The following is a 60,948-nucleotide window of genomic DNA, read 5'->3' as shown; positions in this document are numbered from 1 at the left end:
GAATTCATCTGCGTCTTCAGGGAACGCAGCCGAGTCAACAATGGATACCACTCCGCCTAAGGATATGCCATGTACATCAGTAACGGCCGCAACCTCTACAACAAAAGAGCGATCATCTTTCTCAAATATTAACACCAAAAATGACAATGAAAAATCTGTAAGCCTTTCTCCGAAAAAAAAATCTCGCAAAATGACATTCAAACAAGCCAAACGCTTAAACAATAAGACGCAAGAACTTAAATCACTTAGAAAATCAAAAGGTATAAATCACAACCTCCCAAAGGCTCTTGATGGCCAAAGTAATTATTCACACAAAAATTCTATAACTCAAACGACAACACCAACTCATTCACAAACATCCACAACAATGATGCCTGTTGGCACATCAAATGATATTCCCCCTTGCCTTCCCTTATTATCCCCTTCTGTCCCCTTTATCCCATCCATTTCTCCTGCTCCTGGCCCTATCCTCCGTCCTAAACCCCCTGATCCCCCCGACGATGATATAAACACTTCTGCGATCTCAGACTCTGATGAAAATTATGATTCACCCGAAGCCGGGTATTGTTAAAACTTTTTTATGAATTCAATATTTCTCTTATGAGCTGAAACGGCTTTCTTAAAAGTAAGCCGATTTTCATGCTCCTGAAAAAAAAAACTTAAAATAACTTTTCAAATAATTTCCAGTATCCTCTTTATATACTGGAATTGTATTAAAATATTTTTTGTATAAAAACTTTCGGAAAAGGCAAAAATTGTAACTTGAAATTGTAATTATATGTAATGAATTATTACTATACAAACTATACGGTGCTATATTCAGAAACGCACCTAATTTTTTGTTTCAAATAAATAAATAAAATAAATATGTTTGCAATGAATCTTCGTGTTCGCAGAGGTAAAAACTTCATAAATAGCTCTCATGACTTTTATGCAAAGTGGCACATAAATTGCCTCACTAATGGATGACGCAGGTATGTCCCATCACCCATAAATGCATTAACACGACCCCGCTGTGTATATGAACTTCAATCTGTAGGTACACACAGCACACGGGGAAAATTATGAAATAACGAGCGGATGATTTATGACCCTATGTGAGCTGTAAATTCATAAATGAGAGCAGACCTAGTAATTAATCTGACGAGCTAATGTGCGATTAGCCATTGCATTAGCGCCAAATCAGTTTACATGGCCCATAAATTGGCCTCGATTGGACAATTCTATGACGATGTGCCATCAGTTTGGTGGCCCTCAAACCATACCATCCCATCCAATATCAAAGGGTTGTCCTCAAAGTACATACATAATGTGCTTCAATATGTGCAAGTGACCTCATGAATTAGATGCAGAGTCGATATTTCGGCATCAGCATCAATTTAATTTTCAGTTATGTATTTTATTTCATTGAATTTTCACAAGGAGCGAAAATGTTAAGGGTAGTGTATGTATTACATATAAAAGACCTTGATAGAAGCAAAGAGAAGAGGAACATTGAAGCTTCTGCCGCCCTATCACGTGAGATGAAATTCGAACCTCTAAACCACATATAAATGGGCAACCATTTAAGCTAGAAAGACCCATTAATTCGTCGTCCCACCCTCATGAGAGCTTTGGTCAGAATGTTCATTCGATGGTCCCTTGATGGCGGACACGGTGAATGCGGCACTTTCCGCTGTCTTCTGCAGTCTGCAGGTGAAACTAGGGCACACCAGCTATATGTGATATTTAATGCAACCCCTAAAATTTGCATAACAATTCGAATTAAATTTAAAACCCCTTCGGGAATATTTCAATACCTTCAGCGTCAAGCACGAAGAAGGATTTTTTGGGGGATGTTATTTTTGAGGGTTGAAGAGAGGATTTTCCGAGGGTTTGGCAGCTTGAAGACTCAATCCCGTTTATTGACACGCAGCAGAGAAGGTGGCAATCACATTGCCAAGCTGTCGGGATCACACACAAAGTATATAAACCAAAAATTCTGTCTGTCAAAAGGTGCCACCAATTGATACTCTATTGGTTTTTGATATTTTTCTCACATTTCGAGGGGTTGATAAACGAATTTTTTGAATCGTTGCTGAAGATTTTCCTTGTGAGAGCTTTTAAAGCTTTATTATGTGTAAAAAACAAACTTGAAGAAAGCGATTACAAATTTTGAGCAGATTAAGAATTTTCTGTTATTCAAACTGAGATTAAAAGCTTTTAATTTGAAAGCTTCTTTGAAAAAGCTTCAAGACCATAAACTTTATGAACTTTTATTTAAATGTATCATGATAAAATTCAACGTCAAACTCGTGAATGTCTTCTTTATTGAAAAAGAAATATCTTTGAAGTGCAATAAGGCAAAATTGAAAGCTCACCTGGCGTCTCCACTGCCGCAATATTAATCTTCAATTTGTCAATCTGACAATAAAATTAAGAGTTTATTGAAAATAACATATTTAAACTGAAGCTTTAAGCTTCATTTCGTTTGCAAATTTTCTTGTGACAGTTTTCGAGCTTTTTTTTCAAGTCATTTTAAATTCATAAAGCACAAAAAAATAAATTGAAAGTTAATCAATATTCTGCCTAATTCTTTACAAGATCAATCTCTTTCTAAAGATTTATTGTCTAGATAAAACGTAGTTTGAAAACTTCTTACATTTTTTATGTAAAATATTCAGCGATAGTGCCCCTCAGTAAAAGTTCCAGAAAGCTCTTCAGTGCAACAGGTTGATTTGAAAGAAATGTCGCTCCTGTGATTTTCGCATGTCGACCACACATGTGTTTTTTCTTACCTATCGATCACCTGTCCGTCATTTCCGCTAATAAGCCACAAGTCAGGTCGTCTGCCAAGTCTTTTTTTCTCATTTTCTTCTTGTCATCAGCATTTAAGCGCGTCTTTGTGTTTTGCAAAACGAGGGGGGCTTTCTTATGCGCGCGATTGAGAGATACGGACGATGGATAATGATGGATTTACTTTACAATGCGATCGCGGGTTTTCTATCAGCTCAACTATCATCATTAAGCTGTAAGGTCCGCGCGGAGAGTGTCTTCAATTTCACAAAACATGTAATTTTCTCAAGAGGTACTGCAGAGAAGTTTTTTTTCGAAACCACTGAGTTTGTTTTCTACGTGGGGAAGCACTGTTGGGTTTTATTTGATGTGTTTGTTAATTTTCCTCCTGATTGCGTGTTCTTGGTAAAAAGCTCCACCGCACAAAAAGCCTCCAACCACCTCTTTGGGAGTTCTTCAGAAAGGGTTTATTCATCACAAGTAAATTTCAAGAATGTTTGTAATTAATTTTCAATAAATTGCCCCACAATTTTGGCCACATCAGCAACTCTCTGTGTGTGGCTTCTCAGCACCTCTTGAACAACTCCTGTACGTGGCCTTTGCTCCCACACCCCAGCTACAATCGAGACAAGCATCTTGAATGGGTTTTTGCTAGGGCAAAAGGTGCTACAGTATTTTCTCATTTCGGCGTGACAAATTAATTGAGTCCCAAATGTGATTGTGGCTGATAAATTTAGCGTGTGTGTGTGGCTTCACCTGCAGCCCCCTCAGCTGATCCATTATCGTTTCTATATATATGGAAAAGTCACACACGTAAGATAGATTGTGCGGTATTCTGGAAAGGTAGAGAGAGAGAGCGGGGTGACATAAACAAGTGAAGTGCATTTGGAGTCATGACATTCAACCCCCTATCCATCTGAATTTCCACCTCTTACCACTTATCATATAGAAATTCCCAGGAAATCCAATTTCTAACACACACACAGATGACAATCTAATCCCAAAAAGCTCACTCAAGCTCTCATGAATATTTCCTACATATGATGCATAACATAATTGAGGAAATATTGCTTCTAATATTACCCATTTTCGGTCAAAATCATAACACCTCAGCTCTCTTCAAAAACATCACAAAACTGCTGAGATTATGCTAATTCAAAGTGGGTTTATGGTGTTTAATTTAATTACAGACAGGTGCCAGTATTAATGGCGCAAAAGGAACTTCTCCTCAGGGGGCATATTGAACATCAGCATTTTCCACTGCAAATTGCACAAAGTCCGATGAATTGACCACATTTTATGTGTCTATTAGTGATGTTTTGTTCTTAGTTTCTTGGCACGTTTCACTCTATTGCGGGCACGAGTGAATGATGGTAGAGTTTATAAGTATCTAGATAAATTCATAATGATTTAAAAGGTTTGTATTATTTTTGTGATGAAAGAAAATGAGATAAAAACTAAACAAAAAAAGATTGATGAGAAGAAGCTCGGACAAGTCTTAAGATGAAAATAAAATTATTGCCGAAACGTCGCTAGCAAGTAAAAAAGTGCTGCTTTTCATTGTAGTGGATGTTTTTTTCGAGTTTTTTTCCAGCAATATCTTCGACAGCCGTTAAAAATTCTCTGAAAAGTGTTTAAATAATAATTCAGTTTCTTCACAAATACTAAAAAAAAAACATACAATTTAAAATCTCAAAAAGCTTTCTCAGAAAATATAAATTCAACGTTTTCCTTGTGTTTTCTTAATTTCATTTCTTTTAGTAGATTTAAAAAATAACAATTTTCAGTTAATTTTGATTAGGGGAAGACAGAAATATGCATTAAAAGCTTTGGCCAAAAAAGCTGATGTTTTCCGGAAAAACTTCAAGTGATTAATCACTTACATCTCTCCTTTGATTAAATCTAGAAAAATCATTTTGGCCACAACTCTACCTTTCAACATACTTGCAGCTAAACACTTTGCTACGAGGAGAGTTCCTCAATTTTCTCTCTTTTCCATCCAACACGTAATTGCCATACCGAGTGAAACCCGTCAAGAAGCTCCTTTGCTAATTGTGAATTCCACTCTCTGCTGTATTCAATTAATTTCGCGACGCACTTGTTTTTTTTTTGCGTACTTGTACCTCTACTCTACTATACCTTTCATCTCTCTAAAACCTCTGTAGCACATGCGAGAATAATATTGTCATATATATACAAAGCATCGGAAGTCATGTGAGAAATTTCCTTCAGCTTGGGACTTTCCCGGATGGCGTGAATTGAGTTATAAGAGGACAAAATTGGTTCGTCCCGTGGAACGTTCCTTTTGCCAATTTGCAAAGTTAGACAGCCAACGTGAGCGAGAGGATTCAATTAATTAAATGGTTGAGGAAGCACTTTTGCAACAAGATGTTCACAAGAAGTGGGACTTTGGGCCAAGTTCGCCACAGCAATATCTTGAATATTCTTCACAGTAGCTATATAGGTAGGTAGGTACTTTAAAAGGGAAGAACGTGGAAGGAAGTTTCGCAGGACCCAACTGTCGAGGGTTGATGGTTGTGTTGGAGAAGGAGAATTTTGAGGTTTTAAGTGAAACCAGCAAAAGCCACCATAAGTTGTGTGGACCACAGAAGACAAACCAAAGCGAATGGAGAGCCAAAGAGTTGTTGAACTTGTCTGGCGGGCTGAACCGCGAGATGTGTGTCATTGTCAGGGCCTTGACCCCAAGACTCGCGCTCTTTCCATGCCCATTCTCTCGCTTTTTACCTGACTCCCCGCCACAGCACTCAACCTGAGCTGGTTGTACCAGGGATAGACCAAGAAAATTAATATGTTTTCTAACCTCAACCTCAAAATAATTAAAATGACACGTGTAATCCCAATTTTTTCAGGAACGGCTCAGAATTTGATTCTGATTGATTTCCCGTTGAAATTGGGGTATTACAGGTTGAGCTTTCTGAGCATTTTCCCATTTTCATTTTCGCCATAGTTTTCCAAGAATTTGAATAAAATTGAACAGGTGGCGCCACGAGTGGCCACAAAAATAATTTCAAGTTGACGAAATTTATGTTTTCTGTGACTTTTTTTTCAAAGAATTTATGCTGTAGTGTTATGTTTTTAGTGCATTTTATGCTTTTATATTAAAGAAATATGTGTAATAAGTGCATATAAATAACCCAAAGGGCAGTGCGATGTGACAATAAGTGCATTTTTTGTGGTCAAAAAAGGTGAAAAACATCACTTTTTCCAGGTGAGTTTTCCGCATGAAAAACACCTCAGAATGCAATGCAACTTCCTCACAACAATTCTAGAACGCATGCAGAATCTGAGGAAATCATATTTGGTCAGGGAAAACCCCCCAATTTTCCGGAACAGAGCTCCAAAGTTTTCCCGCGAAATCATTGACAATATTGTCAACCCTTTGTTTACATTTTTTATGTGAGGTGATTGGAATTTTTTTGGGGCGTTTTCCTAAAAATTGAGATGTTTTCCAGGCCTAAATTGATTTTCCTTACATTCTAAATGCATTGTAGACTTTATGTGAAGGGTTTCATAGCATTTTTAATACAAATAAATTGGAAAATTCACGCGATATGATGTCTCCACTACGACCCTATGCAATTTCGCGGGAAAACTTTGGAGCTCTGTTTCGGAAAATTGGGGGGTTTTCCCTGATCAAATATGATTTCCTCAGATTCTGCATGCGTTCTAGAATCGTTGTGAGGTAGTCGCATTGCATTCTGAGGTGTTTTTCATGCGGAAAACTCACCTGGAAAAAGTGATGTTTTTCACCTTTTTTGACCACAAAAATGCACTTATTGTCACATCGCACTGCCCTTTGGGTTATTTATATGCACTTATTACACATATTTCTTTAATATAAAAGCATAAAATGCACTAAAAACATAACATTACAGCATAAATTCTTTGAAAATAAAGTCACAAAAAACATAAATTTGTCAACCTAAATTTAATTTTATGACCACCAGTTGGCGCCACTTGTACAATTTCATTCAAATTCTTGGAAAACATATGGGAAAATTAATCGAGGAAAGTGCTCATTTTCCTCAACCTGTATGACCCCAATTTCAACGGGAAATTGATCAGGATCAAATTTTAGGCCGATCCCGAGAAAAATTGGATCTACATATATCCTAGTTTAATTATTTCGAGGTAAATTTTTAAATCTGTTGTACCAGGGAGAGATGTGCGACAGAGTGAACGCCAAGTGAAAGTTTTCACCTGAATTTCTTCACGGAAAGTCTCTCTTCTCGCCGAGGCTCCCAGTGAGAAGTCACAATTATTTATGTAAATATTTATTCCAACCCATGTTTTTCTGGCCATTCGTCGTCATGGGCAGTCAGCCTCACGGAATGTGACACCGGATGTTCATATAACAAATAATTGTTTTATTTCTTTCAATCTTTGCGCGCGATATTCTCGAAATTACGTTCATGATTAGATAATCCTCAATAATGTCCTCGAATCCGGCTTTAGGTGCCCCATGAGGAGCACTTGCCTCCCCCACCCAGGAGAAGAAAAGAAAAGAAAAGAAACCTGTGCGCCACTTGCTGCAGGAACTCGGTCGAAATCATGACGCAAATGCAATATTCGTGAGAATCTCTCTGAACTTCCTGACCTCTTCCACACTCCAGCATCTCTGCAGAGCCATGTAAAAGATGTTCACGTTGACAATGTAAAGTGAAAGTAAAGTACACACGCGGGCAGATGATTCCTTTTGGCCAGAAACGTGACCATCATTGTCACCAACATCGTGCCAAATGCCCAAGAAAAAAAAGTTCTCTTTTGCGCCGACACATTAAAACTCAATTTCCACAAATTTCCTAGCACAACGCTGCAAATTGCCGCGTAAATTGGACTTTAATGCCGGCTTTGCACCTCATATTTGCTCCGGATTATTAACCAGCGACCAATTATCTGCTCTACACACTGCACTCTTGGCTAATTAGCAATATTTTGTTTTTCATCGGGGATTAACATCGGTCGCGCGAGTACATTTATCACAATGTATAATATGCTTTATAATCGCAAGTATTGCTTGTAGAAGAAAATTGCTCAATCAGCATCCCATTAGAGGCGTTTTTCTTACGTATTTGAATACACACAGATGAAGAAAATTGTGGATTTTAATTTGCAATAAAGCATTTCAATGCTTCAATATAAATTAACATACAAAATGAGCTTCTTTGCATACCTACATGCTTGTGAGAAAAGGGAAAGAAATGCCAAGAAATGCGAACAAGCCGAACAAGGAACTTCAAGATGAATTATCAAGTAAATTGAGAAGCATCTTCAAACATTTTCTACTACATAAATTAATTTGTATCTGTAATTAAAGGAATTATTAAAAATTATTTTTTAAAGGTAGTTTTATTAATTCAAAACGAAAATTGTGAATATGTAGCAAATATTTTAATGGAAATTCAGGAAAATGTAAATTTTTAGAACGCTTTTCGGCCGGACTACTTGGGTTAGAACGTAGCTAAAAAATTAATTAAAAGTAATTTAGAATGTAAAATGATTTTTTTTTAATTATAGGTAGGTAATCACCTACTTTGCGATTAGCGACAAATGATAAATAGTAAAATTAATAAATTAAGAATTAAACCATCTTTGGGAAAATAGATTCATATAAAACATTTAATGCATTTTTCTTTTTCAACCTTTTTTTCAATTATTATAGAATTAGAATTATTCTGTAAATTTTGAGTAAAAAAAAATTTTTTTTAATTACGAAAAAAAATTCACTAAAACCTTTCTCAAAATTCAATTCAAATTTTTTTGTTAAAAAATTTAAGAATTTGAATTATCATTTTAAAATTGTTTTGTAAATTTTGACCAAAAATAATATAAAAATAATAAAATCAAATTTTTTTATTTTTAAAATAAAAACTATTAATTTCTTTAAGAATTAGAGAAAAAGATATTAGAATTTGTTCTTGTTCCGTTTTTATTTTATCCTCTACCTTGGTACAGCTTTGTTAAATTTTCTTTAAATTTTTCTCTTGGGCCTTTATAGTAATAAAAAGATAAAAATCAAACCCAAAACCTCTTACCTTTGCACGACGCGAGACCTCAAATTCCTCCGCATAACAATTAAAACCTTTCTTCGTGATTTCGTTGAACAGCATTTCCTCTGATGCTTTTGCTGAAGAGTCTCTTCATCTCCCCCATGTCGCTGTTCACCTTAACCTTCTTCAGCACTATGCCCATATTGGATGCTGCTTGTGTGCTGGAGATTTGCGATGAAGTGAATAAGAGGAAAAGGAAACGAGTGCGCGAAGATGATCACCCTCCGATGCTGCCCCGCGCGCACTGGGCAGCCCATGGGCTTCAGCCGCTCTTCAGAGACTTTCCAAGTGTGCGGAGAAAAAGTCGGCGGGCTGGGTAAAAATGCAAGATGGAAAGAATTTCGGACAACTTTCTTTCGGCTGATGTCATTATCAGGTTTCCAGGTCAATGTGTCACCATTCGAGATGATGCACAGCATCTCTCTGCGGCTGGACGGTGTGCGGACTCACAGTTGGGCTCTGGGTGGCCAACACTTTGTCTATTATTACTAAAAAATGCTTTTGCAGGGTCTTTCGTCATTTAGCGGGGGCCACACCACGATTTCCACACACACACACACACACACACCAGAGACACCTCCGTGGGAGAATTTGGCCATCTCACGGTGTTGGCGGATTAAATTTTAAGACGATCACGAGTCTTTTTTTTCTCACGCACGGCAGCTCCCAGAGGAATTACAATGCATATGGCCAAAATGCTGAGTTATTTTTTTTCGGACCAAGATCATAATCCGAATCCCCCGCAAAAGAATGTGCGCATGTTTGGAGGCCATGGTGTGGTGTTGAAGACGAAGAAGAAGAAAAAAAGACCTCCACCACCAATCTGCAACCTCCTTCCCATTCATAATCGCTCCGTCTTTTTATCGTTGTCATATTAAATTGAAGAGATTGTCTTTCACAGAGCACACCGCTTAAAAGTGAGACGCTCGTTAAACGCTCACTTCCCACCGTTTAACAATGCGCGTGGCCATTGAGAGAGAACCCCATCGCAATGGGTTTTGTGAATGATGGTAACATAATTTTTACACATTACAAAAAAATAAATATACTTTATTGAAATTAATTGTTCCCTCTGCGGAAATTTATTCCATTCCAGAGGCCCGTTTACAAGCATATTTATAACATACTACACGCATAGAGTGGGCCCAACATCGGGCGTTCGCACTATTAAATGTAAAAGACCATATTACAAAAAAAAATGAAAAGCAGTCATTTCAGAGTGATTCCCAGCCAGAAAATATCCCTCGAGTAGCTTTGCAAGTGGCGCAACTCTGCCCCGCGGACCGTCCAAGATGGTGGTATTTTGAGCAGACTCAGAGAAGCTAAACCCTGCTCTGAAATCATGAGGCCTTAACCGTTTACTTCATGCAAGATTCTACATTTCTTTTCCTGTTTAGCTCTGATTCTTTTATTAAAGAAGTCTGCTGAAAATACTTAAGTTAATTCTTAGAATCCCAAGCAAAAACCTTTGATTTTCATTGCAAAAACCAAGAAGTTCGGTTGCAGGTCAAGATCAGAGAACAGACTTAGCAGCAGGCTTCAAAATACCTGCATCTTGGACGGCTAGCGAATTTTACCCCCTTTAGTTTTCCCTCCCGCATTCTCATGGTGTTTTTCATGTGGACTAAATATGGCAGCACTAGAGACTGAAGTTCCTGTGCATCAACATCTACCTCAAGCGAGTTATATCCACATTATCTGGTGCACTTAAATAACTTACTCTTAACACACACACTCTAGAGTCTACTAGGAAATTTTCACACTATCGGGATTCTTCATTCGGTGCTGGTTCCGCCAGAGCTTCCTGTCCTTCTGGACTTCGTACAAAAACAGCCACATCGTCGTGATTACTATGTATGTCCTGTGTTACTTGCTGATTCTGGCCATTTGGTTGCTCAATGGCCGATAGGATAGACTGCAGTAGACCCTGCGACAGTAGCTGCTGATGTGGAGCATCAATTCCATTTGCATCACCCCCAGCTAGTGGATCAGCTGCCTGGAATTGCAGCTGATACGTTCCAAGGGCTCCCTGAACTGGGATTGTTATACTTTGAGACTTCTGTGCAGAGATCACATCCAATCCCGTCAAGCCTGATACCTCAGCTTTTGTTTTCTCCTCTTCAGATGGTTCGGCTTTTGAATCGGAATTTTGTTGTCCTGCTGGAACAGCGGCTGATCTAACTTCTGTATCGTAGGCAAGAGAATCTCCACCACCGGAGTGGAATGCTGGACCGAAATCTGGAACCCCGTAGACTGCATGTGGTTGATGTCCAGTTGGAACATCAGCAATGCCTCCTCCAGATACATCATAGCCTCCTGAATGACCTTCTTCAGCTGTTGGTTGTACTGTACCAGATGGTGGTGGTCCATAACTATCCTGCAACACTTGTGGTCCATGCCCACAGTCATGACCTCCTCTGCCCTCTCCAGGGAAACCGTTGAAGTTGTGTTGACTCAAGAAAGGCCTCTGGGAGTTCTCAAGGGGCAATGTGTTGAGACCATGCGGGGGAGCTGGAAGTTCACTTGGTGGCGGTAGGTAGACTCCTCCTCCATGTCCACCATGGTGTGGTTTTACGCCAAAGTTATCAAGATGCTGCACATTGTGCCCAATTGACTCAAGAAGTCCCTGAGGGACTGGAGCACGGAATGGTATTGGGCGTTTTGGTGCTGATCCAGGTACTGGCCATGGTTTAAGATTTCCACTCACAGTCCCATGCTGTATGGCTAGGCCGGCGTAAGTGCCTCCCGGAGGAACTCCATAAACCCCACTTGGTGGCATCAGACCAGCCGGAGGAAGTTTGTAGGATTGCTTAGGGAAGGAGAATGCTGGAGGTCCGTAGGACGTTGAGATCTGATGACCTCCATGAGATCCACCATGGGAGCCGAATGAACCTCCATGGCTTACGTGTGAAATGGCAATTGGTCCACCATGATGCGATGGTGGTCCGTAGGAAGTTGAAATTGAAACTGGGGGTGGTGGTGGTCCGTAGCTATCTCCAATATGGTTATTGGAAAGCTAGAATTTCGAATTAAAAATAAAGGATTTTGTTGAACTTTATTCTTAAATGTCTAATTTGAAAAAAAATTAGTTCATTAAGTTTGGATGTTTAATTAATAGATTTAGATTTTTTTGATTAGTAGTACCGGATGGTTTGATCAGTTTTTGAGAAGTTTTAAATTCTGAATGATTTATTCATTAAACCAGAAAGAATATCCGAAAGGACAGGATCGTGTGGATTATCATCCGTTAAATTTAATTTTAATTTTCAATTTTTATAATTATTTAAAATAAAAAATTATTTGAAAGAAATCTTTAAATTTTTATTCAGTATATTTAAAAGAAATATTCTGAAAGAACTAGACCAATTCAAAACTTCCTGTAAGATTCTCTTCAAAAAATTAACGGTCAAAACTAAAGGTGAGTTAAGTAGTAGTTAATTTAAAGAAAAAAAACAAGGACCTACCTCAAAGGAATTGCTCTTGATCACACTGATGTCTGCTGCTCCTGAACCGAGTCCAAATCCATTCAGGTCCCCGTGGAATTGAACTGAGGGCTCGGCATGGGGCAACTCTAGTCCACCGATATCACTGTGAATGTGATTCTCAACGGCATGATTACCTTCAGCCGGAGCTGACTGTGGGATACCACTAGCTGGGGGTCCATAGGAGGTTTCAGGTTGAATGGCAGGACCAGGAATGGGTTTCCATCCGTCGCAACGAATTTCAGGTGGAGTAGGTGGGAGGGAACTACTTCCATGGTGATGCCCACCGAAGGATGGACCCGATGGACGGCCTAGGGATGGTGGAGGTCCGTAGGAAGATGAGGGTTTGGGACCAAAACCAATTGATGGTGGGGTAAGGAACTGATTTGAGTGATGGTATGAGCTACTGCCACTGCTGAAGCTCTGATGGCTAAATGATGGCGGGGGTCCGTAGCTGTTTTTAGGGAAGTGCGGCTTCGGTGGTGGTCCATAGACCGGCTTAGCTGCTGAGAAGCCAAGGGAGGATTTAATTTGATCAAAGAAGGAAAAGTCTTGCTGCGGTGCTGAGTGGAAGATTTGCTTGTGATGATGGACAGGCTTGAAAGCTGGCAATGGAGGCCCGTATTCTACTTGGACTTTTGGTGGTCCGTACTTAAGGATGGGCACACCGTATTGCTGGGATGGGAGTGGCGGAGGAATATCAGGTGGAGGTGTTGGATACTTTATGGCAGGTGCATCGGGGACTCCGTAGACGGGAATTGGTAGGCCTAGGCTCTCCCCGGTCGATGGGGGTGGTGCATAGGAATCTAGGAGTGGTGCTTCTCGTCTCTGTGGTTTGTCATTGACAACAGCATACGTTTGCGCCACTAAGCACCCTAAAAGTCCACACCACAGTATCAGCGACTGTTGAATCTGCAAGCAGAAAAAGAATTGTCTCAAAGAAAGCCCCTCATGTGTGGCAATTTGTCTTCAAAATGCAATTCACACTTTCATCTCGTCCACTGCATATTTGCATGCAAAATTAGTGGCTCAATTGTATACAAGTTTTGCTAATTTATTGTGCTAAATTCCCCCAAATATATGTATATGTACATTTCGTGCGCGTGAAAATTTTGCCCTCGAAGAGAAAATTGATGAGGTGCATTTATGAGAAAGCCACACCCATTGTGGCGACAAATTCCCCAGCATACAAATTTCGCATCTGCATTCACTCAAAAATCACGGAACAATGTGGGCAAAAAAGAAGAGACTCTCCGTGAGGTATTTTGTAGCCTGCGGTTTTGCACATTACATACATAGCAATTTGCACGCGCCTCAGAAAAGGTCTGCAAAAGGAGGAATATCGCGGCGGAGACAAAACCCAAATTACAACTTACGGGGCAATGTTTGCATTGCAAAGTAATGCGGAGATGGTCCATTGTTTGGCGGAAATCTCTTCTTCTTCCACCTGTATGTGAGACTTTTTTTTGGGTTAAATATTTGAGACGTGGAGTGAAAGTGCGAGGCGAAATGTGAGAGATTTCTTAATGCCGCGGTGATGCGTAATTGTCGGGCGGTGGTCTTGGTAAATCGCGCTGCATCATGCAGCCGAAGGTCTTCAATCATCCAGTGCTCCGTGCATGATTTACAGCGCACAGAGACAGAGTGTGTGAAAAAAGGTGGCAAAAAGCAAATCTAACATGGTGTGTAGGAAGTTGGTGCGGTTGGAGTTTGCTGCACCACAGTTTGTCTTTTCAATTGAATAACTTATTTGTCTACCACGGAGGTATTCATTTCATCTTATTCAATTGAGATTTATTGAAATTGACAGACACCACACACACCTGTTTCACTTGCTGCTGAAGATGTTTTAACATGCTACTTTTGTTACAAAGTTTGTTATATATAGTGGAGCTTTTTTATCCTTTGAATTCTCATCAGAAAAGAGCTTTTAAAGGATGGGAAATTTATAAACAATTTTTTCGAGGCAGAATTTTATAAGAATATCGAGCTATTTCGAATTGATTTTGACTATGAAACTGAATAGTAATTAATCAAAAATAACCCGGCGCCTCCATTACAATATTCTGATTATTTTGATGGAGGCGCCTGGTAGAAGGATTATTCTATGCAAAAGAAAATACAGATTTTTAAGATTTTTAGGTTTTTTTTTTCATTTAAAAAAGATTTTAAACCATTTCTTTGAAAATGAATTTAAAAAATTATAAATCAAGAATGTAACGGAGGCGCCTGGTAAAAGAAATAATTCGTGGAACAATAAAGATTACAGTGGAGGCGCCGAGTGTTATTCCAACAGGAGCTTAAACTATTATTATTCAAAAAAAAAGAATTTAAGTAAAATTTTTATCAGAAATGAATTAAAGAAATTAAGGAAATTATCAAGATGATTGATGGAGACGCCTGGTGCAGTCAAATAAGTATAATTTTAAGTGTTACCTGCATATGGTTTATTATAATTATTTCGTTATAGGTTTAAAATATTTTTTATCAACTATTAAATTTTTAAATAAATATTCCTTCAACACTCTTTGTTAAAGATAAAAGTAAAGAAAAAAAACAAATATTTTAATAGGTCCGAAACTATATTGCTTAATTGAGAAAATTTAATTAATTATGCAGCACTTTTTATTTACTTTTTAATCAATCTAGTGTATAATTAGTTAAAACATAATGAAAAAATTAATTAAAAATGAATTGAAGTATTTAATTTTCTTAAAATACTCTTCTAGAACAGACGGTTCTTTCCTAATTTTTTCCAGACAGATTTTTAAAATCGTTTAAAATATTTTTTAAATTAATTTTTAATCTGCTTCTTTAAGAATGAATAAAATTCTCCGTATGATGCTTCTCACTTTCATGAAAAATTATCAATCAAGCGGAAAAAAATGATTCATAATTCAGTTTATAACAGGGTGCAGCAGAAGTAGTTCAAGCACGCGGCATTTTAGCATTGATGCAAAAATTTGAGCACGTCCGCGAGTGAATGAGAGAAAATTCAGGCAATTTATGACCTCGAAATTAACACCAAGTCCATTATCATACATTAAGAGTTATTGAATGGCTATGGGGATCCCGCCGATTGCCAGCAGAAGGTATAAATGTTTGAGAAGCAAAATGAGCAGTGGAAACTTTCACCGTCGCCGAGACCACACAAAATGATGAAGATGACATCTTGCCGCAAATGCACTCGGAATGCAGCGCACCGTACTGTGAGGTGATCTGTGTGAGCTGGAGGGCTCCACCGGGTATGGTAATTAGTGAATTTACGCATAGCACAGAGAAGCTTTGCCCCATGGGAACTTTCTTCCGTGTCATGTCCACTCTCCCTGGCGTTGAGAAGTTCTTTTTGTGTTTTTTTCTACTTTGATAAATTTCCACAGATTTATCTCTTTCGGGCCATTGGCCATCTCGACCCCGTAAAGAAGTTGAAGTTAAGAAAAAAAAAGATGTGACGCACCTTTGGAGGTGTTTTGGAGTAAATTGAATGCCGTGTAAAATGGATAAAAATTTATTCATGTGGAAACTTCTTTAGAGCTAGAAGTTGAGTTGAGTGGAGTTCATAAAAAAACTGGGAAGAATACGCGCGGTAAGGCAAAACTCTATGAAAATTATAATAAGTTGCCTATGTAAAATAATTAGATATTTAAGAGAAATTCCGTCATTCAATTAACGAAAACTGCCTCAGAAAATCAGGAAAATCATTTAAAAAATCACTCAAGTTTTCTTGAAATTGTTGAAATTTTTCACACTTAAAGCGTAGTAAGAAATAATAATTTTGATACAAATTACACCGTCAGGGATGAAAAGGTCAATGAATAAATATAATTACCTCAACAAATCAATTAACTCTTCTCTTCAAGAGAAGCTTTTTTAAAGCAAAACTCATTTATTGAAACATCTCACAAAAAAAAGTCAATTAATTTGTCAAGAAAGGCAACAAGAACGAATTCTCCGACAATATAAATGAAAGTGAAGAAAATCGAGCTTCTTTGGCAATCACGGCAATTATTTCAATTTTACTAAATTGCAAAATATTAAACCATTATCTGCACCTCTCCCTCAATTTATTCCATAAAATATTGCTGTGTTAAATTAACCCAAATTTCTTCCGAGTATATAAGTACTTTTTCGGCATTCTCTCCGTTCGAAATTAAAAGTCCATTTTAAAGTGGGAAATTGGAGGTGCTGACTGGACGTTAATTGGATAAAGAATTCGCACAATTCACCAATCTCTCAATTAAGCCGATCTTTTATTTTACCTTCTATACATTTCCGTGAGGCACAGAAGATGGATTTTTTTTTGAAAATGCCGTGCAGTGGCATATAGCTATGCCTGCAGAGGAAGGTGGGTGCACTTGGAAAGCCATTGAGGAAGTGTCGCCGATAAATTCTCGTTAGAAGGGGCCAATGGAGATAGAAAATGAGATCGATTTCGGGCGGCCGTCGAGTGTTAAGTTCAATTAAAATGAATAACAGTGGGGAGATGTCGATGGGAAAGCAATTTGGTGCAAGTTTATTGACCACTGCCGCCAAACCGGACGCTCTGGGCCTATAAATTCACTGCAACCGCGCGCGATGAGGTTTTATTTAAATTGAGGCTGAAATTGAGAGCGACAGATTTTGGCCGCTGGAGTGTTTTTCTTGTCACAGTGCGGGGCTCCGCGGTCTTATGGTGTGTGAGCCCCCCTGTGCCAAAGTGGGTTCCGGATTTCTCAGAGAGGTAATTGAGCCACAAAAAAGCCCATGATTTGCCACAATCGGAAGAGGGCTCTAAATTGTGCACGTCGTGATTTTCTATGTGGCAGCAAAAGAGCATCTTGTTTGCAGGCATTTTTAGCCATCTCCCCCAAAGTGGGTCATCTGCAGACAACCAGCAATAGCTTCTTCTTCGCCTGTGAGGTTTTAGGGCGTCTCACGAGCTCTCTCTCTCTTTGGGGTTTTTTGCCGGTGCACATGCTTTTAATTCCTCCAACACTAATCGGAATTTACTTTTGGTGAAAACCCATTCAATTGTCTTCAGTCGAAGCAAAAAAACTTCCTTCTCCAGATTGGTTTTGCTGTACAAGCACAGGGCTTACAAGACTTCCTCATATATACAAGCTTCAATCGGGGGGCGAACGACTAGCTGATTTTAAGGGAATGCGAAGAATTTTAAGGACAATTTTTAAGCTAATTTTGAAATGAGGAAATAAAAATTTTCTCGAATTCTTCTCAAATGATCAAATATAAATTAATTTTTTACTTTTTGTCCACAAAATTTTATTTAAATTTCTACGGATTCTGGATTTATTTCTGAAGAGTTTCCGAAATTAGACCATCTCATATGGAAAAATCTTGAATTTATACTTCTTACAGAACCGGAGATATTTATTGTTAATTCGAATTTATTGATTTTTATTTTAGTTGAAAAATTATGAAAAATCATTTTTTTCAAGAAGCATCTTGGACAAATATTTTTAAAAAAATACATTTTAATTTTTTTTATCTTAAAAAAAAAAAGAAAAATAAAACACAAAGGATGTTATGCACAATTGTATGTTTGTAAAAAATCTATAAAATGAGAAACGATTGTTATTAATTAATGTTATATTTTTTTTTAAATTGATTTTTTTTCTTTAACCGCGACCTTGTAAGAGGAGGACTCCAACGGAAAATTTTATTTCTTAACGAAAAATAAATAATTGAAAAAAAAATTCCAATAAAAAAATATATAATTAGGGATTTTTCCGAATGCTTTCCTGGGAAAATATCTTTAATTGTTAATTTAGAATTTTCGCAATTTAATAAACTACTTCCATATATTGTACATAATGTCCTTTAGAGGTAAAAATCTCATACATTAGTGCATCAATTTAAAAAAAAAAAAGGTTCATTTTAACAAGAAGTTGCCCACCTCTTAATCAAGATCAACCATGCGGCTTCATTCTCAGTATACCCTGTCGCCGTAACCATTCGTCGGGCCGGCTCAATGAGGCGTGCATTTGCCGTGCAAAAAAAGCATCGAAAGTGGAGAGGCTTTCATTGTTATAATTTTGGCCCGCGGGGGCAAATGGTAAGTGAGTGTGTCATTAATTTTGGCTTTAATTGTAAATAATGACAAGATAGCGATCCCGGTTAAATTTGCGGGCACACAACTTTCCCCGCTCGAGACTCCCGCCTAGCTTTCCCGCCCACACTCACTCCCATGCTCAATCTCAGTGTCAGGGTTTCTGGTTCAATGGCAACGAGACCCGCAAGACGGTGATGGGTGCAAAAAAAAAGATCGCATGGCGATTGCAACCATGTCGATGACTTGTTGGGTAGAAAAGGCTGTATCCGACAACAAAATGTGCGCGACAGAAGGTTTATTGAGTGAGAAAAAGGCACACACACGGAGATTATGCAAAAGATATTATCATAATTTATGCCTAATGACTTTATCACATTCGCAAGCAATAAATTATCACTCCATGGCTTTAGTTTGCCGCGTGGCTGTTATAGTTCGCCCCCTCCCCTCGTATTCACTCAGAGACGTGCCCTACATCAACCCCCCATTATTTTGTCATTGCCATTAATACCACCCGAAAACATACACGCATTATATATATTTTTAGCCATAATAATTATGTACATACATATCTATTTTGGAAATTGGATGTGTGTGGAAAATTGAGCACGCGGTGAAATTTCTTCGATGAATAGAAGCAATTTTTTCTCATAAGCACGTGTCTTTAATCGCCAGCGGATTAATTAAAATCAATGAGGAAAATCACACCAGCTAATAAAAGTTGATGGAACTTGATGGATCTATTAAGGGAATGGCATGAATGTTAGTTCGTTTAATTTGTGGGGTTTGTGAGAAATTTTCTCAGGAAATTTCTTCAAATTTCTTTGGGTGATTTTCCTGAAATTTTCACAGAGAACTAAAGTATAAGAGAGCATAAAGTTTGTAAAGTCGTAGACAAACAGATATTTTTTCTGTTTAATTTTCAATAATTTGTATTTCTTATCATGTGAGTTTTGACAAAATTTCCACCTGTTTTTCAATGGAAGGAAAAGTGTGTTGATAACGCGAACAACGAACTTGAAGATAATCAAACTGAGACTTCGATCGTCACGATTGACAGACACGATTTGCAGTAAATGAATATTGCTGTGAATTCAGTTGTTGAAAAAGGTTATGAGACTTTTGTTCTTGTTTATTTTATTTAATAAAAATATTTGCGTCTATCGCGAAGAAGTTTAAACTTGACAATTTTCACGTGGAGAAGCTTCTTAATATTTATACAAATGTACCATTAAAATGTCAAGAAAATATCAATTTTTCAGCTTTATATAAAGATTATTTCTGTCTTTGAAATCATTCTGTTCCCAGTGAAGAAGACATTAAGTGAAGATTGTGAAAAATGTTGAAATTATCAATTATTTTTGTGATTTTGGCAGCAATTTCGGTAAAGTATTTTATCTGCGTACTTCAATTGGTTCTACTTCCCAAAATTTTCTTCGACTCTTAAGATTTTTCTTTGAATTTTTTTTTATTTTAAATAATACAGAGTGCATCAGTTGCAAATCCTATTGATGTTCAAGTTGGTGCCAATGTACAAGGTGAGTTAAAATAAAATAAATTGTCTAAAGAAATTAAATTTTATCAAGAAGCTTACCTAAAAAAAATCATATTTAAAACATTTCATGAATATTTTAAAGCTCTCAAGTTTTTAAAAATCTTTCAATTTTTAGCTGTGAATTTATTATATTCTAAGATTTTTTTCTTTTTGTTCTTTTCTGGAATAAGTAGTTCCTGAAATTTCCAACGTTCTCCCGAATGATGGCAATGATAAGAAAAATGAGATTGTTCTCTTTCTCAAGGAATTGGTATGACTTTTCAGTCTTTTCCAAAAAAATTTTTTAAGTTTATAATTTTTAAAATTATTTTTTTTCTTTTTTTTTCAGCGTGATCTGATTGATAAGCTCATTGAAACCTTCTCTGCGCCGGGGGACGTAGACGTTGATGCTGTTGTAGGTGACTTGTATAGGGAGACACCTGGACTTCTTGAGAAAATAGATCGTGGAATTTTTGGTGGTTTATTTGGACATCTTGGAATTCTGGGCCATTTCGGTAAATCTGGCAATTAAACTATACAATTTTGATTTCTTCTTTGAGTGTTAAAATTAAATATTAAAGTGCAATTAATCAATTTGACTTCATCACGATTCAATTTCATGAAATGTTCTTAATTACTAAAACTGTTTTAAAAATAATTCTAAATTGGTAATTTTTTTTATTTTCGGTATTTTTCATTTCTAGAAAAAAGAATAGAATGAATTGAAATTGTAAAAAAAACCAATATAAATTGTATATCTTTTTAACGATAAAGTGTTAAAGAATCTTTGAAGCTTTATTTTTTTGAATTTTTCTTTTTTTAAATAAATTCTTGGACTAGTTTACATATAACTTCATTTGTCTTTGAAAGTTTTCTCTTTCGGTGGAATAAAAAACTTGTGCCAAAGTAGCGCCTGAATTGTATTTTGAGATGAAGATTGGCCGATTGAGTGCCTAATGGTGGGTGCTTCTTTTCTCATTGCTTCAGTGAAACGATATGTGCGACAGTTTCAGCACAAATAGGGAAGCATCGCGCGCGGTGTATTTATGCTTGTTAATGGGACCCTCTCTGCATGTTGCTTGGGTTATATTGTTGAGAGAGCACGATATGAATAATTTATGGGGAACGTGCAAAAGGTTTGTTGCTCTCTATAGCAAAGAGAATCTTCTGCCGCAATAGCATGGATCACACGATGTTAACACCAAGATAAGATGTTGCTGTTCCGCGATGCCGATGAAAGAGTGATTCATTTTGCATCACACCTTTTGGCCCAATTTGTGAGGGATTTTCAGCATGAGAACTTTCCCAAGTAGATGTGCCTCAAAATTCCCATTTGAATGCAAAATAAAAAAATTCTGCACGAGGAAATTAACCCAAAAAATGGGAAATTTGCATGCAAAAATGGGGGTGAAAGTGAAATTTCGATGTGCAAAATTTACGATTTTGCACCCGAAATGTCCGCAATTAATTGATTAGTTCCATTTTATTTCAGCAGAGACATCGCCATTCTGGCTGTAAAAGCTCAGAAGATAATTTATGGGAATTATTCATTGAATTACATTTATTCTAATTCACTTGATACATAAGCGTGAGAGAGAAAATACACGCGAAGCTGCTAATAAGACGCGGAATTTAATCATAAATTCACAACTAGCAAAAGCTCTCAGAGCAGACAATTCCGCGCACCGTATCAAAATCCAATCACGCGAATTAACTCTCAAGTCATTTTGTATGTGAATTTTAATCGTGCAGAATTGATCAATTTCTGTTGCTTTGAGCATCAACACAACAACCAGCAAATTGCCAATGAAACAGCCCATTCATAAAACATGAAAGGCCACATTTGCAGCGAAAATTTTCGTTTACAAAGAATAAAATGCCCCGAAAGAAAGCACACGAGCCACCCAATTGCCCTTTGTAGAGTTCAACAATGTACCGAGACACCTCAATAGACCTTTGCATGTTCCCCCATTGTCCGGGAAAGAAATCAATTTTATTACAAAACACAACCCAAAATCATTTGTGATTCAAAAGATTCGGAGAAATTTTTTTTCATTATTTCTTTCCACAAGCCATCGGTCAAAATAAGATCAAGATCAATTCATTAGTGTCATGGGCTCTTGTTGGCACAAAGTTTCCGCTTAATGCTCTGCAGCTTTGTGCGCGCGATCACACTGCCATTGGAGAAGATGGGTAGGGCTTGAACCCAGAGAAGCGGATTAATTCAATTACACCACATGGTGGCGCACAAAAAATGAATTGGAAGATGAATGCGACAGCTTAAAGCAATCAAATAGCCATAAGACTATAAAGTGCACTGAGAGAAAATTTTTTTGACTCACTCACTAAGACTGGCCGAAACGTGCTCATTTTTGGCTTAAAAGATGGAAGATAGTTTGAGACTCAAACATTTCTGCTAAATATCAAATTAAAGTTTTAATCAAATGAATTTCCGTCAGCGATAATTTCGTATAAAAGGTCTAAAAGTTTAGACAAAAATTCAAATTATATTTTAATTTAACAAATTCTTTAGACTTTTAGGTTATTCATCAAGTATTTTTTACAAGTTAGACATGTCTAAAAAGACATTTTTTGTTGTTAATTAGGTGGAACAATTTTCGTCGAAAACGAATATGCATTGCTATGAAGTCCAGATAATTAAATAAGTAAGAGTTAAAGAAAATTAAAGATCATAATAAAAAAAATTAAAAAAAAAAAAAAAACAAACAAAAAAATAATAGAATGTTGTATTTAATTTTTTCGTCTAAAATTTCTCGACGAATTCAACTTTAATTGTTGAAAAATGTAAAGTAAAATATTATTAGCAAATATACTACAATTATTTTGTCCAAACAATTCAATACTATTTTTCAATAAGTTAAGAAAGGAAAACAAACTGGTATAATTTTAGACGACTTTACTAATTTTGAAAGAAAATCATCTCAATTTTTTTTAAACGAATCCTCCATGGATATATCACTGGAAAAATTTTATAATCTCTCTCAAACATTAAACGAAATTTAGACGAGTTCGATTTGCTGATGAAAAATCCATTTCTGTTCAATAATTTCTATCAGTGCACCCAAAGCACAGAAAGGAATTCTTATAAGCAATGATGGTGTCCAACTTTCTTCTTACTGCTCGATGTTTTTGCACCTTCCGAAAAATCGCTTAATTGATTTCCTCACTGGGTGAGGAGATTTCAATTGAGGTGAGAGATTTTTACGACAAGAAGACAAGAGTGGTGTGTGGAAGAGAAGAAAAAAAAGAACGACCAGTACTAAAATTTAAATGTTCTCCGCCCGAAAAAAAAGGGAGCTTTCGTTTATTGTGGGCTTGTCAGAAGTGGAAGCGGAATGTAAGAAAAGACGACCTCTTGTCTTTTATTTTTTACGCTCTCGATGGCTTCTTTTTATCATCTCGATAATATTGTAGGAGAACAACAAAACAAAAAAAATTCCAAAGCGTTTGGTGTGGAAAAAAACACAAAGTTCCCATGGAGTGGGCACGGAAATAAAAGATGCACCACACAATTACTTTCATTATTCCTTCTCTTTGCTCTCTTGGAATGAAATTAAATTGAAATTACGTTCACTTGAATGAAATGGAAACTGCGGTGGTTTTTTTTACATGTGGTTTCATTGCACTTTTCAGCACAATCACTGCGCGCGATTTGGGATGGTCTACTCGAGTGAGTTTTGTTCTTGGTCTCGTTTGGATGGATTCTCTCTCCGTTTGCAGCTGATGGGGCTTTTCAGTGGGAAAGTAAAGTGAACTCGGTACAAGCTGATTGGATTTCTCTAAATTCAACTTCTTAAATTACATTTAAATTAATGAGAAAAAATACTTTTTGTGATTTTCTTTTAAACTGAAAATACGTTTCGGAAATTTTTGTATCCTTTTTCAGGTAGTAAAATTTTTTTAGCTGTGATTCTTTCGATTTTTAATCATAAAAGGCGTAGAATCGGAAGAAATATTTGAAATCCTAGAATTGTCTGTTATCAACAAATTCATTAAAAAATAAATCAAATTTAAATCTCTTTAAAAAAAATAAGCTTTACTCAACGAAGCACAGTTTCTGTATAATGTATAATTAAATAATTAAATAATTTTATAATTAAAAGTATTTAAAAATAAAAAAATTAAAATGATAAGAAAATTAAATGCGTATTATTACTGGAGAATTGTTTTTGCTCACAAAAGACGTTATGCACGGTTACTATTACAATTTAGACAATGCTTTTAGAACAAAACATTTAATGTTAGAATTTTTTATTTAAAATAGTCATTAAGAACTTTATACGAATTTTATAAAGTCTTTTCTTTATTCTATCACAATGCTATATTTTAATTTTAAATGAAAACGGCACAACGTCCTTTTGCAAATTAATTTAATTCCACAAGCACTTGCAAAATTTTTCAGGAGAGATTTCCCTTTAAAAATTGAGTGAAAAAAAATACACAAATGTAGCACAAAAAACTGCGGGTCTTCACAATCATCCACAAATCATTCACAATCACGAGCATAGAACCATTACCAAATTAGCAAGAAGCGAAACAGCAAAAGGAGTGTTGAATGAAAATTTGTACCATTTTTTGCTGCAATCGCCGTGCAAAGAATAATCCAGACTGAAGAGTGTTTTCAGGTGTAATCCAAAAAAAAATGTGTTGGGTTGTATGTGCCTCCCAGTGAGTGCGCTAATCGAATTATTTCACACAATTTGCAATTATACGGGCGATGTTGCGAAAAGAAATTTAAAACAAGAAGAAAAAAACAGAACACAAACACTCTTTTTTCTATATTTTTTTCGTATGGCTCTTTACGCGGTAATCAAACCATTTCACACGCACGGAAAAATGTTTGCGGACACCGCCAGTGTGTCTTCCTCGTAACGACTCTCGAGTCCAATTGCGCTCACGATGGTTTGCTTTTTGTATGTTTTTCTTGTATATTTGTATGTCTTTTTTCTTTCTTAAATTGAAACCACTCTCACACCGGAGGAACACCTTTTCTACGTTCCACTTTGGCCGAAGAAATGCCACTCAGATGGTCGCATACCACGCTATTATACTTGATCGGAGATTTACGCGGGATCCCTTCCACCGTGGAGATCGCTCTCTCTGTCCGCCGATGCAGATGCGATCGGTGGCCCAAGTAGCGCGAGTGAGACCCCACGAGCCCCCCAAAGCGGAGCACCGAAAGGAGAAATGATGGAAAGTGGGGCCAATTCCGCCATCACAGGCACACCGTACTCTGGTTGAGGTATACTCTTCATTTATGAAAACCTTGGACGTGTGCTCACGAAGATCGCAACCTGTCCTGACCGCACCTCACCCACGCCAAATCACTTGTCAGCTGCACATCACGCCGTGATTAATTGCCCTCCAAAAAAAACTATTGCGATCGTGCGATCATTGCTCTCCTTGTGCGATCGTAGGCTGTCCGATGCAATTCAAATCAAACATACGCCCCCCTTTGATACCATCGCACCACGAAGATCGCAGATTTGGACCACTTTTTCATAGCATTGAAAGCTCTTTTTGCATGTACTTTTGGAATTTGCAGAGGTTGGAATTTTGTGAATGATTTGCGTCACAATTTGGAGTCTGTCGATTTTGAGATTTGGGCGACAACGGAGGTATTTTATTTTTTGAAAGTAGAGCAATAAAATTAGAATTATGCGAAGGTTTTTTTTCTGAAGAAATGTTTCAAGAGTTTTGAATATTTGAGGTATTACAGAAATTTTCAAAAATTGTTGGTACACTGATAGAAATAGATGATCATTCTAATTTCTCCCAATTTTTGTGTTCAAAATCGTTTTAACTTCTTACGTTATTGGTTTTATTTTGGCTGAATTTTAATCGTCTCAAAATTTAAAAATTTCTCAGATTTTTTAACATCTGAAAATGTAAACTAGATAAGTTAAAATTCTAACGTTAGATACCTCATTTTGCTTTACTTTCTGCTTAAATAATTTGAAAATCTTCCATTGAATTTTTTACGTTTAATATTTCTAAATAAATGAATTTTCAAGCACTTGAAAATTATTTCAAATTATTTAAGCAGAAAGTAAAGGAAAATTAGGTATCTAACGTTAGAATTTTAACACCCAGTTTACATTTTCAGGTGTTAAAAATTCTGAAGAAATTTAAAATTTTGAGATGATAATAATTCAGCCAAAATAAAACCAATAATGTAAAAAAATTAGATTTATGAACAGAAAAAAGACGAACAATAAATCGTTAAAAATTTAAAGTGAATTTAAACGTAAATGTTGATCTACAACAATATTATATCAAACAGACAGAAAAGCAATGTATATGCGCGACAAGAAGACAAAGTTTCAGTAGCGGAAATTAATAAACTCATCTGTTTGTTGTCTACACAACCTACAAAGCCACAAACAAAATAAGAAGAAGTTGACTGAAACTCTCGAATATTTTTGTCGAAAGCGAAAGACGTCGCTAAATTACCGCGGATTTTAATGAATCATCGTTGATCAATGAGAGTCGGAAAAAAACATTCAATCACATCCATTTCCATTTCTGCTTAATTACATATTTCTCTCCTTTATTTTCGATCTTCGCGCTTTCCGGACGCTGAGTGCGAAAGCTTTTCCGCGAGATATTTTCCACATAACAAATTTCTTTTTCTTTCTACGATTCTTCATCTTCTCCTCCTGTTTTTTCTGCAAAGCAACCGCCACGGAAAAACCATCGATGGGAAAGGTTCCCACCGTAAAACACGCAAAACAATAAAGTCTTCTGAATTTTTTTTTATTCAGCTCTATACTAAAATTTTTAATTGCACATTCCGTCTTTACGATTTTCTTGCCACTTCATTCACAGCTCGATGAAGCACCGCCAATCTCTTGCGATCATTTCGCAAAGAAAAGAACGGAGCATTTGCAATTCGCGTCCGGGGCCGAGATTCAGAGCACCAAGAGGTGTGTGACAAATTGCAGGTGATGAAATGATTAAAGGAATTCATTGTTCTATGCAATTGCAACAAGATTCACCCGGCATTAAGTACTCTCGTGAAGCTATTTTGTACAAAATACTTGTTTTAGCATATTTGCGTTTGTGCCGAAAGGAGAAGTCACTGATATTGACATTGACTGGGTTAGTTTCTATTAGTTTATTTTATGCTCAATTTTAATTTTTTTCTTAATAAAATTTTAAAGGTAATTTAATTCTAACTTTAAGTCGCAGTAAGCTAGATGTGTAAGAAAGGTGGAAATCTATTGTACGATACGTTAATTATTTTCATACATTTTTTTTTTAATTCCAACCCTCACCCAAAGGTCTTCAGGTCATTAGACCTATGTAGGGCCGCTAAAGCTTTATTATCAAAACAAAAAAGCTAATTTAAAAAAAAAGTCTGCCTGTTTGACTGTAGTAAATGAATTCCCTCAAATTTTTTTTTGATACTTTGATCATATACTTCGGTCAAATATTTCAGCGTGTGTTTGTAAAATTCAAATATAAAACGAATGAAACTGATGCGGATATACTATTTACGTGTTGAACTATATTATTGATTGATTAAATTACTATATTGATTGATTGAACTATTATGCTTTTCCGATTTTCTGCCATTGAATTAAACTCTTTTTTCCCTTGAAAACTCACACGAAATTGGGGGCTCATGTTAACTAGAAAAAGAAAACTTTTATTATATTCCAAAAAATAAAAACAAAGTTATCAGAGAAACAGAATGTGGGTAGAAAAAAATTTTAAAAAATTCCTTTCACATCCTTTTCGGCCGAAACTTGCATCGACACCTCATACTAATCAACAATTTTTCGCAATGTTAAATGGATTCGTCCTACATTTCAAGGACATGTTGCCTTTTAATTTCTCCTATGCCACTAACCTAGTCTGAAATTTATCAGAGAAACAGAATGTGGGTAGAAAAAAATTTTAAAAAATTCCTTTCACATCCTTTTCGGCCGAAACTTGCATCGACACCTCATACTATTCCCTCGAATTTTTTTTAATACTTTGATCATATACTTCGGTCAAATATTTCAGCGTGTGTTTGTAAAATTCAAATATAAATTCCCTCGAATTTTTTTTAATACTTTGATCATATACTTCGGTCAAATATTTCAGCGTGTGTTTGTAAAATTCAAATATAAAACTGAATGAAACTGATGCGGATATACTATTTACGTGTTGAACTATATTATTGATTGATTAAATTACTATATTGATTGATTGAACTATTATGCTTTTCCGATTTTCTGCCATTGAATTAAACTCTTTTTTCCCTTGAAAACTCACACGAAATTGGGGGCTCATGTTAACTAGAAAAAGAAAACTTTTATTATATTCCAAAAAATAAAAACAAATCTTTTTATTTCATTTCTCAAACTGAAATATTTTACGTCATAACGTTGTTTCGAGTTAAATTAAATGTTCTTGAATAAAGAGAGGTTAAAGTACAAATTGATATTAAATGAATAATAAAAGTTTGAGGAAATGGTTTTCAAGAAAATACATAACTCACGGAGAGATATGACGGACTATCTAGGTCTTCCCATGTGTAGGTATATAACCGACAACACTGTTCAGTACATTTACGACTGTGACAGAGACTGTGACGCCGTAAACATGAGTTCCACAATAAATCGAGGAAAATTTATTCAAATTTTCGTTGCAATTTTAGGTAAACTAATATTTCTAATTTTTTAATAATAAAATTCTTTTATAGTGAATTTTTACGATTCCATGATGAGCAGTCGAAGAGCAAAAAGCTCGGCTTTTTACTCATTAACTACTCATCCTAAACCATTCAATCGTATAAGTTTCTAATTAAGTGAAATGAAATTCTCACGTTTGATTGTTTTCTGTTTTTCAGCCTGTTTTCCGCCTTTCTTTGCTGGCATGCATACAGGATGGACATCTCCAATGGCAACGTATTTTACATCTAATACAACAAAATTGATCACTGGCCCAATGACCATGGAAGAGATTTCCTTTATGTCTTCTCTTCTCTATGTTGGATCAGTTCCAGGTGCCCTTCTTAGTGGGTGGCTGGTGAATAAGATTGGGAGAAAGTGGAGTCAGATCATTTGGATTCTTCCCCTTATGGCTGCCAATGTTCTAATCATCCTGGCTCAGACCCCTGATCTTCTTTTGATATCTAGAACTCTGTGCGGAATTTTCTTGGGAGCTGCTTTGGTCATTCCAGCAATAGTCATAGCAGAAATTGTGGAAGACGAGTAAGTTTTACTTTAGCAGGCAAAAAAATGAGTTCTTAATCTTAATTTTATAATCTTCTTGGTAGCTTAAAAACGACTACAGCTACATTTGCTGGAGTTATGAACAATTTAGGTGTCTTTTTTGGTAAACTAATTACCGGGCTATGTGGAATTTATGCAGTTCCGGTTTCCTGTCTGGTCTTTATTGTATTTTTCATTGGATGCATAATAATATGGCCGGATACTCCAGGATATCTCCTGTTTCGAAAAAGGATAAATGAAGCAGAGAAATCGTTAAAATTCTACCGAGGATTGCCTTCTTGTCAACCACTTCCTCAGCCAAATTCATTGGAATTCGAGGAGATCCAGAAGCAGGTTAGCATCAAGAAGAGTGAAAGTACTTCAATCAGTCTTAAGGATTTTGGTAAGGAATTAATTTTTTAACTTGTTTCCGGTTAGCTTTTTTTTAAGTTAATTTTGCTTTTACAGGTGAATCTACAACAATTCTAGCCATCATTGTATGCTTCGTCCTAACTAGTACGCATAATTTTGGAGGTATCCGTATAACAACGTCCTTTACGGAGACTCTTGTAAAGGATTCCGGAATCCTCATAGATTTATCCCTAGTAGACACGTCAATTTCTTCTCTACAAATAATCGGCTGCCTAATTTCAACTTACTTTGCACGACGTATAGGAATTCGCCGCTCTCTGATGATCTGCTATTGCCTAGGCTTCTTGGGCCTTTTCGGAACAGGAGTCCACTACTTTCTTCATCAATCTGGGTACGACTTGAACCCTCTTACTTGGTCATTTGTTGTTTTTCTTGCAATCTCAATTGTGGTTCCATCAACGGGTATTAATAACATTTGCTACGGTGTTTCTCCGATGCTTTTACCTCTAAAAATTCGTGGGAGTATTCTTGGCACTTTGAATGTCCTACAACTTATTTTGGCTACATTTGCAATGCACTACTATCTCTATTTTAGCGAAACGATCGGGAATTCGTCGATTTTTACCGTCTTTGGCATTTGGTGCCTTTTTGGCGCTATTTTTACGTACTTCTTCATCCCTGAAGTCAACAACAAGTCTTTTAGTGATATTATCTCGTCATTGAATCAGATTTTACCTGGAAAATTTAGAAAATTTAGTGAATTGAATTGTTGAATTGAGAAAAGATGAAATAAATTTATTTTTTTATAGACTTCGTAGAGTTTTTATGAATCACATTGCCATGTAAATGTTAAAAGCTTTCCTGTGTCTGAATATATATTGTTGCACTGCTTTTGCTAGGTATGTAGCATAGAAGAAAAAGCACAAGAAAAAACATTTGCCAGGTTTGCCAGAGAGGGTAAGAAAATTATGTGCAATTGAGAGCAATGCCTCTCTGGGGAAATATCATAAGTAGTGAGATAAAATTCCTCCGGAGCCGCCCACATTATTGCCGGAACTTGGCCAAAATTGGAATGTATCAGTGTTGTGATGCTGCGGTGTTGAGATAAACGACCGCAAACATTTTTATTTTGCCGATTGTGGCGCGGAGAAAGTACATAAACACGCCAATGTTTTTTTTGTGAGGTGTTTTATCCAAAGAATGGCAAAATTGAAGTAGAAAAAAATTTGCTGCAGCAGCAAAACCAACAGTTGTGTGACAATGAAATAAAATATTATTGCGAAGAGCTTTTTTTGTTCCGCGGGCACGTGGAGCTTTTGGCCTGCCGATTTGCTATGAGCGAGGATTGCAATATTTAATTAAATGAAATGCAGGCGGTCGTTAGTGCCGCTACAAATGTTTCACAGCCCTGGAGGTAATTTATAATCTACCAGCTTCGTCTGCCATGATTTATTTGTGCTGGTGTTTTGGAGCTTGTTGCAAAAAAAACCCAACGAGGTAACGTATTTAAATGGCAGCTTTTTGAATGAAAGTAAAACTGACGCATCACCCCCTTTCTCGGATTTTTTTTTATTGCCTTTTGCCCCTCACATTCCCAGAAAGGGGGGTACCCCCATCGTGTTTGTCATCGCGAAAACTACTTTGCATTCCCTGCAGATGCGCGCGGAGATGGTGCACGGAAATTTGTCAAGCGCGATCTCTGCATGATTATGCGCCGAGGCACGTGAGTTCTTTATGCAACAGGCTAGCAAAGTGGCATAAATGCTGGCAATTTGGATGACAGAGTGGGTGGGATGTAATGGGAAATAATTCATGGCAATTATAAGTCAACATATACGCAATTGTCTTCTTTCTTCTCAACACACTGCCTCGTTTCCCATCGACATTCCCTTTCAGCGGGCGAGTGCCATCAAACATTGCAAGAGATCACGAGAACATGCGAGCCAAGGCGGCTACCCTCCACATCTAATGTGAGACATTCACCTGCCGTTCACTTAAACCGTTTAATGCTGCTAAATTAGTAAATATAATTCGGATTATTTCTCAATAATATTCACCACAATATTCCCTTCTCAAGCAATAAACACGATTATTTGCAAATAATTATGTTAAAATATAGCATAAAATGTGAAATGAGTTGTCAACATGATTTATTACCACAGAATATTTTGTATAGTGATCTGTAACCTGCGATGGGGTTGGATGGTAGACAGATATTACAAAGATATTGCCCTCTTTCCTCTTCAAAAATTAACTCTGCTAAGCCTAGGATTTTTTTTTAATTTAGAGGTTCCAAAAATTCATTTAAAATTTTTAATTTAATTATTTACATGAAAAAATCTTCATGGTAGTTTAAAAATATTTTTTAGAGGAAAACCAGAGCTAAAAAGGCAGAAAAGAATTCCGGGAAAGCTACACAATATATATTTTATGATATTGAACATAAAACAACACTAGACTATTTTATTATTTAATATTTTATTCAGTATATTTAACATATTTTTCTATTAAAAAAATGAAAAATAATTTCCATTTATTTACCAAAAGATCATGTAGAATGCACCGGAAGATCTTCATGGATTGCACAAAATCTTATTTGCTATACCACCTAGCAACAAAGTAACGAAGAAGCTTTATGTAATTCCCAATTTTCCCGCCACTTTGGCTCACATTTCCGGCGACTCTCGATTTCGTGTATTTCCTCTGCGATGGCGCGCGCATTTCGAAATCCCCCTCGTTGGATTTATGGAACGAAATCTCGCGCGCGATGCCTCTCCTGGGGTTCACGGTGGAATGCTATGGTGCTGAGACGTCATCTGTGCTGAAGAATTGCCATCGCAAAATGGTGCACAACACTTTGCAGATCGTGAATTGGTTGTTTTGCAACAATAGCTTGGCAATCGCATAAATACAACATCACTTGACATCCCATTCTCTCGCTCTAACAAAACCATCCATCGTGAACATCCATGGTGGTGGCGAATTGACCGGTTTAATTTGAATTTCTTGCATTTCGCTCCTGTGTGCTGCGGTTGATGTGCGACGTTGCGCTTCATTAGCAGCTTCACTCAACCTCGCGATTTGCTTGAAGCCTCCTATAATGTCAAAAAGTCTCTTTCATCAGCAAATCTCAGTCTTTAGCGCACGCTCGTCTCTTGCAATGAAATGTGCAATTATTAGAAAGTGCTTCTTCAGAAGAAGAAAAACCATTCCTCAAATTCACTTTCAATTTCTCTCTTTTTTGCCATTCATTGTGGCGCCTCTGAGATACATTTGGAATTATTTCGGACCATTTTTTTCCATACACTGAAGTACTCTCCCCGCTCTGCCCCCACAACCTTCTTATTTCATTGAGACGCGAACCACTTATGTGCGCAAATCACGCTCTTTTTGTTATGTTAATTAAAAGTACAACACATTTTTCCTTTCGCCAAAATCACGGGGAATTTTCTTTGCTTCTGCTGCGCCTTCATTTGGGATGCTCCTCACAGGCTGCCTGGCACAAAAGAGAGAGGCTGTTATGTTATCCAAGAAGAGTAAAGAAATTTTGCTCGATTTATGTTGCTTCCAGGAAATTTTTATGCGCCATGTTTTTTTGAGGAATTAAATTACTTTTTTTCCTTACGTAAGTCGAAGCTGAGTGGAATTTTTTAACGCTTGAAGAAATAAGATTTAAAATATTTTATTCAGTATAGTTTTTAAACGAATATATTGTTCTTAAAAAAGATAGGAAAATGTTTTTCGTTAGTAGTTTATTTTTTCAAAAGAAATCTTAGAATTAACCAATTTTTCGTTGAAATGTTTTAAATATATTAATTCCAAATCACAATTCTCGAAAATTTTGCATAAAAAGTTTTAATAATTTTTCCTAACAGATTCTATTATTCTTGTAACAGCTTAATGTGCCATTATTATACACTGAAAGTAAAATTTTCAAGAGTAGGTACTTTTATAGGAAAATTCGCGTTAGCTTAAAAATAACTTTTTTCTAATCTCAGTTGAATCTTTGAAGGGCTTCCTAATTAAATTTTCTCTCAAATTAACATTTTTTAATGAAATAAAAAGTTCACCAATTTTGTAATAATTTATATAGTTATGAGAAAAGTATTAAAATATTGAATAAATTAAAATAAATCGCATCAACAAAACAAAAACATTTAATAAAAAATCAGTTAAATATTTTACAATATATCACTGCTCTATCGTCCAAGAGATTTATTTTAATTTATTTTTCACGTAACGAAATTTATCTCCATAAAAATAGTATTATCATAAATAATTTTTTTTATACTATTTGTTTTTTTTTACTCCCGTGTACATAATAAAAGTTTTTGGTCAATTAAAATCAAAAGTGATTTATAAATAAATTGCTGAAATTTAATTAAACTCCCAAATGGAGGATTTGTAATTAAATATATAAAATGAATTTGGATGAATGGATAAAATATCAAACTAAAAGCGAATTCCCGTGTATTTGCAGAGACTCTTCCCGAGGAGTGATTAATACGCTGATTCTAGAGAAGGCGATTAATCAAATAAGGTGGTTTTCTTTCTCTCAGAATCTGCATGCAAAGCATGATTCTCGGAAGGTTTTTCGGTGTGAGAAATTCACTCTGTCAGTGATTTACAGACGTCTGTGGGAGAGGCCTTTGAGTACACTTTTAGAATATACAATGTAGGTATCTACATAGTATAGATAAATGATCCTTCCCAGTTGAGCAACTTTTCAATTAACTTTCCAATCTGCAATGATCAAAGTCAAAATTTGCACATTCGTGTATTTTTGGGGGTGGGAAATTCAGAGATTTCCCTTTCCTAAGAAATTCACTGGAGAGCTTTTTTTATTCTTAAAAGCAAGACGGAGAGCTTTGAGAAGAACAAAAAAAGAGCTTTCAGTTTGTAGCGAAGAACATCAATGAATTGTCGTGCTCTAAATAAAGAGATCATGCAACATGGAAGAGGATAAAAATTCTACAAAATAAGGAATTTCCTCAAACTCTTTTTTTCTTCTTCCTTTAGTGTTGCACTCTCTATCCACACAGCTTATACACCCCTCAGGCGAACCATTGTTGAGCAACAAAAGGACATGAAGGGAAGTTTGTGTGTGTGGAAAATCCCTGTAAGATGGAGACACGACCATTCAATGAAGTTACTCTTGAGTTTCCCTGCAAAGTGATGCAGTGATTTATTGAAAAGTTTTGCAACCCTTTTTGCTTTCGGACATCACCCATAAACATCTCAATCCTCATGTCTTTGCCAACATGGAGAAACTTTTAATGGATTTTGCATTATTGAATGCACTTGCGGGCGGGAATTGCAATACAATCCCCCTTGGGAGGGGCGGGAAAAGGAGGAAACCCTCCTGTCATCCTTAAGGGAGTGTTCTTTGTCAATATTTCGGTTTTCCTTCTGTGTGGGAATTTCCCACAAAAATATATCAAGCTTTCATAGAGAATGGGGAAAGAAACGTGACACGATTGCATTCAATTTGAGGAATTTGAGTCATAAAGCAAAGAAATATTATTTGTTTAAAGAACAAGTTGAATTGTTGAATTTAAAAAAGGGTACAAACTTTAATTTTTCTCTAAAAACTTGCAAATTTCATATGAATTTTTTAATTCATAAAATTTCAGTTATTATTGCTTATAAAAATTTGATAAAGTACTTTTAAATTATTTCCTGCAGAAAGATTCTTTTCTCTTATATAAACATTTCATTCTTGAGAGAACCTGCTGAAAGTTCGTTGAAAAAAATAATTCATGTATGTATATTTTATTATTTTTAAATGTCAAACTATTTGTAAACTTAGAATAAAATAATGTTTTTATATAAACATTGAAATTTAATAAAAAAATTTAATGAAACTTCCAGGAGAGAAGTCTGTATTATCAGAGAAAGCTTTTGATTAAGCTATTTGACTCAAAAGCTCGAATTTTATTTTTTCATCAGGCTATTTATAGTCGAATTTCTATCCTCAGTCATTAAAAATATTCAAAAATTAAATGTAGCTTTCAAAATATATAGCTACACAATTTTCTGAACAATAACAATCTCAAAAACCACAAAAAGCTTCTAAAGCTCTTCCTCAGACATTCCATTATAGTTTCTATTAATTGTTTCTTTTAGTGGCATAATTATTATTTTTCTGTTGTTTGCTCATTTTTTATTCTTATTTTTCTGACAGTTTTCCATAGAGAAAACAGAAATTATGCAAAACCACTAACATATTTCATGATGTTTGAAGAAGAAAAAAGCTCTGCAATGATGGATTTATTTACCTCGATGGAAATGTTGATTTTTCATAATTATAATGGATCCCTTTCGCATTTTTTCTTGGAATAATTCATTGAAAAAAATATGATTCAAATAATTACTCGACAAAATGTTGAAAATAACCTGGTTAATAAACATTATAATGTTTAAAATTACTTTGCCCAGAATCCTCTCTTCTGTTAAAATTTATTCAAATTCCCTTCCAAAGAAATAAATATGTTGAGAGCATTACAGGATTTTTTTTTTAAATTTCAATTGATTGTCAAATATTTTAATAAATAAACCATTGATCCACATTTTAATACAGAGCATTTGCAATCATTTGTGTTTAATTAAAAATTTCAATAAAATAAATATAAAAAGTTAAATAAAGTCCACAAAAAAGCTGCAACTTTTTACCACTATTGTCTACGCAAAATAAATACAAAAAAAGTTCGTTAAATTGTGGGTGATGATGTTTGGAGGAGAAAAGACGAAAATTCAATCCAATTAGGGTTTGATCAATCATCTGCCCCCCACATTTGGGATTTTCGCAACACACGATGCGATAATTGAGAGCTTTTTTTTGTTCTCTCCACAATATTGGGAAGCTCTCGTTAACCCTTGGAATGCGGAGCGGGGTCGTTGAACGACCCCAACGCAATATTTCGTGTTATATCTCCATAAATATAAAAGATACCATTCCCATCTTTTGGAAATAAGTTCTTTGTGTTATCTGAGGAGGTTGTGTAAAAATTTCAGCTCAATCCGACTACCACAAGAAAAGTTATTAAGGAAAATGTAGAAGAAGGGAATTCAAAAATTGATGTAACGGCCATGCTGCGGAAAATTTCTTAGAATGAAGTTAGTCACATTATAAATCATATGGTTGAAGGGGGTTGAAGGGTTGTGTTTACTTTCTCACTTTACCTTCTCAGTGTCAGAATTATCGCGAATAAGTGACATAAACAACATAAAACATAATTATAAGCATATAAATGTGCAAAACAATAAAGAATATTAGAGAAATATTGCCATTTATCACGGTGCGGGAAGTGAGGGGAATGTGGGGAAATAGTGAAAAAAATAGTGGTTGCGGTCAACTTCGTGGCAAATTTCTCACGAAGAAAGCGTGAAAAATGAGTGAAAAATGTTTTTCCCTAATATCTTCTTCTGTGTGTTTCCGGGTGGCGAATTTGTGATGCAAGGGGCAAGAGGACTATATAAGGAATCTATAGGCACTAACCCGACAACTCCAGGTTGTATAATTTGGGAGAAAATTGGCCTTCTTTTTGGGGTCGTTCAACGACCCCACCTTCGCATTCTACGTAACTACCAAGGCCTCCGCATTCCAAAGGTTAATGAATGAATGCAATTTTGCACTGAAAGCAGTAATAATTTCATTATACAAATTCCCAACCCTTGTTGACAAAATCACCCTCTGGCCATTGAAAAGCTCCAGGGGAAGCTTTTTTTTTTGTTATGATGTTCAATAATAAAAAAACGTGGATAATTTGGAGGATATGTATGTCGCGTTGTATGTGTAAATGGATTGTGTTTGTAATTAACACCACCCCCCGAAAGGATTTATTTCATTACGCCACTTATTTACCAAGCTCTGATGCTTACTTATTAATCACGCATGCAAATTGTAGGCATACTCCATTCCTCCACCCTCTAGCTAGAGCGTGCCTGCACCATCAACATTTTGGGCGTTTTGAGCAAACAACCGCGGAATTATTGCCGCGAATGTGATGAAATTTAATTAACTCCTAATAGGAAATGTTGCTCATTGTGATTTGCACGTGCTTTTAGTATGGGGATGAACCTCACATATATACATATTATAATTATATGTAGATGGTGTCTCTCTCTGTGCATGTGTGCTTACCCAACTGGAGGAATTGATGAACAAACAAACAGGGTTTTCCGGCTTTTCCAAGAAGACTCCAAAATGCGTGAAAATTAATAAATTCTCACACATTGCGATAGGCGATAGAAGGAGTATTTTGTCACGTTCTGAGGTAAAATATTAGTTCATTAATTTGAATAATTTTACTCATTTTACTAATCATTAAAATCACGTTTATTTACCTTATCAATCACTTTATCAAAATGTGTCAAAGATAGAGATTTGAATCAAAGGAATTTTTGTTCAATTGTCTCATTCAACTGCCACTGAAATTTCTCAAGCTTTTTTGGGTCAACTTTGAGACGAAAATCTCTGATAAGCTTTCTTGAGATTTTGATAAATAAAATATTTGAACCCACTAAAGAAAATATCTGATTTTTTAAAGACAATAAAGTGAGCTTTTTTATAGGAAATAAAATAGTTCTGTAGCTCAAGATCGCTTAAGATCATCTTGTAAAAGCCCCTGTGAAATTTTATATTATCTCATGATTAGAGAATTCTCATGGAGATTCTCCAGAACTCCTTCGAAGTTTCATATGAGCTTCCAAGTAATTTCCACGTTTCAATCCTATATTTTGTCTTCCTCCGGGCTTCCAGTTTTCAAAAGCTTTGATAAAAATTAAATTCAGTGAGAACTGAAATAAATCTCTGATAGACAATAAACGAAGGAAAAAACCAAGAGACTTTTCCTTGGACATCACACAATTATTCCAATGATTTCTCCAGGGTGTTTTTACTTGTGTACCATTCGCAATTGACTCACAGACAAATTTCTCAATGGGCATGATTTATTTATTTTTGCTATTTTTGCACTAAAATCCCAACTTTTACGTAAGAGCAGATGCAATTAGTGATAATGTGTTTAAACCAACAGTCACTGATCAGCTCTATCTCGGGCGAACAATCGCACATTTCAATCACTCCGCGAATTGTACACGCCTTTCTCTCGCCCACAACTCTCGTTGCGAATCAGATTGCGCAAGCTGCTTGAAAAATATTTCCGGAAAATTCAATTTTATACGACACGAGGCTTTTTTTCGGGGGAAATGGTGCGATTGTGGAAATCCATGCAGAAATCACACACCTACGCTTTTGATTGACAACGATCTGCAAATACCAGCAGAAGTGTATCAAACGAATGAAATATGCCCGCGTATACACAGCTTTGCTAACATACCCAAAGCTCGCTGTTATAGTTTTTGAAGAGAGCTTGCATTCATGCTAAAAGGGAGGAACCCGTGAAGAGAACAACGTGTATTTCATATTTATTTAATTTTCTTGTGGGAAAATTGTGGGTAAATGGAATTCCGAATCAGATCATGTCTCTGTGGTGCTGCCAATATACGAATCGCCCGGGAATTCTGTCACGTACAGTAAATTCAATGTATGTTCCGGGGGGTGGGTGAGTTGTCAATTGACGGGGTGGGTGGACTATTTTTTTTATTTAACAAGAATGGGTGGCATCAAAATAAATATATTTTCATTTGATTGTCAATTTAATTTATTGCACTCAATAGATGCCAAATTGGAATTTATATTCCAATGCGATTGTTCACTTGTGAATATTTTTATGTGCTCCCCAACTTTTTTTTTTCATTCGCATTATTTTTGTCCATTAAGGGTACATCATTGTCGGAATTTCTTCCTTTTGAATTTCCTCATAATGCTCCAAAATATATTTTACTTTACTAAAAAAGCTTCATTCAAGCAATGAGCTGCAAAGTAATCACTTTTGGGAACTTTTTTCTGTTGCAAAGTCCACCCTCAAAAGTTTCAAATGGAAAACCCCTTGCGAACGGAGAAAAAAAGCTCTATTGCATTTCTGGCATGAAAAATTTAATCTCTCTCCGTTCATGTGAGACTTTATGCTAAAAGCCTCTTTGTGCTTCGTGGCTGACAGAAATAATCCCAAATTCCCCATTCATGTGAATAATTTAGGGTACACCAGAGTCAAATCGTGGGCTCTCCATTCATGCTGTTTTTTTCCCTCTCTCGCACTCACTTTTTCTCGTCAAAACTGGGCCACGTGGAAATCTGAAACTTTCCCCTCATTAAACTTTGATGAATCGGTGCCTCTGTGCCGAAGTTTCGAGTGTTGTTAAAAACCCCACTGAGGGTGGCTTTTGTCGCAGTTTTGAATCATGGCCCAGGGTGGATTTACCGTGGTTGATAGCCGTAGCTATACGCTTTTCCTCTGTAGGATGGTCGGTTTTGATGTCTTCATCCAGAAGGCACCACGACGCTTTGTCTACTACCTCTGCTTCTGGGTTAATACGAGCTACCACATCTTCTGCTTGTACACCTTCTACAAGCATCGACACGATCTTATGACTGTCCTCCAATGCCTATCTGTATGGGGAGCTGCTGGGCAGGTACTTTAGAAAATCGCTAGATCTCATGAAAATCTCTAACAGACCATACTAATAGTTCTCTATCAATTTTTAACAGTGCAGCGTAAAAACATTCCTTGCTCTGATCTATCGCAAAACCATGAGGGAAGCATTTCACTTTCTAAATGAGAAGCAAGACAAAAGTAAAGATGACTCTGAGGTCTACACACGTTACCTAAAGTGGGCTAAAAGACTAAACTTGATTCAACGAACCATATTCTACGTCTTGAGCAACAACATCGTTCTCCTAAGTCTCTACGTCTTGCTATCTATCGTGATTTTCAATGAACGAAAGCATCTCTTGATCTGCAATATTCCAGGCTTGGATTTTGATCCCTATGCTCCCTTTCCTAGCTATGAGATTCATGTTTTCTACCAATTTATAGCCCTCGTAGCAGGTGTGTATGAGCTCATTGCTCTTGATGGTTTATTTGCATACTTTGTCTGCAATGGAGCAGCAATTGCGGAGACTTTACTCCTGAAAACTCGTAGTCTATCAAAGAGTATTGAAGGAGATAAAATTACGGATGAAGCTACTTCGGAAAGGATTAAGGAGTTGGTTTTTCTGCATCGAGAGTACATGAACTACGTCTATCTGCTTGACCGGATGTACAGTACTATGCTACTGATGCAGTTTGGAAGTTTTGCTCTCAGTGGATCCGTTGCACTTTACGTAGGAGGGACAGTAAGTTAAGTACAGATTTATGAAGAAATTCAACCTAAACTCTGTCTTTATTCCAGAGTGATTGGTTTGCGGTGTACGGGGTAGTTTTGACCTCCTTCACCCAGCTTTTCTTCTACAATCTCCTTGGGACAGTTCTGCAGACAAAGGTAACGTCTCAAGTAGGGACTTGAGTGTACTGAATCCTTTTTAATTTTAACTTTTATTTTTGTAAAGAATCAAGAAATATCGCAAGAATTCTTCGAGATCAATTGGTTAAAAATGAGCGTGAATAATAAAAAGTACATCTTGCTGATGCTCCAGTGCTCACAGAGGATGAAGACAATCACTGTGGGCCATTTAGCTCCACTCAATCTCGAAACAGGCATGTCTATCTACAAAGCACTCTACTCATATTTTCTCCTTCTCAAAGATGTCTTCAAGTGAAACACACAAAAGGATGGAGCTTTGGGGTGAAATGTGAGAAATTTCAACGAATATTGTACTTGAGAAAATTAAATGTCTCGATGTATGTTTCTTGGAGAAGTAATAAATGTCATGTTAGTACTTAAAAGACAATTTTAAAAGATAAAATCAATACCTAACGTACGCGTGTTTAAACAATTTCCCAAAGAGGGTGGGTACGAGTACCTACTCGTCAAAATCATCATTAATTTCCTGGAAAATTATCGTTAATTATGCAAAAAGCGTAACAGGGCTCATGATTCTCATCACGCACGGTTGTTGATGATTTTCGAAAGTTATGGGTGTACGTCAATAATTAATATTTGGAAATTATTGGAGAAAATTAAACGTCAATCCATGCTTAACAGTTAACAACTTTGTTTTCCACCTCATTCATCATCGGTATCCTTGAGCTTTCTTATAAATCTAGACAGTTTGTTTAAACACCTTAAACAGTTTTTTCGAAGTTATGGCCGCAAGAGCTTTTACAGTGGCAAAAGGGCGGGAATATTTACTGAAACGGTGTGCTTTTTCAGGTCTAGATATCTTCTTGAGGGATGGCAGGAAGACCCTCTCGTATTATCTCAGCTTCGTGGTACCGAGTTTCTATCAAATTTGTTGCTTATACACTTGTTTCATCCTTCAGAATGAACCTGTAACTCTTCTTAAATGTTTGTCTCTCTGGGGAGCAGCTGGTCAGGTAAGCTATTTAGCATCATTTAGATGAATTCAGACAAAAGCTTGTAAATCTTATTCTCATTATTCTCCAGTGCTCTATCAAGATTCATCTAGCTCATTTCCATCGAAAGAATTTTCGTGAAAAATTTAATTTTATACAGCAAATGCAACAGAAAAGTGAAAATGATCCAGAAATTAGCGAATGTTTCTGGAAAATGAATAAGACGTACCATTTTCTACAGAAAATAATTTTCTACATGTACAACGTAACGTTAGTTCTGATGGGTTCATACTCACTCATTAATTTTTTTGTCTACGGAAAAAGGAAATTTCTTGTGATTATGAATGTTCCTGGTAAGTTAAGAATTTATAATTTAGTCCGAATTGGCTAAAATCATTTACGATTAGGCTCCCTATAAAAAAATTATTTAATTCTTAGAATTTTGAAACATATTCAAGAATATTAAATTCTTTTGAAAATTTTATCAAAAGACTTAAACATTGAATACAAAAATTAATATTTCGCTTAAAAATTCTAAAAGTTAAGAATCCAAACAAATAAATTCAATCCAAGAGGGAAAATTTATGTAATTTTCCAGGCTTAAATCCTGACCCAGAAGCCGGCTTTCCAGACTACGAAATACAAACCGCCGTTCATCTTGTGTGCCTTTTTGTTGGGATAAATGAGCTGGTTGCTCTTGATGGGATATTTACGTATTTTGTCCTCAATGGGGCGGTCATAGCAGACAACCTCATCATCCACGTACGTCGAATGTCTTTATTGGTGGGCCAAGACTCTCTCACCAATAGCGACACTGCAGCCTTTATTCGTCACTTGAGTCAACTCCATCAAGAGTATATTGGGTACGTGAATCGCCTCGACAGGATGTACAATCTCATGTTCTTAATGCAATTTGGAAGTTTTGCTCTCAGTGGCTCCGTTGGTCTCTATGCAGCACGAATTGTAAGTCTCCTTGCAATCTATTATTGAAATCTCTCTCGTGTATTTTCAACCACCCCCTCAACTGATATTTTCTCATCTCCCCAGAGTGATTGGTATGCCGTGTACTGGATTGTTATATGTAATGTGTTTCAATTATTCTTCTCCTGTGCTCTGGGTTCCATCATCGAAAGCAAGGTGAGTGCATAGCACATATTCCCCTCAATTACGACTATTCCCTCAAAACTTTCAATTTTGCGGGTTTTCTTGCCAATGTAGAACTCCCTGATTTTGGATGAGCTCTACAATACTCAATGGACGTCAATGAACGTGAGAAATCGTCGAATGTTGATGTTCATAATGCAAAGAGCAAGGACACAGCGTGGTATGACGGTGGGCAATATATCAAAGCTCAATCTGGAGACTGGGATGGATATCTACAAAATTCTCTACTCCTACTCTATCCTTCTCATGGATGCTGTTGAAGCTTGATCATATCCCTGTTATTTTGAAAGGCTTTCTTTGAAGTCTATCGAAATGTATTTAAGTTTAAAAAAAATGAAACCACATTGTGCTTTTCAGCTGAGTTGTTGATATGTTGAAATTCCAACTGAAAATCGTAAATGATGCGTCTTAGAAAAAAATCATTGAATAAATTCAAAATTTAAATACAAATTCAAAAATTTTATTTTTTATTGAATTTTGATTATATCCTCGCTAAAAAACGATATACTCGTTGTGGATTATCCTGTGAGTACCTCCAATCATGACGGATAGGTTCCAGAGGTACCTTCTGTCCATTTAGATGGATGAAACTGAGTTCAGGATACCGAAAATTCCTTCCCGGACCCTAAAAGTATCCTTCCTTGGGAGGTTTGGCCCCGATCGTATATTTTTGCAACTCCTATCGCCGCTTGCATCAGCATTTGTTGTATAAATTTTAAAAACTCTATATAAGAAACAATTTTTACGACAAGTGCTGATGCAAGCAGTTATGAATATTCTAAATTATTTTTTTTCTTTTTCTTGCAAAATACCCATGCTTTTCCAAACTCATTTCTATTGATGGAGGAGTCCTTTAATATATCCCTTTTGTATGTATCTATGTATGTATTTCAACTGATTTCTTTTTACATTGAGTATTATTAACAAAAAAATAAACAATTTTAAAGAAATTCAGGATAAGGTGGCAGAGCTTACAGCTGTTTAGCCATCTGAGTCCAGTATAACCACTGTTGTTTTTGCAATATCTCATGCAGACTCTTTCTACCTTCGTTTAAAGGCAACTCCATATCCCTTCCTTACTCTATTTAAAAAAAAAAGGAAGAAATTAATTTTTTTATTAAAAAATGTATGAGTTATAAATTAAGTTTTAATGTTTTATAAACTCCCTACTTTTTCATTACATATTTATAACATTTTTTTTATTTTCTGTAAGTATTCATTAGAAAAATATTGAATTGATACTCACAAAATCTATAAAAGCCACAAGAACAATAAACGAAAATTGAAAGAATTAAATTAAAATTAATTACAAACACGTGTATTTCTGTAAATTAATTTCTCATAACCATAAAATAAAAGGGAAAGCTCTTGTCCGAAAAAATCATCAATGACTAGTCAAGTATAAATTAATTATTCAAAATATTCAACAAAACTCAATGATTCTAATTTCACTGAGAGACAAAAAGTTTTAAAAGTAATTAAGCTCGTCAATTAATATGGAAATAAATGGAAAATTAACTTTTCTAATTCATAAACCTTCCAATTTTCATTCCCTATACAATTCAAAATGTAGTGTATGCAATATAAATACGTAGGTGGTGTCTTGAATTTCTTTCAAACTTTGTTAGAAGGGAACTGGAAGTGATGGCCTCGGGAGCTTTTACAGTCGCAAAAGGGCGGGAATATTTGTTAAAACGATGTGCTTTTTCAGGACTAGATATCTTCTTGAGGGATGGCAGAAAAACTATTTCGTACTATCTGTGCTTCTGGGTACCGGGATTATATATGGTTTTCTGTGTATATAGCTCGTATATTCATCGAAGTGATCATGCAACGGTTTTTCAGTGTCTCTCAGTTTGTGGGGGTGCTATTCAGGTACAAAATAGCCCTATTGAATAGATAATTTTAGCTCTTAATATTTTTTGTCTTTTAGTGCAGCCTCAAGGCACATGTAGCCCATATATATCGAAAGGACCTTCGTCAAGTCTTTGAATTTGTAAAAAGGAAGTATGACGAAATTCAAGATGATCCTGAAATTGAAGAACACTACTGCAAGAAGAATCGCATTCACTACATTCTTCAGAGACTTCTCTTGTACATCATCAATATGAATTTAGTAATGTTCGCTATATACCCAGTGCTGTATTTCGTAATTTATGGAAAAAGAAAGTTTGTAGTGATCTGCAATATTCCTGGTAAATTCAAAGAAATCCTTGATCAGGATTACATTTAGGAAAGATTTTTTTTTTAATTTTTCACGCAGGTTTAAATCCATACCCAGAAGCGGGTTTTCCAGATTATGAAATCCAAACAGCTTTTCATATTGGATGCCTTTTTGTGGGAACAAATGAGCTGGTTTGTCTTGATGGAATGTTTGGGTATTTTGTCCTCAATGGAGCAGCCATGGCAGATGCTCTAATCACCCACGTGCGTCGGATGTCCTCTCTTTTGGTTCGGGAGTCTCTCACTGACGTGGAAACTACAGCGTTCATCCGGTACCTGGGACAGCTTCATCAAGAGTACATCAACTATGTGAATCGCCTTGACAGGATGTACAATCTCATGTTCTTAATACAGTTTGCAAGTTTTGCTCTCAGTGGTTCTATTGGTCTCTATGCAGCACGAGTAGTAAGTTTATTAAGTCTTTTTTTTGTAGGATAATTCGTTCAAAATTAACCTTCTTTTGCAACTATTTTTAGAGCAATTGGTATGCCGCATATTGGTTAGCAATGACTGCAGTCTTTCAACTATTCTTCTTTTGTTCTATGGGCTCTGTCATTGAGAGCAAAGTCTGTAAAATTTTTTTTATTTTCTTTTTAGTTGATTCCTACTTTTTTGTATTAATTTTTTTTTAATTCAGAACTTCAAGATTTCCGAAGAACTCTACAAAGCTCAATGGACGTCAATGAATGTGAGAAATCGTCGAATGTTGATATTTATAATGCAAAGAGCAAGGACACAGCGTGGTATGACGGTGGGCAATATATCAAAGCTCAATCTGGAAACTGGGATGGATGTCTACAAAATTCTTTACTCCTACTCTGTCCTTCTCATGGATGCTGTTAAAACTTAAGAAAAATATATTTTTTGGAGATGCTACAAAAAGCTCTAAAAGCTTCAAAAAAGATGAATTAAAATTACCCAATTATTGTGTTAAATTGTTGAAACGTTAAAGAAATAAAAGTAAAAATTTCTCCGAATTAACTTTATTCGTTCTTAATAAATTCTTTAATAAAGAAAATTTTTCCAAGAAGTCCTTATTGATGCCCTATCTTGTTCACTTTATTCCTTTGCAATTTTGCACAAGAGAATTTTCCACAATTTCCGTGCTCAAACATTTCCCCTTGAATTTCAATATAATGTAAAATCCTTCAAAGGGATGGTGTTTTTGGGGTGATGTCTCGACAGAAACTCGTAAGTTAATTAATTAACGAGTCACAAACTATATAAGTTATGTGTGCGTGGATGTTACTTCTGGGGCAAAACCCACAGGGATATATGGACAAAAACATCTGAATAATTTGTCTTGAGAAATCATTTGGACTTCATCACCCCCCAACGAGAGGTCGGTCAATTTTTAATGAACCCCTCCAAGGATGCGAGAAGCAGCAAAAAGGACCCACTGAGGCTTTGGACACGGTAGTTTCGTGAAGATGTTCCGACCAACACGCACTGTGGCCGATAGTCGGGATTTTGTGGTGCTACTTTGCCGGATCATTGACCTGGATCCACTAATTAGGGACCGTCGGAGGACCATCTTGTTCTACGCTTGCTTCATCTATCCATTCTTCTTTCACAGCTTCACCCTGTACACCCTGTACTACCATCGCAATGACATCCAAACATTCCTCAAATGCATCTCCATTTGGGGAGCAGCTGGTCAGGTTTGGAGGCCATTTATCCACAAATTGGCACGTGATTAGCATCCAAATGGTACCATTTTGCGGGGTTTTATGAGCTCTTTTTTGGGGAAGAAATTAATATTTCAGCTTCAGGGTGATTTGGTGGCGATAGCACGTGATTTCTGAGCTTTGTTTCTTCTGCCCTCGGAAAATGTGGGGGTGGTTTGCCATTCAGAAGTTAACATCTGAGGCTTTTCTACCCCCTCCTAAAAATCTCACTCGATTGGATTCTTTTTAACGTAAACGATGGTCCAAAATGGTCCAATAAATGTGGAAAAATGCTAAAAATTTAATTTTTTTTTCTAATGCTAAAAACTTAAAAAGACCATTAAATGAGGAAATTTCTCGATTTTCTTTTTATCGAATTCGTGGTAAGGTTCCATCCAGGGATTAAATAAAACTCGCAATTTTTAATCAATTTAAAAAGTAAATTTTATTTAAAAATTTCCAGTTTTCATAGCAAAAAAATACTTTAATTTATTAAAAACATTGTACAATTCGCAGAAAATATTTTTTAATCAATAAAAACTCAAGAAAGTAATACCATGTTTACCTAATAATTGCACAAAAATTGCACAAATAACAATTTTTTATTGATGCTCTAAATTACTCAAAAGAAGTCAATTTTAGCGTATTTCTCATAGTTCTCAAATAAGTCAATTTGAAAATCATCTCATTCATCCCTCACAGAAAAGCTAAATTGTCTCGCATTCATTCAATGGATTCATTGCATTTTCTATTAATGCACCGACAGTGCAGCTTTAAAACCATCAACGCCTACATCTACCAGAAGCGCATCAGGAAGATTTTCGACATGATCACGTACAAGCAAACAGAGAGCGAGAATGATGCTGAGATACATGAAATGTACCTGAAATGGGCAAAGAGGCTCAGTGTTCTGCTCAAACTACTCTTCTACACCCTCACCTTGAACATCATTTTCTTCTCCCTCTATGCCTTTCTGGGCATTGTGCTGGGCAGTCCCCAATTCATCTTTGTACTCAACATCCCAGGTTTCAATACAGATCCCAAAGCCGGATTTCCGGACTATGAGATCCAGTTGCTGTATCAGTTGGGCGCCTTGGTCATTGGGGTGTACGAGGTGATCGCTCTCGATGGACTTATTGCCTATTTTATCCTCAGTGGTGTCTCAATGGGGGATTCCATCATTGTCACCATTCAGAGGATGTCCACGGCTGTTTTGGATGAAAGGACAAGCAGTGAGGACACCGCAGAAGCAATAAAGCGCATCATTCAGCTGCATTGGGAATACCTCAGCTACATCAATAACCTCGATGAGATGTACAATGGTATGTTTCTCATGCAATTTGGAAGCTTTGCCTTCAGCGGGTCAGTTGCCATGTACGCCGGAAGGTCGGTGAGTATTTTGGTCTCGTGAATTCCTTCCCTGTATTGAGATTTTCCTCCCATTTCATTCGACTTGCTTTTCAGACTGACTACTTTGCCCTCTACAGCATTGTACTCACATCACTATTCCAGCTCTTCTTCTACAACTCCCTGGGATCAATAATTGAGACAAAGGTAAGCCCAAAATCCAAAGGAAGTTCTTCCCAAAAAAAAAATAATTCAACGATGGTTATATTTTTCTTCCAATAGAACCAGGATATTGCCTTTGAATTGTACAATACCAATTGGTTCTACATGAGCTTGAGCAACAGAAAGAAGTTGCTGCTTATGCTACAACGTGCACAAACTGTAAAAGCTCTGACGGTGGGTCATTTGGCGCCACTAAATCTTGAGACGGGCATGTCCATCTACAAAACCCTCTACTCATACTTTCTCCTACTGAAGGACGCCTTTAACTGAAAGCTCAAGAAAAAGTCTGATGAAACCTTCGCGGGATGACAGCCGGACGCACTGAGTCAATGTTTTATGATTTATTAATCATGATTTATGAATTTCTGAAATAATCTCTATGAACTACCTGAATAACAGTTCATTTGCACCTTTTGCACATTACACGCTAAGTGAATGCTTTTTTGTTACATACATATGTATTTACCTTTATTCCTTAAACGTACATATATACTGATTCAATATTTAAACGTAATGGTTGGAATGGGAAAGATTTTATTATAAGCTAAATATTTGTTTCTTTTTAAATTAAATTTTCAGTTGAATTTTATTATTTTTAGTTTTTTTTTTAATTTTTTTTTTTTAGCAATGGAGACATCGGTTAATTACCAGATGGCTTCATTTTATTAAATTTTATTACCCACTAGACAAGCTTCCTGTGTATGTTGCTTTATGTTAAATGGATAAAGGACTAGATAAAGAGTTTAGTAGCTGTTTAAGACTACAGACATTCTAAGTTGTGTGGAAAGTAGGCAACGAAAAAGATATATGGAAAAGGAGCTTTCTAATTTTTGTATATTTTTGCGAAAATTCATTCTTCCTTTTTTTAAGACAAAATATTTAATAGTAGAAACAAGGCTACAAAATCATATTTATGTAAAACAAATATAGCTGCAAGGAATTTTGAAATTAAAAAAAAATTCTCTAAAAAGCCAAGCAATAAATTTTTAATTTTCAATGTACAGCAATCTTGTTGTAAAGATGAATTCAACTCTGCTCCTTGACAAGGTCAGTTTTGCCCCAATTTCCACGTAGTGCGTCAACTTCCGTGTGGGTGGCTGCATTAAATTTTCAGTAAATTTATTAACCTAATTCATTGTGGGTACCATCCAATGGCGATTACGGGTGTGTGGCAGCAAATTGTGCTTAAGAACACAACTTCAATCAATTTAATTTGTATCGATTTGAAGCAAACTCCAATGCCTACCATACCACACACAAATCCCAATTCCGCACAGTCCGCACCAATTAATTCCAACATAGCCATGGAGGAGAAGACATTCTCGAGTGTTTTGCCAGCAGTGCGAATAATTCACCTCTCATACCGCCTCGTTGGCATGTGCCCGTACAAATTGCCGCAGGACATCACCTCCGAACACCTACCGCTGTCCCCTCTTGGGCTCCTCAATACCGTCACTTTTATCGCCCTATCCTGCACGGTGGTCTACCTCAATGTCATTGTGGACATCTACGGGGAACTTTCATCTTCGAGTATTCTTAATTTCATCAGCAGAGGTGTCCTCATGGGGGGACTCGTTTTTACCATTCTCTTCACTTTTGTCAGTTCTCTCATGAGGAAGAGCAACTGGGAAATGGTGAGACTTCTGCATCGTATTGATACGCGGGTAAGTCGAAGCTTTTACTCAAAATCTATTTATTTTCCATTTAAGGAAATTCTTTTAAAATGATTTTAGAAAAACAAAAAATTGATTTAATTAATTTTAATTTAAAAATTTAATTTGAAGGGAGCTTTTTGGTTTATTGTGCACAAAAGCTTTTAATGTTAATGTTTAATGGTTTCTTTTGTAAAGGATTTACGTTCTTTTTTTTTTCAATAAAATGAACTAAAATTAAAAATAATATTTTTCTTTAAGAAATATCGGGCCTTGACCAAGAAACTCTTGAAATTCGCTTAAAATCTCGAATTTTCAGTACAAAATTCAAAGATTTCAAAGGTTTCTTGGTCGCTGAATAATGGCCCATTCTTTCTAATATTATTAAAAGAAAACAAATCTTCTTTTCTTAAAATCTATTCTTTCATATTTAGATTTAATCGATTTTTAAGTGTTCTTCAAGATAGATTTCGAGCATCTTAATCGTTTTAATTCTTTGAATAAATGCGAGCTGTTTTTCTTAATCTTTTCTAAAACAAAAAGCTCTCAAGTGTGGGCGTTCAGTTCAACTACAAGAGGCAATTTTACATGGCTATTGCCTACACGATTCTCTGGGTAACCTTCGTTTTCTTGCTTATTGGCTACCACTGCTTCTACAGTAGCTTGGGCACGATGAATTATGTTAAAATGTGCATCCACATTACGAGCCATTATGTAGCTGTAACGGCCTATGGAGCTTTCATGAGTCACTTCTTCTACATGCTCGTTGCCATTTATTCGCGCTTTGCAGCCATCAATATTAACTTTAGTCGCCATTTTCTCACCAAAAGTGCTAAAGAAAGGACTCCTGGACAGGATGATGGGGAAGTGAAGGAACTACGAATTGCTCACGATGAGCTAAATGATCTCCTTGACTGCGTGAACTCTTTTCTCTCAATTGTGGTAGGAAATTAAGCAAATATTTGAAAGATCTTTTAAATTTTCTTTAAAAAAAATTTTTTTTTTGACTCAGGCTATGGCGGGGATCACCCTGTCCATCTTCCTCTGGGTCCTCTCGTGCAGTTCAATGTACAAAAGGAATGTCGATGATAGGGAAAGTCTCCTCTTATCACCAATTGGCTATGTCCTCTGGAGCTCCTACTTTGCCTTCTTCGTGGTAACAGTCATCGTTATGGCAAGTCGGGTCACGAGTGAGGGTCGTCGAACGGCTGTTCTCATCCACAAGGGAATGAATTTGCACCCCAACCATCCGGATTTGCAAGAGGTGAGGAAATTCTATATGCTTGACTTGCTGAAACTTACTAATCTGAGCTTTTACCCACCCGAAAGCTCAAGATTTTCTCAATGCAACTCCAGAGTCGGGAACCTGTTGCCAGCTGTGGCCTCTTCACCTATGACTACACCCTTCTCTACTCTGTTCTGGGCAGCATCTCCATCTACACGACGATTTTTATTCAATTTGATTCATTCAACTATAAAGCTTAGAAGTAGGATGTTTAATAAGTATTCTTAAATTGTTTGAAGAGAGATATTTGATGAACTTTTGAGAGTTTTTTTTGTGCACAACACACAGAGGAAGGAGAGCTTTTTTCGTTAATAAATACATCGAATTTTTAACAATCAAATCGTCGCTGGAACTTAGGTAGCTGCCTACAATGATTTTCCATGAGGAATTCTTCAAGAAAAATCCCAAATCTCTCAAATCAGAAAAATTTTCCCACAATCCATAGCAATTTTCACAAATAAAATCAAAGGTCTTTATCAAGATTTTTATTTGACAAAACATTAATAAAATCTTTCAAAATTTTAACATCAATTTAAAACACTCAAAGGACGATTAATTAATCTGCAAACTGTATCACCAGCAACTCTGCTGAATCACCAAATTACGGTACGTATTTGGTGCGTTGCTTTTCAGCTGCTAAAATGTCGAATTGTATGAAGATTAGGGTGTACATGGATATTGTGCCGCACATCTGCATACAGGTGAGAGATGGTGGTTAGAGTTTGTTAAACAAGTGACAGAGAAATGCGGGGGGTAGTTACCGTGTAAATGAGCTCCCAGTCGTAGTTGTAGAGCCAGCACGTTACAAGGGGTGCACGGACACGGAGTTGTTGGCTGAAGAGGCGCAAATGGCGAATATTGCCCGCCAGGATGTCTCTATTCATGGCTTTGTGGACGAGAATTGACGTCGATCTCCCCTCGGATGTCAAGAAGCTAGCCAGGATTACATTGACAAGGGCTAGGATGGTAAAAAAGACAGTCCATGCATGCGGTGCAATGGTTGTCGCTGTGTCGTCTTCTCTGAATGCTAAACTCTTGTAAAGGGCACTTATTGAGAGGACAGCCAGGATAATAGTTACGGATATACAGGTCATGGCCTGGAAGAGGGAAATGTGAATTATTCGCTAAAAGCTAAAGACTTATTTGCCGCATGCAAAACTCAACCATAAGCGAAAGGAGAGAATTCACTTTCCCCACAGCATCCGTAATAGCATCATGGACAATACGGAAGTGCGTGACGATCATGTCGACATTCTTGGGTGCGTCATGTTGCAGCAATTGCGTCCTGAAGGCAGTATTCAAGCACACGAATCTCGTGTAAATCAGCAGGAGGCAAAAGAAGAACTCACTCATGAAGGCCCCATAATTTCCCACGGCGACAAAATGGGAGAAAATTCTCTCGAAAAACGTGCTGATGCTACCAAAAGCATGCAAATTGTTGTAGCTGTGAATGAGTAGGAGGAGCCCTGCGAAGGATATCCACAGCCCGGTGAACAATTGGGTGAACCAATATTGGCGGCTGTAGTTGAATTGGACACCGAGCAAACGAAGCTAATACCAAATTGTGAGGAGAATATCAAAATGTGGTCACATATTGCACTCACAATGCGTAGTAAACAAATTAAAAAGGAAAAGGATGTTACTTTCTCGCTTCAGGAGCAATAAATTACATGCTGCTACATAGCACACATACCTTATCATCGATATTGTTGATCTCCCTGAGGAAGTTCCACATACTTTTGCGCACATAGATGGTGAAGAGTATGTAAAATAAATGGAATCCCACACCACCGGCAAGCATAAATTTCGTACTGACATTGACTAGATTGGCCCTCGAGAGGATCTCCTGGGCATCCCGGATGGCGTGAAAGGTGAGGGCAGCCATTGAGAAGGTAGCCAGGACGATGGAGTAAATAGCTGTTGGCATCGTCACACCAAAGTGGTTAGAATTGATGTCCGGCGGCAATTTATACGGGCATAATCCAATTAATCGATACGACCGATGTACAAATCTAACCATTGGGGCTAAATTGAAAGACACCCCTTCAGGTGCCATGGCTGAGTGTCGACTGTGTGTAAGGTTGAGTCAATTTCCGTGTTGGTTGGTGGTGCCTTACAGCCCCCGGGGGGAGGTGTAATTTAATCAATGGAAATTAGTGTTTCGGAAAATGAAACTATATAGATTACTCTTAATTGTGACAAATAAAACCGCGCGAGACTTCTTTTGCTCGCTCTCCTCATTCACCCCCACGCAGGCCCAATTAAAAAGCACAGTGCTCTATGCTATAATTAAAATTTATATGTGTGTACCTTTCAACCCCTAAGTCAGGCACCCCTGCTGCTTCTTCCCCACACTCATACCCCTGAAAGGCACCTTACAAGGAAGCTTTTGCAATAAGCATAAAATAAATAGCGAAACTTTTGCAATTACACCAAAAATAATTGCCATTCGCAGTACCCCCGGTGTGTGTGGGGGTATGCGATAGTGCTGGCAATAATACACCTAATATGTGAGCTTTTCTTGTGACTTTTCATTCATACACCTTCCCCCACTCTGTGTGTGTTTGTGCAAGTTTTCCCCAATCCGGTGAAAGCTCCCTCCTCTTGCAACTAAGAAGCTGGCTGGGCCATGTCGAACTGGATGAAGATGCAGAGATACATCGCCATGGTGCCGACATTCTGTTTTATGTGGAGAAAGAGAAACTTTCAAATTAAACGACTTGTTGGGAAACTCCATGATTGATTCTTAATTTAAATTCAACTGGAAAAGTCACTGGGAAGTAGCACTTACTGATGCGAGGTACGGCCAATTGAATGTGAAGAGGCCGCATGAAACTTCGGGATATCTGTGGAGAAGTTGCTGAGAAATCAACTTGAGCTGTACGGCCACACAGAAAGAAAAATTTTAAAATCAAAACATTTGAGAAAAATTCCTTCAAATTTTGTAAAGAGCGCCTAGAGAAGAAATAGTGGTCACCTTCTCTGTGAGCGGTGGTGAGTCAAAGTGACGATTGATGGCTTTGTGCACGAGGATTGCTGTAGCTCGTCCCTGATGCGAGAGAAAAGCTTTCAATTTGCCAGCTCATTAAATTGAAGGGTTTTGCAGAGGATGCCGCCTTACCTGACGGGCTATGTTGCTACCCTCCATGACGGCCAGGATTACAAATATCCAGTCATAGCAGAGCCACATTGTGTGGACCACAGCCACCATCAATTGGTCCACACGTTGTTGCACAATAAAGCGGTAGATGGTGAAGAAACCAATAATATTGAGGCAAAAAGTCCCAACAAACCACACCATGGCCTAATAAAGAAAAGAAATTAAATGCTGAAGGAATGTGAAAATGAACCCTTTCTAGAATTTTAAGGGTTTTGATAATTGCAATCAATATTTTTACTTCAAAAATTTTCTCAAAAAAAGAGCTAAATATGTAATATTTAATGCATAAAATACAGAAAAATGAAGCAAAATCTTATTTTTGATCTTCATACATTATTGAGCTTTAAGAGCTTTCTGAAATTTTTACCATTATCCTCTTAATTTAAAGTAAATTCCGTTTTCAACATTCACCCCTTTCAGAAAGTTTTAAAAAAATAAAAATTAAATATCTAACCAATAAAAAATGAATTTGTTTTTATTGAATATTAATAAATTAATAAATATTGAAACCAAATAAAAATAAAATCAAATGATCGCACTCAATGAATTTATTTATTTTTTGAAATAATAATAATAATTGCGTTGGAAAATCCAATTAATATAGTTTTTATTCTCAATTCATACAACAATTTTTAATTGATTTTATATTTGTAGTTTGTTAGGTAAATTCGATTAAATAAATTATATTTTGTTGAGAAATTTCAATAAATTATTTTAATAAATTCTTATAAAAGTAAAGCTGAAATGAGTTTTGGGTAAAACTTCTCACAATATCGAAGAAAACATTTTTACATTAAAAATTAATGTTTTACTTACAAAAAAATTCAATAAATTGAATTAGTTGGTATACCACATACGTGGCATAACTAACTTGATTAGAATTGTTGAAAGCTTTAGACATTAGATGATAAATTTTTAATCTTACTTTCGCACGCTTTTAAACAACAATTCACTTCTTGTGTTACAAATTTCTTTTAGATTTTTTTGGGTTCTCTTCAAAATGGTAGCCCCACATAACATAGAATCTACTCCACCAATAAAATGTATTGAAAACAACTCCCTCAAACAAAAGGCTAATAAAGAACATTGCTCAAAAATTAAAAGCTCCCCCGTTGGAATTGCTTCAAAGTGCTTTTGGAAAGTTGCCGAAAGATTGGGCAAAAGTAGGGAATTTTTTATTCTTTAATGGATAGGGGGGTGTAGCTCACCTGAAGGGCGAAGCAGGAGTTGAGAAGGCTCACGGAATCGGTCAATAAATCGTGCATTATGGCCAGGTCTGTGATAAAGGCGGTGTCATCGTGCCAAAAGAGCTTTAGTGCACCCACTTTGGCCGCCACCACCTCTTGAACCACCCCCAGGCCGAAGCGTCTCCTGTAAATGGGGGTGTGCAATGAATGGGGGCTCTGGTCATAGCCCAAAACCAAAAAAACTAACCTGAAGGCATCGTTGATGGCGGAAAAGCGCCATCGCACCAACATGATGATGAAGATGAATTGAAGCATGAATGATGTGTACGAGAGGGAGGCAATGTAGTACCAGGTGTGGGTGAGGGCAAATTTCGTGACCATCTCGCCGCGTAGGAGGAGTGAGATGGCACCAAGGATAGCAAATGACACCAACACGGTAATAACAGATAACAACATAATCCGATATTGCCGATTGAAGTTCACGTCAATGTGATGATGCTGGAGGATGCTGTCACATCTGTGGATATTTTGAAGTAATCGGAAAACCCTGCGGCGAAGAAAGAGATCCCCCACAACTGCAATTGTTTGCACGCCAAAGCAGAAGATGACCAGAAATCTACTGGCCCAGTTCACAGTATTCGACGGGCTGTACTCCTCGAAGAAATTCCACTTGATATTTACTCCCAGAAGAATAATATAGCAAACTATGGAATACGTGAAGCACACAACATCCACGAGAGATGTCTTAATCTCGTGAACACCATCCCTTTCCCTACGATACACGGTGTAGAGTTGAAAGCCAAAGACTTTGCTGTACGCATGCACGGGTGTGATCACATCGAAAACACTCTTGCACCCACTTGTCTGCCCCATCTCACCAAGACTGACCGGAAATCCCGCAGAGATTACCTCCTGAAATTGGATTGTTGATTTTGGGCAAATAGAAAGTTTTGTTGAATATTTTATCATGATTTATTCATGAGACATCACGACACTTTACCACATATTGACTCACGCCACCCCCAAACCTCTGAAAATTTTACTTTGTCCCATTGAAGGCTGCTTGGCTGTAAAACTTTGTCGTGTCGAACTGGATAAGGATGGTCACGTATGCACAAATAGCAGCGATAATCTAAATAGAAAAACCGCCCAAAGTCAATCTTTTTAAAAGCTAAAATAACAATAAAAAATCACACTAACTGAATAGAAGAGCGTCCAGTCGTATGGGAAAAGGCCACAAGTCAGGATGGGTTGTCTGTGGACCATCTGCAGTGACCACTCTTTCAGTTTTTCTGCCACTTTTGCATCTTCCGTCCTGTTGATGGCTTTGTGAATGAGTGTCGCTGTGAATTTTCCTTGAAACGTCAGGTCGCTGGCGATTGTAATCACAATCAGCACAAAGAATGAATAGAACAAGCAATCAAACCCATAAATCATTGATGTCCAAAAATCCTCCACAGCGTGACTACGCGTGAAGACACAATAAATCGTGAAGATAGTCACGACAATGTCGGCAAAGACGCACGTGAGCGCTATTAGCATCTACAGAAAAGAAAAAAATGTGAATTTGGGACAAGTTTTTAAGACTTTGCAGTGGAGGCGCCTGGTTACCGGAAGAGCAAAGTAGCCATTCGCGAGGGATACACTGTCATTGAGGGAATCATGAAGCTTCGACAGGGTGGTGATGAAAGAACAACTCTCATCTGATGAAGTTTTAACTATAGTATAGTAGTCATTTGTTGCAAAATGATTTCTAAGGAAAAGAATGGAAAACTCGTAAGAAAAAAATAACATTAAAAAAAATCATTTTAATTAACTTACCTAAAACATTGATTTAAAAGACGAAATCTTTCTTTTATGTTCACCAGAATGACGATGAAATGACTAACATAGAACAGAAAGGCATACGAAATGACGGTGTATGTTAGAGAAGAAAAAAATCCCAAAAGTTTCTTTGGTGAAATCATCGTTATTGTGCCAACATTGAAAGCTCCAAGTACGAAACATAGAGCCCCGAGAGACATCATCAAGCGAACCATCCATTTTCGGTGCAGAGTGTGATTAACTGGTGCGTTGAGGGTCGCCATCTGGAAGAGAGTGTGTACATACGGTATTGTTTCACCTTATCTTTGTGGTAAGAAGATTAATTGCATTTGACCTTTTTGTCGAAGCTGTTGAGGCAACGTAGCAGCTTCCACAGATACTTCTGCAGAAAACGATTCGTGAGAGTAGTCTCAATGACCACGAGGATGCCTATTACAACAATGAAGCGTGTCATTGTGCCCACAATGTCCGTTAAGGATTCAAGGGTATGCATGTCCATTTGAATGTTGAGGATGAGAAAGGCCAAGAGGATGCTGAATGAGATGGCGACATGAATCCAATTGGCAGGACGAATTTCGAATTCATCCTCTTCAGCTGAATTCACCGTAAAGACGATGGAGCCAAAAACACGGATTACACTGTAGAGTGGTTGAAGAACATCATAGATGTTGCAAAATATTTTTAGAGGCTTCTTCGAGGCTTCCATTTTGCTGAAGTTGCTCTTGTCTAATGGAAAAAGCTTAAGGTGATTTTCACGCGGAGAAAAGAGGCTCTGAAAGCTTCTCTAAGTTGTACTCAATTAAATTTTCTTCCTTTACAGCACACTGAAAAAAGTATTCTTTTTAAAGAAAACTTTCTTTTAGTTACAGATAAATTAAAATTGTGAAAATGGAGGAAGTTCTCCTGAAAAACTTTTAACCTTTGGAGCTTTTACCAAGAGTTATGAGACTTCGGAAGGCCTCTCTTGGAGCTATGAATATGGATTGGATTAATTGAAACAGATATATTTATAAGTGATAATTCGATACTATCTAAATATTAATTAGTTTGAAAGCCTACCAGGAATAGAGAGGGCTCAATATGATGATGTCCAACATAATTCGCTTGCCATGTGTGAGTCCAACGGATTGTACCTCCTTGTCTGTTTGCTTGTGTTTCATCAGAGAATCCCCTCAAAATGGAAGGAAAAACGATGAACATTCTGAAAAAATTCTCAACAACACACACCATGACCTAATGGCGAAAGGGAATTAACGAAGAAGCATAAAAATTAATTTTTCCTATGACTTTTATGTATTGAAAATTTTAATCAATATTTTGATAATTTTTTTTAAAACTTTTAATAATGAATTTGATAAGAAGTGACCTTAAAGTGCGTATGAATACCTACATAAAATATTGATAAATAAAGTACAAACCTTTTTTTATTTCATGTTTTTTTTATATTGAGCTTTAAAAGCTTTTTGTAAAAATGAAAAATGAAAAATAAGCAAATTCGATACTTAATATGTATAAAAATATTAACCCCTTCCGGAAAGATTAAATAATTTAAAAAACAAATCTTTACCTAAAAAAAAACATTTAAATCTTTGATTATTAATATTTTTTATTTATTTTCATTTTATTGGCGTCAATTACCTGCAAATTAAAATGAGTAAAAACAAATAAAAATGAATTGATAATAAAAATCCACTCTCAATGAATTTATGGAAATAATATTTTTTGAAATAATAATAAATAGTTAATAATTGAGATGGAAAATCCAATTATATTTTTATTCTCAATCCTCACAACATTTTAAAATTATTATTATAACTTAAAATAATTTGATTCAAGATTTGAATAACAAATTGGTGTTGGCCACGAAGTGGAACACCAACTAATTTTTTATTTACTTTCCAACATTCTTAAATAATTAATTTACTTCTTTGACGTATCGAATTGGATAAGGATGGTTACGTATGCACAAACAGCAGCGATAATCTAAAATAGAAAAAATATCAAAATTAATTTTTAAAAAGTTCAAAAAAAGAAGCATAACACCAACTGAATATAAGAGTGTCCAGTCGTATGGGAAAAGGCCACAAGTCATGATGGGTTGTCTGTGGACCATCTGCAGTGACCATTCTTTCAGCTTTTTTGCCACTTTTGCATCTTCCGTCCTGTTGATGGCTTTGTGAATGAGTGTCGCTGTGAATTTTCCCTGACTCGTGAGATCGCTGGAAATAGCAATAGCAGCTACCATAAAGGATGCATAGAAAAAACAATCAAAACCATAGATCAATGATGTCCAAATATCCGTCTCAGTATGACTCCGCGTGCATACGCAGTAAATCGTGAAAATAGTCACGACGATGTAGACAAAGACGCACGTGAGCGCCATTAGCATCTACAGAGAAGAAAAAGATTTAGAAGCTTTTAAGGATTGATTTGCAGTGGAGGCGCCTGGTTACCGGAATGGCAAAGTAGCTATTAGCGAGGGATACACTGTCATAAAGCGAATCATGAAGCTTTGACAGGGCGGTGACGAAGATGCAGCTCTCATCTGATGAAGTTTTAACTGTAGTATAGTAGTCATTTGTTGCAAAATGATTTCTAAGGAAAAGAATGGAAAATCCATAAAAATTACATTTAAAAAAATAGTTTTTAATGCTAAATCTTTGAATATTTAATTGACTTACTTAAAACACCGATTCAGTAGACGAAACCTTTCTTTTATGTTCATTAAAATGACAATAAAATGACTGACGTAGAACAGAAAAGCATACGAAATGATGGTGTATGTTACAGAAACAAAAAATAAAAGGAGTTTCCTGTGTGAAATCATCGTTATAGCACCAACATTGACAGATCCAAGAATCATGTACAGGACCATAAGGGCCATCATCATACGAATTATCAATTTTCGGTGCAGAGTGTGATTAACTGGTGCATTGAGGGTCGCCATCTGGAAGAATGTTCAGCATTATTTCACCTTATCTTTGTGGTAAGAAGATTAATTGCATTTGACCTTTTTGTCGAAGCTGTTGAGGCAACGTAGCAGCTTCCACAGATACTTCAGCAGAAAACGATTCATGAATGTGAACTCAATGATCATGAATATGTCTACTACGACAATGAAGCGAGTCATTCTGCTCACAATATCCGTCAAGGATTCAAGGGCATGTACGTCGATGTAGATATTGAGGATGAGAAGGGCTAGAAGGATGCTGGATAATATGGCCACCTTAATCCAATTTGCTGGACGAATTTCGAATTTATCCTCCTCAGCTGAGTTCACCGTAAAGACGAAGGAGCCAAAGACCCTAATTATAAAGTAGAGTGGCTGAAGAACCTCGTAGATGTTGAAAA

The 60,948-nt window shown here is 36.5% G+C and overlaps 4 protein-coding genes across 5 annotated transcripts; 3 read left to right on the top strand and 1 right to left on the bottom strand.

The window, feature by feature from the left end:
• Positions 1–9,865: 9,865 nt before the first annotated feature.
• Positions 9,866–24,953, bottom strand: LOC129796778 (uncharacterized). Its single transcript, XM_055838855.1, has 3 exons — positions 24,499–24,953; positions 12,311–13,240; positions 9,866–11,862 (listed from the first exon to the last, which is right to left on the bottom strand). The coding sequence occupies exons 1-3, from the start codon at positions 24,499–24,501 to the stop codon at positions 10,609–10,611; spliced, it is 2,187 nt and encodes a 728-aa protein (XP_055694830.1). The 5' UTR covers positions 24,502–24,953; the 3' UTR covers positions 9,866–10,608.
• On the top strand, positions 19,491–24,945 carry LOC129796898 (uncharacterized). Of its 2 annotated transcripts, none has more exons than XM_055839034.1 (4): positions 19,491–19,758; positions 19,861–19,912; positions 20,103–20,179; positions 20,258–24,945. In XM_055839034.1, exons 1-4 carry the CDS (start codon positions 19,714–19,716, stop codon positions 20,438–20,440), a joined length of 357 nt encoding a protein of 118 aa, XP_055695009.1. In that variant the 5' UTR covers positions 19,491–19,713; the 3' UTR covers positions 20,441–24,945. The 2 variants fall into 2 exon arrangements, with proteins under 2 accessions (XP_055695009.1, XP_055695008.1); XM_055839033.1 differs by having other exon boundaries at positions 20,100–20,179.
• Positions 24,954–46,683: 21,730 nt separating the features above from the next.
• Positions 46,684–48,759, top strand: LOC129786965 (odorant receptor 30a-like). Its single transcript, XM_055822232.1, has 4 exons — positions 46,684–46,914; positions 47,687–48,310; positions 48,385–48,474; positions 48,550–48,759. Exons 1-4 carry the CDS (start codon positions 46,684–46,686, stop codon positions 48,757–48,759), a joined length of 1,155 nt encoding a protein of 384 aa, XP_055678207.1.
• Positions 48,760–49,807: 1,048 nt separating this feature from the next.
• On the top strand, positions 49,808–51,897 carry LOC129796228 (uncharacterized). Its single transcript, XM_055838015.1, has 4 exons — positions 49,808–50,153; positions 50,685–51,083; positions 51,154–51,405; positions 51,471–51,897. Exons 1-4 carry the CDS (start codon positions 49,866–49,868, stop codon positions 51,624–51,626), a joined length of 1,095 nt encoding a protein of 364 aa, XP_055693990.1. The 5' UTR covers positions 49,808–49,865; the 3' UTR covers positions 51,627–51,897.
• The last annotated feature ends 9,051 nt before the right edge of the window (positions 51,898–60,948 follow it).

Source organism: Lutzomyia longipalpis, chromosome 1 (genome assembly GCF_024334085.1).
Source record: "Lutzomyia longipalpis isolate SR_M1_2022 chromosome 1, ASM2433408v1".
Lineage (NCBI taxonomy): Eukaryota > Metazoa > Arthropoda > Insecta > Diptera > Psychodidae > Lutzomyia > Lutzomyia longipalpis.
This window is presented reverse-complemented; position numbering and strand designations above follow the sequence as displayed.

Excerpts from the sequence above, each read along its gene's own strand:
- LOC129796898 (XM_055839033.1), top strand. The coding sequence starts at position 19,714 with ATGTTGAAATTATCAATTATTTTTGTGATTTTGGCAGCAATTTCG. Across the intron at positions 19,759-19,860 it reads TGATTTTGGCAGCAATTTCG|AGTGCATCAGTTGCAAATCC; the intron begins GTAAAGTATTTT and ends TAAATAATACAG. Across the intron at positions 19,913-20,099 it reads AGTTGGTGCCAATGTACAAG|TAGTTCCTGAAATTTCCAAC; the intron begins GTGAGTTAAAAT and ends TTCTGGAATAAG.
- LOC129796778 (XM_055838855.1), bottom strand. Across the intron at positions 11,863-12,310 it reads TCAAGAGCAATTCCTTTGAG|CTTTCCAATAACCATATTGG; the intron begins GTAGGTCCTTGT and ends TCGAAATTCTAG.
- LOC129786965 (XM_055822232.1), top strand. The coding sequence starts at position 46,684 with ATGTTCCGACCAACACGCACTGTGGCCGATAGTCGGGATTTTGTGGTG. Across the intron at positions 46,915-47,686 it reads TTTGGGGAGCAGCTGGTCAG|TGCAGCTTTAAAACCATCAA; the intron begins GTTTGGAGGCCA and ends ATGCACCGACAG. Across the intron at positions 48,311-48,384 it reads CCATGTACGCCGGAAGGTCG|ACTGACTACTTTGCCCTCTA; the intron begins GTGAGTATTTTG and ends CTTGCTTTTCAG.
- LOC129796228 (XM_055838015.1), top strand. The coding sequence starts at position 49,866 with ATGTGCCCGTACAAATTGCCGCAGGACATCACCTCCGAACACCTACCG. Across the intron at positions 50,154-50,684 it reads TGCATCGTATTGATACGCGG|CTCTCAAGTGTGGGCGTTCA; the intron begins GTAAGTCGAAGC and ends TAAAACAAAAAG. Across the intron at positions 51,406-51,470 it reads ACCATCCGGATTTGCAAGAG|CTCAAGATTTTCTCAATGCA; the intron begins GTGAGGAAATTC and ends CCCACCCGAAAG.